Source organism: Ruditapes philippinarum, unplaced genomic scaffold (assembly GCF_026571515.1).
Source record: "Ruditapes philippinarum isolate M1 unplaced genomic scaffold, ASM2657151v2 ctg2596_1_1_1_1, whole genome shotgun sequence".
Classification (NCBI taxonomy): domain Eukaryota; kingdom Metazoa; phylum Mollusca; class Bivalvia; order Venerida; family Veneridae; genus Ruditapes; species Ruditapes philippinarum.
Genome location: NW_026863536.1, coordinates 74,185 through 129,835, shown reverse-complemented (window position 1 = coordinate 129,835; position 55,651 = coordinate 74,185). Strand labels below are relative to the sequence as shown.

Here is a 55,651-nt window from a genome sequence, read left to right as displayed (position 1 = left end):
CAGACATTAGTGCTATTCAAACGAAAGTTTTGATGTCATCTTAATAATCTAGTAAACATTTAAAGCCTTCCGGTGCTTATTGGGACATACTTGTATATTACTTTAGTGGAATCAAAAAAAAAAAAAAGAATGTTTCTGATGTACATATATACCTATATATTAGCTTTTATATTAGATCTATAAATACATGAATTTGCATCATATTGTGTTCTTTCCTTCTCAATATTGTATAAGTAATCCACTCTGAACAATCTGTGGGGCCCTTAAGGGGGTTTATGTGTTGGATGAAATTAAATGATTAAGCGAGACTTACCTTTGGAAAAGGGAAGGCGAAGGTTGATCATGATTTCATCCGACACAAAACCCCCTTAGGGCTCACACGCCCACCCACGACCACCCTGAATAAGATTTCTTATCAATATTGTATAGATTTATGTGATCTTTAAAATATGACTAACCTGGCCGCTGCAATTATAACTGTCTCTGTCTTGTCCTCTTCGATTTTTTGTAATATGCGCGACATCAGGCTGAAAGGAGGAAACATGTAATATAAACATTTATTCCAAGAAATTGTAAAAGCATCAACAGCAAATGCGTTTTGTTCTGGATATCTAGTTACATATTTTGGCAATTTTGCATTAAGTCTTGAAGCAAATAAATCAATTTCTAATCGTGGAAATTTCATTCTTAGTTTTTGAAAAATTGTTTCACTTAATGACCATTCTAAGTCGTCGTTTCCATTTCTGCTTAAACCGTCTGCCTGTTTATTCGACACGCCAGGCACGTGACACGCGGATAAATGTATTTTTCTTTTCAATACACCAAAACCAAATTCGTCGCGCAATACAATCTAAATTTTTTATTTTTCCACCCAAACGATTTATATATGTACAACTAGTTGTATTATCAGTGTGAAGACGGACATGCGTATTTGTGATATTTTTACAAAATGTCTTTAGTCCAATTTCGCACGCTTTCAGTTCTAAAACATTTATATGCATCTTTTGTTCGTCAACTGACCAGTATCCTTGGGTATTCAGATTATTGGTTTTATCATGAGCTCCATACATTTTTAATGAAGCGTCTGTGTAGATATTTATTGTTGGAGGTGTTATTGTTATTGTGTTAAAACTTTTCCGAAGGTTGTCAATCCACCATTGAATGGTATCAAATAACGTATTTGGAATAGACATAAATGAGTCAAAATTTCCAGAATGAATTTTGAGTTGTTTCTCTTTTATCTTTTCTAACGGTCTAATATACAAAGTGGCGTACCGGACCCCCGGTGATGCGGCTGTCATTTTTCCTATTAGTTTTGCATACTCGCGTATAGTTATCCTCTTTTTTCGTAAAAAATCGCAACAAATGTTAATGATGTCATCTTGTTTTTCTTCTGTTAATCGCACTGTCATAGTCTCAGAGCAGAGTATGAACCCTAAGAAAACCAACTTTTTTGCATGGTATAAGTACCGACTTTGATTCATTTATCGTAAGTCCCAAAACTGTCCATTAATTTTACTGTATCTATAACATTTTTTGAACAAGTTTTGAAAAGAATCTCCCATTAAACATGAATCATCTATAAAATATACGCTAACGTGGCCAAGTGCTCGTAGGTGTGCGAACACCGGTTTTTAAAACTTTTGTCCAGATTTTTGGACTTAGGGAATAACCCATAACCAGCGCGGTAAAATTGATACTTAATTCCGTCAAAGAAAAAACGGAAATATTTCCGATCGCTTTCCTTATACTAATAGAATAATATGCATCCGACAAATCGACCGAAGCCAAGTAACCGTCCTTCCTCATTAAACACAATGCTGATTGTAAAGTTTCCATTTTAAAATGTGATTTATCTACATAGTTAGTATTAAATTGCTTGAGATTTAAAATAATTCTAATGCGTCCATCTTTTTTCGGTCTAATAAAAAATGTTTGATATAAATTCATTTTCGATGTCATCCGTAGCTAATTCAATTATGCCGCAATTTAAGAAACGAGACAACTCCTGCCTAATTTTATCACACTCATTAACAGTAAAATTGATTGGTTTTGGAATTCTAGATTGTATTGGTATTGAGTTTAATGTAATTTCACATCCGCGTATTGTTTTTAAAATCCATTTGTCGGAGGTAATACTTTCCCATATATTTATATTTCCTTTAGTTTTTCCCGGCTTTGAAATTATTTTGTGTGTTTTGAAAACAAACTTTAAAAAGATTCACTTACTGAAATTACTTCTTCATGTTTTTCTGTATCCCTTTCCCCCTTTGTCTTCCTGTGTAATTTTGATTTGTTCGTGGAGGGTAGGCCATCGTTGTTGAATATTGATACTTGTTGAATGTTCGGTTCCGATTGTATGACCCCCTCCCCTTTTTCCTAAAAAAGGCTCCCGATTTGATGTAAGACTTGTTCTGTTTTCTTTCAGTTGCTTGATATTCTCGTTCAATTTATCTCCAAACAAATTTGTGGCCGAAGGTGTATTGTCGCAAAGTGGTTTGAAAATTGGAAGCAAATCTTTCTTAATTTTTTCCATGCGGTTTTCATTTGAACGCACAATGGTTTGGGCTAAACACTTAAATATGTCCCCAACTAGATCTTTCACCGTAGCTATCTGTGGTTGAGGTTGTTTTAATAATTCTAAGGCTTTCAATGTCGGTATCAGTGCCAAGCACATACCCTGTTGACATTTCTGGACAGCAAAATCATACGATTTTGTGTCCTTTTTTAATTGCTTCCATACTTGTTCGTCCACTCTTGGGATTTGTAAATTCTCCACATTTACTGGTCTTTTATGTTTGTCTTGTAATAGTTTTGTTTTCTCTGGTTTTGATTTTGATCTTAACGCTTTATTTGCTACATTGGCAAGATCCTCGTGGATAGCGTCCCCTGTTTCGTCTGCATTCTGGAAAAAATCTTGCAGCTCAGACCATTCTTCCCTGTCGGGAGCATCCCTACTTTCCTCCAGAAATTGGTCTAATTCATCATTATTGTCCGAATCACTGGAATCATTGCCTGATGAAGCTGAGGTCAATTTGCGTCTCTTTATTGTCGCTGGTGAATGGTCCCTATTTTGTTTGCGTTTAAGGTCATTAACCTCATTTGTTAATGTCTTCAATGTAGCGTTAATTGAGGTTAGGGAGTTATGCAAGAAGGTGTCTGACGTCACTGTCTCATTACCCATTTGTTCCAACCGTTCAAAGATATTGTTGGTTGTCTGTTGCGCATGCGTCCTCCCTGTACTTCCGCCCTGGCCTACGGCCAAGTCATGCTGGAAAACAATACATCTAGTCTAACTGACTGACAATGGATATATATCTATCATTAAGCAACAAGTGCAATAATATCGTACAAATTTAAATATCGTTATTGTAAGAAATTATATGATGTATATCCATCTATTACCAACTTAATTTGTACGTAAAACCATAGTTGTTCGATATTTAGGCTAATTTGACGTGTTATCCGTCTTTTTGCCGACCATATGAAAAATTTATCATAACGCGATGTATTTCCATCGCTAACAAAACCAATTGTTTGGCAATTTATTGACTTTGAATCTAATAACATACTGATTCGTTTTGTAGCATATTTGACGTGGTATCCGTCATGCCCCGTCCATTATGAACGGTCAATAACAACGCGATGTATATCCATCGCTGTTGTGTGTTTTGAACAGTTGAACGTGGTATCCATTCATAAACTGTTTCCATATTGCAGAATTTTAATTTTTGTGACGTGGTATCCATCACTTATAATTTTATGTATCAATGAATCTTCGATAAAACTTGCCTCTGCTTTTTATAATTGTTATAATTTGTAAAAATTAATATTACAACAAATAAAAAGAAATCTAAATAATAACGTTTAAACATACCTCGTTGTCATTCTCATCCATTTTTATTATTGTCCAATTTTTCACTATCCTCAATAAAAAAATTCTTTGATATATGTTTTGTTTTAGAATATTGTAACGTGTTAACCTTAGCTGCTGAAGCCTCGTAATGAATACCTTGGCTGCTGGTAGCTGCGTTCCTAATCTGTGGGGCCCTTAAGGGAGTTTATGTGTTGGATGAAATTCATGATAAAAGTTAGATGTTCACCGAATTGTAGCTATTCGGCTTTTCCCGTCATCCCATCAAAATAGTTGTTCTGAATATCTGAGGTCGTGTCGTATAAAAATCGCCAGCCCGCTAAACTCATTCGGTTAGAGCATCTCGACAATGTGGGTTCGATTCCCGGACTAGCCAACTAAAATTATTAATCCATCTTTCGGATGACACTTTAACTCGAGGTCCCATGGTATGAGTGCTTAAACACATGTCACGTTAAAGAACCAGATTTGGGCATCTTTCTGTATCTATATCTTGTACTATCCTCCAAAATATAAAATGACTAATACTCTTCTGGAGGACTCGCCCATATAGGCAACCGGTGGCGAGTATAAATAAACTCAAATACACATGCACTCGTATAAAAATCATTAAGCCAAGCCATAAAGGGAGACAATAAGCGATCATTCAAGAGTTATCCCTAAATGATATTACTTTCATTGCTATTAAGTTATTAACAGCAACATTTTGTTTAAAGAAACCCTCAAACAAAATGGTGATACTTATACAGTTTTTGTTGCTACTTTGTTTTATTAAATCTTGAATTTCTAAGGTGTGTTCTTTTCTGATTTTTATAAGTTTCACTGTTGCCTGTTTTGTACTTCATTAAAGATTATTTTAAAAGTCAGTGTGCTAAAAATTACAATTGAATTATTGAATTATGTAAGATGCTTTCCGAATTCGATTTTAAACCCAACATATTATCATTTATGAAATATACTACATTAAAATTAAATTACTTTCAAAGTAAATAAAATATTGGAATTAAACTTTGATACTGTAATTCAATATTTAGATTAAATAATAAATATTTACTTAACCTTTGACCAAGTTTTATAAGGATTATGGTAATCCGGTGTCGATTAAAACACTTTAATATAAATGTTTAAACAAAAATAGTATCCCTCATATACACATCTAAAATCTACGGGAGCCTATTGTGACCACCACGCCTTTGTTAGTTAATTTATAGATAGTGATATGCAAAGGAATTCATGGTCCAAAGTAAAACAGTTTATATGGTATCGATTGAGATATTTAAAAATAATGCTTTATACACAAGTTTAGATATACAAGAAGCACGACACCCAGCAAACGTTGATCATTTTATGACATAAAAACAAAAAAGTTTAAAGAGGTCAACTTAAATTTGGCATTTTTTGTTGAAAATAAAATAGTTCCATCGTCAATGGAAGTACCTGTCTCTTTTGTAATGTGGAAACGCCTTGTTTTCGATTTTTTTGGTGCCCTGGTTCTAGATGTTTTGCATCAATTAGTTTCATTTTTTTATTATAACGAAATCGTTGAGCTTTATATCTTTGCAACTCGGACGTCCACGACTGGGGCCGACTTGGATCTCTGGGTTGAATGACACACAACTCGACCGGCTGCATTAAATTCAAATGGCACACAAGAGTTGAAGGCGTAATGGCGCCACTAGGACTCCGTACAAATTTATATTCACTATATTTTTACTTCATATTAATCATATTAAGTATATTTTAGTACAGGTCAATTGTGTTTCACTATTTAGTGATTAGGTTTCGTATATACAATATAGGAATTCAAAATGGAACTATTTTAAGCTATTTGAAAAAAAAAGATATTACGCAAAAATATGTAACGGAAGAGGATAAATACAACATGAAACCGAGTTCTATAGAGAAACGTCATATGTTATGTTATGTTGTTTATGCTGTTTATGTTAGCTTATGTTGTTTATTCCGATTTTGATTGTGTACGTCTGCTGTAAAACAGTACATTTGAAGCAAAAATATAAAAGAAATATTTGTGTAGCATAGTTAAGCAATACGCGTGCAGCTCTGAGTAAAAAGGTATTTTCTGGTAATGATGTGACGTCACAAACAAACTAAGGCAGACCAAGCATGCCATCTCGAAGCGGTACAGCGGCACAGTCTCGTGCGTCAAAACAGCAGTCACGTGGTCAAACGAGGGGAACAGCCACTCAGGGCTCAGAAAGGTTACATTTACATGTTTAGCTTGATCACTAAAATTAATAATCTCAGAGTGAATATGAATAAAAAATATTCTCCAAGATTGTTTTTATTCTACAGCTTTATTTAGTAATAGTCTTAATTAAATGTAATTTTTAATCAGAACCATATTTGAGTTTATATATTTCAATTAATTATTGCCATGCTGAAGTAAAACAAAAATGGCTGAATATTGTATTTTCAATGTAAAGCTCCAAAATATAGGTTATGTGATCTGATTAAGTAACACTCTTACAACTAATATTATACAAAACTAAATAAAAAGCTTTAAACACCAAACACTAACCAATTAGTAGCAACCGAAGCCGCCTGTCCTCAACCTCTCAAAGACACAAACAAAACAACAACAAAAACGACCGGTAATTAACGAAGAAATAAAAACAACAACAACAAAACAACAGTAAACCTACAAAATGAAACAGTTTTTTTTTATTTACAGGAGTGAAGGATACACGGCAAATAGCCAAGGTACTGGTACTCGATCCAGACGTACAGCTACAGCCGGGCAACAGAAAAGTCTTTTTGATGCATCTAATCGGGTAATTTTAGTTTATGCTCTACTGAAATCGAAAGTGATTAGCCATGGCCGCACGTGTAGAGCCAGGTCAGTTTGCACGTCCATTCGGTCTGAGGGCAAGCTTTATACTCATGATACTTTTGACTGACTAACGTTAAAATCTGATTTGATAATGGACAATTCCAAAAATAGAAGCTGGACGAGTCCATTTAAGAAATTCAGCATGTAAAGGTCAATCGTTTGTCTGTACTTGATTGATCAGAAACATGTGTCTAGATCCTCCTCATTCCTAAGATGTGACTTCGAACTTTAAAAAATGTAAAATAGACGGTCAGAATGGCAGCGTTTAATTTATAAATGTGATAGCAATACTGTATACCTACGCGGCTACAAGCCTAACTAATTAAATGTAAAAGATATGTATAACTTAAGAGATGCTTACCATCGGATCATCCTCGGCTATTATTCATTACAACCTTATCCGAAGACTGACGGAAAGGGCCGAAAAGTTGTCTCCAATTAGAAAGAGATAAAAGAAGCTACTTCCGATCAATGAACTTTTATACAGTGTCAACAAATGCAAAATATAGACAAACATCTTAAAAACTGTGTCGATAAAAGCATAATTGATGCACGTATCTAAATTTAATGCTTTGTCGATGAAAGCGAAATAGTTGCACGTATCTTAAATAATTTGCCGGTGAAAGCGAAATAGTTCCACGTATCTTTGATATTTTGTCGATAAAAGCGAAATAGTTGCACGTATCTTTAATACCGATGAAAGCGAAATAGTTGCACGTTTCTTTAATACTGTGTCGATGAAAGCGAAATAGTTCCATGTATCTTTAATATTGTGTCGATGAAAGCGAAATAGATGCACGTATCTTTAATATAGTGTCGATAAAAACGGAATAGTTGCATTAACTTTAATATTGTGTCGATGAAAACGAAATAGTTGCACGTGTATTAAATGGTATATTGATAAAAAGCAAACTGGATTAATGCATCTGAAATATTGTATCGATGAAAGCAACATAGTGTACGTCTTACATACTTTGTCGATAAATGAAAAAAAGAAAGAGTAAAGGTATCTAAAATACCGTGTTAATAAAAGCAAATATTTGAATGATGTTTAAGCAAAACCTGATAATAGAAATAATGTTTACTTTATAATTGATAATTTGATATGGTACATGTAATTATTTATGGGGCACTACTTTCATGTATTACAGTCACGTGGTGGCGGTGAAGAAGATGGCGACGAAGGTGTTAAAGCAAACGACATTTGGAGTAAATTTGTTAGTGATGACCAGAATGTGGTTCGAGCACCCACAGCCGAGTCCGGTGTTAGTGGCATTAGTGGGGGCAGCCAGATGACAGGATCACAGGTCTCGGGTTCACAAGGTACGAACGCATCCTGACCCAGCGTAATACAGCTAAAACGTTTATATGATTTATAATTTAATATAATTCATATTTTCTAATACGGGTGACATCAGGTGAAAGTGTATGACATAAAAAGTTTTATTAGAAAAAAAGTTTAATTAGAAAAATACTATGCCAACTTTTCCAAACACATTAAAAATATCCAAAGGCAAAAAGTTCTTTAATTTAAAAAATGAAATGGTCAAAAGCAATTTCCTAAGTTCAGATCATTTTATTTCTTACATATAGAAATGCGTAGCGTTAATTAGGAGCTGAATTTAATCAGGATGGTTTATGTCTCAAATGCAAATGTACAGTAAAATTAAACATCTCAAATCAGAGTTTCTAAATTAAAGCTTACCATAAACATTTTATACTTGTCACCTGTTCTTTAATCAAATCGCATGAAATTCAATTTTGAAGTACATGTAGTTTGGCACAAATCAAATATTTATGGTATTCACCCGTTATGCCTACTTAACATTTACATAAGTGAACTATTCCACTATATGTCTATATGTGTAGGATCTCAACGACCTTCTCAAATTGATGAAGAAGATGAGGAGGAAGAGGAGGAATCTTCTGATGATGACCGAACTATTTACAGTGATTACTACTTACCGCCAGAATATATGAGAGAGGTAAAAAAGCAGGACTATTTTTTCACGCGCCAAGATATGAGAAAAGCTAGTCAGTTGTACTACCACTTAACAAAGAGATAAGTTAAAGCTGGGGACTATTTTCGGAGAGTATTATATAATACAAAATATTTTGAGAGGTACATTAGCAATATAATAAGTAGTGTAATATGGAATTACCTGAAAAGCTTGTCTGAATCGACGCTCAGTCGAGTGTTCTCGTTATCACAAAAGTCACGTGATTCAACAAGTCTGGGCTATTCTTCAGTAGTATTTAACGCAAAAATATAAAAGTTAATAGAACTGAACTATTTTCTTAGAAAACTAGTTTAGTGAAACGGGCAATTCAAATTAGAGTATTATTTTAGGTTTAAAATTAGGTCAGGCCGACTGTTTTCAGTAACTATCATCGCCAGAACATAAAAGAGAGGTAAGTCTACCGGACTTCTTTTCAGAATATCATTTTACCACAAGTATATCAAGTCTACTGTATATAAAAATATTCCTGTCAAGAATTTCACTGACAAAGTATATAAGCGTTCTTAATATTTCTCCTATCTAAGCAGATACATGTAGTTTTTGCATTTTAACTAAAGCTGGAATTAATTGAACAAAACTTAGCCTAGAAGAATCAGGTCAAATGTTTCCTTTTATCATATCTTTGTTTTCCAAACAGTTAATCTAAAAATTCACAAATAAATAGGCAAACAAATGTATATGCTTCATATACAAATACACAAAGACATGTATACCTAATAAACATATTTTTATTCAGGAAGGGACACCTGGACCACGAGCCGAAATCGTTGATAGCCACGAGGCATGTAGTTGTTTCCCAAATCGGAGTAACAAGTTTGTTGGTTCAATGCTTTATGATAAAATTACATGTCAGCATACAGGACTAACTGGACATACACAGCCAGGTGTTTTCAAGTTTAATCCATACTGGAATGAAAACATGGAAGAACCGAGACGGCTTAGAAAACGTGATATGAGAATAGCAAGATCAAAATATGTGTTCGGATATCCAAAACCCAGGTTTGAACTTGTGTCAGAAAGCGAAGATGAATATGATGAAGATGATGAAGAATGTTCTGAAGAAAGAGAAGGTACCGCTATTAGTGGACGAAAAGCCGATACTCCAAAAACTGCTAAAACAACAAAAACAACAAAAACAAGGGACGAAGATGACGACGACGATGATGATGAAGATGATGATGATTATGACAGTGATGAATATGATGACGAATATGATGAAGAGGAGGAAGACTATATTCCTTACAGATTACCCGAAATAGGATATCCGCAGACGCCGTCACTTCCACCAAGTAGTCAGAGCTTCCGGTCACGTCACAGCGATTTCACAGAAAGCGTTCCCGAGTCATTACCATCACTTCCGCCTACAAGACAACTAACTGCACAAACCAAAAGGACAGGTGTTACACAGGTAAAACAAAGATAATACACATCCTTTAAAGCAGCATGCATCCAGATTCATGCTTATTTTATATAAATTATGAAAAGTAAATTATTGTGTGCAAACGGCGCTTACACGTTAGTCACGCAGTAGAAATGTGGTGATGAATACTGCAAAATCGGTCATTAATCGCACATAACATGTAAGTTATTATTTCAATCTTGAATATTTTACTAGCACTAGCTGCATGCCTGAAGATGAGCCAAAGTATTTCAAGAAAATCAAAATTAGTAAACATGTACTAAAATTGAAAATTACTTTTCAATTAGTAATTTCCATGTTATGTGCGATTTATGACCAATTGTGCTTTTTTGTCTCCATATTTGCATGGCAAATAAACTTAAATGTATCTTATAATAAATATAGATTTAAATATGCTATTTATGTATATGACGATTCAAGTCTTTTAAAGTTGTTGTTTCCTTGAGCAAGAACCTACGCCCATCGCTTAGTACCGGTTGGTTCCAGGAATGGATTCGAGTTTCTGTCTGTAAACAGTTTCCTACACAATCGTTTTAAGAAAAAAATCTGTATAAACTACTATACAGGCTCTATACGTTTCTCGACAAGTAACGTTGACAAAGCATTAATAAAATATCTTCAAACCGAATTTTTTTTCCAATATTTTTTTACAAACTAGCGTACGCAAAGAACCCAATTCACGCTTCCATCGCAAAGACAAGAAACCAGACGTTCTACAAAAACCGCAAAGACTGGCAAGTCAGAGAAATCCGGGAAGAAGTCTGCAAAGAAGGCAAAATCCATTGATAGCGGATATGATGATGATTCCAGCAGACGAACGGTCGCTAGTCGACAATCACTTCCTGCAGGTCCAGTAATTGGGACATCTAGAACATTTCAAGGGAAGTTTTATGATCCAGGTATGTGTTACCGTAAACTAGTGCTAATTTTCGCCAAAAAAACAACCTCCCCTCAAAGAAAAACAACAAAAAACCCAAATAAACAGCGCAGTGAAGTTAAAATGACCCCATAGAAAATGATCCTTTGATTAGTGCTCATATTGAGTGAAAGTATAGTGTTTCCGTGAGTAATGATCACGGTACTCTCACTACTCACACATTGAACATTATTGCATTTTAACTTCACACACAGATACTACTTATAAATGTAATGTTCAAGATGTGAATAGCGTTCAGTGAATCATGTTCATAGTTGTAGCGAGTTATGTGTACGGATCGATTAGTGCTCAGTCAATGATTTTGCGCATGTTTTCGTTTTATGACGTAGTAGTAATAGTCTCAAGCAAACTCAGAAATAACGGGGGATCGAGCTTGCGACCCTTGATTTGTAACAGACTGTAACCACAACACACGGTCTGGTTAATAACTTTTGTGGATGTTTCTATATTATATTATCACATTTTTTTCCAACAAATGCATGGGTAATTCATTTACATTTTAATATTGACAATATTATAGTCTTGTACTTGACAATTTTTTCTTATTTCCTTTCTATTCAGTTACAAAACAAATAATGCTGTATGACATTGCGACCCAGCCGGGTCAAAGAATTCCAGTCGGAAATATGGAACCACTTAATAAGCCTGCAACAGCCGAAAACATTCCTGCTAAAGCAGCGGACAAAAAAGAAGCCGGTTCCAAACCGGGTACCAAGGGAAGCAAGCGTAGCACAGTAAGATAAATTTTCTCTTATTAAGAAATTATCTACAATTATATACTTGCATGTACATATGCGTATTTCAGATAATAAATACGAAACCTGAAAGAAAGAAATATATTCTGAATCATATGATGGGTAGTTTCACACAATTTTAGTCACAAATTTTTACAGTTTTCAAGTTAAATTAAGCAGTCATTTTGTTTTCAAACATATTGAATTTGCCAGAAAAAATTTCTCACTGAATATTGGCAGCAATCAGCCATTGTAAAACACTTTCTGAAACTACATACTCATTTTCTAAGTAGCGCAACTTCTAAATTGAACAAGAAGTATATCTAAGAGTAGGCCTACAGGAATATTTAAATTTCAAAATGTCACGTGAGTTTTTTGTGTTATTTTTAGACCAGTCAACAGAGTCATCACAGTGTACCAAAGGCTGCCGTGTTGGGGGCAGTGTTTATATCTAACTTACTCAGTAAAAATAAAGCAAACAAAGAGGCATTGGACGCGGGATATAGTGATGACGAGGAGGAAACTTAATACATGGGCAATCGGAACATGTCGGCTATTATCAGTAATCTTATTTTATCCGAAGATTGTCGGAAAGGGCCGAGAAGATGCGATTGAATAAATGGGTAGTCGTTCAAAATTAAGAAAACCCTTACCACGCTTTAATACGTTCACCTTTCAATCCAGACAAAACCATTTATCATTTTTAGAGAAATTTTCAAAATAAACTACTGAGTGAATAGCGGCCATTCGTTCCGTGTAATAATGTTTGTATGGGCGGGTTTTTTTTTAATGGGTGGAGAAAAATATTTTTTATAAAAGCGGCATAGTGTTAAATAGTGTTTATTTAAGATTTCTCAAAATTTTATAGACGGGTATGATATTTATTTTATTAAATAAAGATCACATTGTGTACGTTGTTTTGATCAGCAAGGGGAGTTATTGTTTGGTTTTATTAACCTGTCAATTACATACTGATTACACGGTCGATGCACACAGTATGTTAATCTTCGGTAGATGTTCGGTAAGTTCCGTGAGATGAACGCTATACGATAGAATTTAATTTAATTTGTATCTCTAAACTAAGTGTACTCAGCGTTTTAGCGCAATAGGGTAAATCACGAGTTTATGATCTAAGCGCCACACGTGTTTTAAGTTCGAGGCCGCGTTGGTCCATGTTTTTTTCTTATTAATACTTTCAACATTATTGAATCTATATATGATTATTTATGTTGTTCGTTTTGTTTCATTATGTTTTACTTAATTTTGTTATGTATATACTCTTTTTAAATAACATTTTTTTTTAAGAATTCATGTTTAAGATTAAAACGGATTAAAATCAATAAATGTCATTTCAATGCCGTAAAACACACTACAAATCTGTTCTATTAAAATATACTGCAAAAATAAAGAAAAAGTACTAAAACAATGGCAACAGTAAGGATCGAAGCACAGACCTCTCAATTATCAGGCATTCTCTTTACCGACTATGTTATTGTGAATTGACGAAAACCTTCACATTAAGCAGGCGTGACTTTCAATCGATGACTTATATACTCCACATTAATTCTCGTAAACTACACGGACCAAACCGAAGTGGGATCGAATATTTAAATGAGTCCTATAATGTATTCAAAATTGACAGGTCAATAAAATCAAACTATATAATGTTTTAAGAGACATCATGTTATTTTAAGACTGACTCACAATCTGCATAGGCGGCGTCAAGATTTTTTTAAATGGTATCATGTTGATTTACATGTATACTGATTCACAAGTTGTATAGGCGGAGTAATGAAGTTTACATGCAGGCTTCATTCATGGTAATTTTAAGTTAAGTATGATATAACAATTCAATGTAATGTACACAATTATATTGTTTTACAGGCGCGACATTAGCTGTGTATAATACATTGATTTTTATCTGTATATAGATAAAACAGACAATTTCAATCATAAACGTATTCGTTAATTAATTATCTCCCGTAGAAGTGAATTGAAAGAAAACATTAAATGTAAAAAATTACAAAGAGCAATAACTCAAAAAAAAAAAAAAAAAAAAAAATAGTTATGGTTCTAAAACAGTTTGATTTTCTTAAATGACATAAATGCAGCTTGAAAAAAATAGAAAGGGCAGTAACTCTTAATTATGCAAAAGAAAGTTATAGTTCTAATACACTGCGTTTTGATTTTATGTGATATATCAATCCACAAGGTTTCAAGTAATTACATGTTATGTCCAGTACAAAAAAAAGTATGAAAAATTGCAATAACTCCATAAAAACACAGTTTTTCTTCTCATTGATATGTAACCAATTCCATTCTTTGACGGACACCGGGCAGACAGAAAGACGGACGGACGAACAGCCAGACGGACAATGCCAAATCAATATCCTTCAGTTTTCAACGGGGATAATACTTGGCATGGTAGGATATCATAAATGATAAACGGTGCATAAAACGAAATAAAAAATGAAGTGCAACATATAAAGACCTGTAAAAGGTTGACTATGTTAATAAAATAAACTATTTCGAAAGTCGAAACGATAGCTCATAAATAATATTACAAATGTATATAGGTTTAAGCAGATCGTATTTCAAAAGTTTATTTAAATTTGCACTTATATGTTTTTGTACTTTATTTAAGTTGTAGTAAATACTTCCATATCTTAAATTTATACATTACACCTGCATGAAAGAAAATACATTGACTATGTATATAGATCGAGAAAAACAGAAACTTGCCGAATTTCTTAAATGGACTTGGCTTGCTTTCATTTTTGGGACTGTCCATTATCAATTTTGGAGATATCAAGAAATACATTAAGAATTAGCCAGTCATCAAGTAATTCAGTTCAGTATTGCGCCTGGTCAGAGCATTTTTTTAAGGATTGTAGACTTCAGTGGAGCTCCTTTAAAGTATGTCATTATACGGTGCTAGGGGGCATCAAAGATGTTGCACATTTTATCATAGAACCGGGCAATTTTCACCATTTCTGTTTTTATTACTCTCATGTGTAACAATTTTTTATATTTTCTCTCAAAACGTGCTTCATTTTCTTAAAATTTATCGAGATCATAAAAAAGGGGAAAAAACCTTAAGTAGATAGTATCTTCATAATTTATTTTGATATAATTCTATTTGTTCAACAATACAGTTATAAACAGCTAGTGCATTTGTACGTAACTTAATACTGTATAGCCGAGTAAATTATTGGCTTTCAGTAAAATTATAAATAGAACATTGGAGACTAAGCTATATACTAAGCACCAACTATCGATTGTATATTTATATGCTTGAAATTGTATATAAAAGAAAATATGAACAAAAAGTCTCTTAAAATCATGAATAAGACATAATTAAGCCCAAGTCAAGTCAAGTTATAAGAAAGCCCTATAAACGCCTCGCCGAGATATTGTCATCAGACTATGTTTGCAATATAAACACTCTGACATATTAAGCATGAATTACTACCTTTAAAATTATATATCATATAGGAAAAAAGCCCTGTTGATCTGTTTTATAGAGCGTGTAGCGTGTGTACACTGATTTCATTCACAGCTGTTAGACATATGCAAAACAGTAAAATTTGTTGTAAAATATTATAATATTCTATTTAGGAATACTTACAGAAATGGTGTATTTTCTTGAAAATGGAATTGATTATAGTGTCATAACTACAGTGGCTATATTTTTTATCACATTTTTCCTGGTTTATATTAACACCAGACGACAAAAAGGAGTGCCGCCAGGCCCAGCGTTATTCCCTATTGTCGGAAATATCCCGTCGTTGGCTTCCGATGACACTCTATGCAGATTGAGCGAACTTCGGAAACAGTATGGTGATGTTTTTGGACTATATACCGGAAGCAAACTTCTCGTGTTTCTAAATGGTTATGATGTCATTCATGACGCGCTGATAAAAAAGGGATCCAAATTTATGTTCAGAGCTCTACCAGCTTATGACCAAGAAGAAGATGTTCATACTAAAGGACTGATCTTTTCTAAGGGAGCAATATGGAGAAATGGTAGAAATTTTGTTGTAGCTACATTACAAGAAATATGTTATAATGACAAAGGTTTTGTAGAACATTTAGTAGATTACGAGGTCAACGACTTGACAGAAACAATTCTTAAATTTGAAGAGCCCTTTGATATAGAACTCTACTTGAACTCAAGCGTTCAAAATATTATATTTCAAATCGTTTATGGACATAGATTCGATTTGGATGACGAAGATTTGCACTGGTTTCAAAGAACTATAAGAACCAATTCAGAAAAGTTTTTGAAAACGGACGTGATTTTAAACTGTCTTCCGTTTTTAGAACATTTCCCTGTTGACATTTTAGGTTTTAAAAAGAGCAGAAGTTCCTTTGAGAAGCAGTTAGAATTTTTAACAAAAATGATAGAAAAGTTGAAAAACCGAAACGAAAAGGTTCACAGAAAAACTTTTGTAGAATGCTATTTAGATCGAATTGACGCGGATAGAAACAATGATGTTGAAAGTACTTTCGATGAAAGAGATTTGAAAATAGCAGCTTGCCATCTTGTAATAGCAGGAAGTGAAACAACTGCATCGACGATAAGATGGATACTTCTGTACCTCATCAGAAATCCACATATACAGGATAAATTGTACGCCGAAATAACACACGTGCTAGGAAAAGATCCCCCGACAATTGCGGACAAAAAACGACTAACGTATATGCAGGCGGTTATACTAGAAGGTCTCCGAAATTCTCATACGGTACCATTGGCAATGCCGCACACTGTTGAAGAAAACATTTTATTTCGTGGATACCTTATTCCCAAGAACTGTACAGTAATTCCAATGCTTAGCACCGCTCTTAAGGATCCAGAAATTTGGAAGGATCCTGAAGAATTTATACCGGAAAGATTTCTGAACGCAGAAGGAAATGACGTGATAGTTCCAAAAGAGTTCATCCCATTTTCACTTGGACCGAGGTCATGTTTAGGGGAGACGTTAGCAACAATTGAAATATTTCTTTTTTTGACAGGACTTGTTCAAAAATTGGAATTTTTACCGGAAAAGGATGGCGTTATCCCGGACCAAAAAGGAGAACTTGCAACCACATTTAATCCTAAACATTTCAAAATGAGAGTAGTGAAAAGATAGGTTTTCAATAGAAATCTTTCCGTAAATGTACATAAAATATATCTATGTAATGTGTTTTGTATAACGATAATTGGTATTCAGATGTTTTAGTGTTCCTCCAGTCAAATGTATTTGTCAAGAAAGTCGCAAAGTTTCAATATACGATAAAGGAAAAAATATGATAATTCGAACCTAGCGAGATTGTACCTTATATCAGAGTTTTCGTCATATCCGAGTTTGTCATAAGTGAAGACGCTGTATGTAGATGGTCACAAAGGAAATGTTCACAGTGATTGATGCATATGAGCAAAATTAAACAAGAGTTTGATTTAAATTATTAATTCCAAAACCATTAATTATCACAAAATTTGATTTTTATCGGGCGCATTTTGGTTGACCATGTTTGCGATTCTAAAGATAATACTTGTAAGAGATATCGATGGTCATTAAGTAGAAAATGTTAGTGTAATGGTTAAGTTGACTGCCTATCAGCATTGAATCATGGCGCGTGCACTACCGTCTAGTAGATATGCATTTGTCCGTATAGCAATAGGGAAAATTTTAGATTTGATTTTGTGCATTTTTTTTTGTTTTAACAAAATCACACTGTTTTTAAAGTTTCTAATAAAAATAGCTTTTCTGATGCACAACATGTCACAGAGCTTTCAGGTATTACAATAAACGTTTAACTGAAGTTATAGTGTCATGTTTGAATATCATATTCTTTTTGGCTTGCAGCCAATGAGCCAGTCTATAGTCGACCGTTCTAAAACTTAACCGTTGAGAGAGGTAACGACTGAAGCAGTGTCACTCACTTCATTTGCTCCGCCTCTGTTGAAGTTCGTCTCCACCTTAAATTGTCGCCATATTCAAAATGTTGGCATTTAATCTTCGTTGACGGGGGTTGGGGGAGGGATCCAGGACAATTATGATCAATATAACTTGACTAATTACAAGTTACGAAGCCTAAACCACGCCCACTATCAGAGAGGCGGTTCTCCATAAACCCTTAGCTCAACACAGACCCGTCTATAGTCTAATGACGGGAACCGAACAAGAGGTATCACTAAAATACGCAACGGATATTATATTGGCGCTACGGACGCAGCGGGAATATTTTTTGCAAAACAGGCAAAACGTGTGCGACATGTAATTCATTAAAATAATTAGCATTTAAGTTATAAAACAGAGTAACTGTGAAAAAAGAACGTTTATTTTAAAATGTATCACAAATATTTGCAATAGGTTATTTTGAAGGATTCTGTGACCCATTGTTCTCTTTGCCTAGATTTTTAATTACATTTTGTGGTCCCATACCTAGATTCTTTGTTTACTCAAGTAGTTTAATCTTTTATAAATAAGTAAACAAAGAATTGATTATATGTATCAATTTATACATAACTCTTATTTGATATTACAAACATATTTTCGCTATTTATAAAATAACAGACAGTTCGTCATCAAAATAATTTGAACATTATGCAATTCGCACCAATATTTAAATGGACATATTCTTGGCACATATTGTCTTGAATTTATTTTAAGTTAACCAATAATTTCAATTTCACTTGTTATCCAATTTATTTTGCTTCGACCAGACGTTTCAATCTTTGTCGCTACAACTAGGCATTTGATTTTTCAGACACATACCAAGAACATGGGAAAAAAATTAATTAGTGCTTCGGATATTCAACTGTAATAGAAAACGATTTTCAATTCTGATTTTGTACATTACCTATGACTGTTCACATCATTTGGCGGTGTCTTTGATATGCAGCATCAACATTTAACTTGTTTTTAACTTACTAAACGGCAATTTAGACACACTGGATGAATTCAGTTTAAACATATATTTCACTCAGCAAATTACAAACATGTATCATTTTACATTCACAGTATATAAATGGATTAAAAATACATAAAAAAAACAAGCATACTGAGTTTGTAAATTTCTTCTCATGTTGATGTTTTGTCAACATGACAAAGTATTTCATTAAAATTATGTAGTCAGTGTATGTTGTATATTTCAACATTGATTAAAAAAATCATGTATTAGTTTATTGATTCAAATGTTCAAACTGTCAAATCTGCACATCTGCCGATATAGAGATAGAACTGCGGCAAAAACCTTTTTCAAAAATCAAACATGAAGGCATGTGTCGAAATAATAAGATAAATAAATACATGTAATAAAAAACACACACAAAAGTATTTATGATGACAGTGGCTACAGCTTTCACTCGCTAGGTTGACATTGTTGCTGAAATGAGTGTTTTGAACTTTAGCTTTTACTTTCTTAGATTCCACTATTGTTAAACCATCTGCAAGTGTTGGTTTTGTTGATGTACTAATTAGTTTGATTTTAATGGGACTTCAATGAGGTTTTTTTTAATTGGCGGGACTTGAAATAATTTTCCAAGATTTGTGTACCATTTGATGTTATGCCTTGGCCAAGAACTTTTTGCGTATAACTATTGAAAATTTATTTGGAACATGCAAATTAAACATTGATACAGTATTGACAGTATTGACAGAAACACATTTTGTCTTGTTTGATGAACTTTAAAACTTACAAATATGAATAAATGAGTGGGGGAAACGACAAGAAAAGCCATTAAATCTTAAAATATATACATCACAAGTTTGTATCTTCAATAATTTCGTTAAATGAGAAACTAGGAAAGTATAGGCAACTGATACGTTTCTCAAAAATTGAGAATGTCATAAACATTGCTTTAATAAATAGACATATTAAAAAATTTAAAAAAAAAAGAAAAAGAAAAAAAAATTCGAGCGGATGTCACAATTTTTTATGACTAGGTCGCCATTTTCTCAAATTTGCAACCATTTTCCTCGCGTCGCAAAGCATGTGTGCAACCACTTCACGCCCTGTCCATTGTTTTGGATATTTTTCATGTGGGGAACGAAGCTTACAAGCTAGCTTATGGAACGTCGTTGGTTCTGTTTATTTTATAATGCACGGAGAGGCATGTGAGGCTTTCTCAGTCACCTCCATAAAAAAAGAAAAAAGAAAAATAAAGAATAGAAACTAAACACAACAACTACAACAAGCTAACTGTATTTGTACTATGAGAAAGAGCACTCGGTATAGCGTGTTAACTCAAGCGAATTAACTGTTTGCTATACAGAGTATGTATTTACAATAGTTCGTAAAGTACATAGGCGTATGTATTATAATGTTAACCTTGTAGTAAATTGGAAATAGACGTATAAAGAGAGCTAAAAAAATGGATTCAGCACTTTTCAAAGAAACGGATTACAGCATTTTAACGACAGCTTCAGTGTTCTTAGTGACATTTTTCCTAGTTTATATTAACACAAGACGTCAAAAAGGAGTGCCGCCTGGACCAGCTTTGTTCCCCATTGTCGGAAATCTCCCGTCGTTGGCTACGAGAGATATATTGGGCAGATTAAATGAACTTCGGAAACAGTATGGTGACGTTTTTGGACTATATACCGGAAGTAAACTTTTCGTGTTTCTAAATGGTTATGATGTAATTCATGACGCGTTGATAAAGAAAGGGTCCAAATTTATGTTCAGAGCTCTGCCAAGTTTCGATCAAGAAGAAGATCAACACACAAAAGGACTAATCTTTTCGAAAGGAAGAATATGGAAGGAAGGTAGAATGTTTGCAATATCTACTTTACAAGAGATTTGTTTTAAAGATAAAGGTTTTCTCGAACATTTAGTAGAGTTCGAGGTAAATGACTTAACAGAAACAATACTTAAGTCTGATCATCCATTTGATATAGAGCGCGTCTTGAACTCAAGCCTTCAGAATGTGATATTTCAAGTCGTGTACGGATATAGATTCGATCTAAATGATGATGGCTTGCATTGGTTTCAAAAGACAGTACGAGCCCAGTCGAAAAGATTCCTTGCAAGAGAAGTTATTCTAAATTGCCTTCCGTTTTTAGAACATGTTCCTGGAGACATTTTAGGTATCGAAAGAAGTAGGGTTGACTATGCAGCAGAAATGCACTTTTTATCAAAACGGATTGAAAAGTTTGAAAATCAAAAGAAAGGCACACAAAGAAAGACGTTTGTAGAATGTTACTTGGAAAAAATGGCTGCAAACAAAAGTAACGAAACCGACAGTACTTTCGATGAGAAAGATATGAAAATAGCAGCGCACCACTTAATTACAGCAGGAAGCGAAACCAGTGCATCTGTCATTAGATGGATACTATTGTACCTAATAAGAAATCCGCATATACAGGACAAGCTGTGTGCTGAAATGACAAATGTACTTGGAAACGAGGCACTATCAATTGGAGATAGAAAACGAATGCCGTACATGCAGGCAGTGATATTGGAAGGACTCCGAATTTCTCACGTGGTGCCACTATCATTACCTCATACTGTTGAACAAGACACCTTATTCCGGGGATATGTTATACCAGAAAATTGTACAATAATTCCTGTCCTCAGTACCGCTCTCAAAGACCCTGACGTCTGGGAAGATCCCGAAGAATTCAAACCTGAACGATTTTTGAACGCGACAGGAAATGACGTCATAATTCCAAAACAATTCGTGCCATTTTCACTCGGCCCAAGGTCATGTTTGGGAGAAACTTTGGCAACTATCGAAATATTTCTATTTTTGGCAGGACTTGTTCAAAAGTTGAAATTTTTACCTGAACATGATAATGAATATCCAGACCAGAAAGGAGAACTTGGACTTACATTTACTCCTTTAAATTTTAAAATGAGAGTTGAAAAACGTTAAGCTTTTACACGGACAGTCTTTGTACGAACTGCCAAATGAAGGTAAACATCTTCCAATATGACCAGCCAACATAATGAATTCCAGTATTGGACGCTGCAAAGTCCAATATAGTCTTATAAGATAGTTGAGTAATGTTCGGTTGAGTAATAAATACTCTAATAATAAAAAAAAGGTAAAGGTCTTGCTTATTATAGTGTCACCCCTACTGAAAGGGCCAGCCATTTCTGACTTATGAGACACCTTTTGGTTGCATACCATGTACCTCCCAACTCCTACCACTATACCAGGCGCCAGGCGGATAGAAATCGGTAACCATTCATTTTAACTACCTCGCGGCTCACGAAGCGGCCATTTCGGAGAAAGTCCCACGAGAAACATTCATCCTTCAATTAACGCTCCCCGTGGGGCTCGAACCTTCGACCTCCCGATCCGAAGGCGGACGTCTTAACCACTAGGCCAACGGTACCGGTTAATAATATGTAACCTCGCCCACAGCTGTGCAGGGACAGATGAACATTCTCTTAATTTCACCAATTCACCGTGTGTGAGGTAAAAATTTTAGATTTTGGTGCAAATGTTTGACTAATTCACAAACGGTTAAATATCTGTATTGATGCACTTGCTCCGCCTCCCCTTCAATTTAATCAATAAGCCAAGCCAGTAATCAATTAGATTTTACTAAGCAAGTTCTAACTATAACGTATTTCAGACCTGAATTTATATTATTTTATATAACATTTTATTTTCAAATTGCTTGCGATCATGATTGTCAACAATTTAGTTTTCAAATATTCATTTTTAAACAAAAGTCAAAAAGCCTTTAAACAATGAAATATTTTCATAGTTTAAGTAAAGTACTTCAAATTGAATAATCTGCAAAGGAAAAATGAAGAAATATACTCAGAATAAAATAGATTGTCCGAGTTTTGTGCGATTTTAGCCCTATCTCAGTAAAAGGCGTTTCAACGTTTTTCATTTTTGGGTTTGTTCAATTAAAATGATTATTTCTCGAAAAAGTGGACAAGGGAATGATCTAAAAATATGCACACAAGTTATTGGTCTAGACTACATAGTATGGCTTACAAATCTCGAGAAAAAAAACCACACACACAAAAAAAAACAACATTTTTTTTGTCCCGTAATGTCAGGCAACCCCAGTAAAAAGTTTTTAAACAATCAGAACTTATACTGGATTTTTTTTATTCATTGACAAGACGTTATAATTCTTATTGTTGTGAAAAGTTTTCGTTATTTTTGAATAAGTCCCAAAACTTGTTTCAAGTTACGCTTCTCAGTTTGTGAAATTACAAATTCTCGAGAAAATAAATTTATGTAATTATGTGTTGTTACAAAATGTATATATTTTATTTTCGTCAACACAGGTAACTCATTCGCTTGCTTGCTCGTAAACGCACGCACGCTCGCAAAACACGCACCTACCTACATACACTTCATAGATATTAAGTCATATATATTTACAAAGGTTAAGAAACTGTGTCAAGTTTTATTTTTTTCTATAGTAACCTGTATTTACGGAAGCATGGAGAGGACATAGTCGATTTATTTTAAAAATCTGTGGGAACAACTTATTTGTCGAAGTATTTTTTATTAATCTGTGGGAACAACATGTTTTGTGAGAAAAATCTTTTTTTATTCTGTGGGAACAACATATTTTGTGAGAAAAATCTTTTTTTATTCTGTGGGAGCAACATATTTTGTGAGAAAAATCTTTTTTTATTCTGTGGGAACAACATATTTTGTGAGAAAAATCTTTTTTTAATCTGTGGGAACAACTTATTTTGTGAGAATTAAGCTCTAAAGCTGTGAGTTGTTTAATCCTCTAGAACGTAGGAATTCTAATAATTTTCTAAACATTTCTTCTGCCATTATTGCAATTGTGTGCAAATGGCGACTTTTTAAAAAGGGACTTAACTTTGCAGTCACTCTTTGTGGCAATCGCTATTTTGATTGGTTGAATTATGTTGTGGGAACAACATAATTAATTTGTTCGCACAACTTATTATCTTGAGGGAACAAGATATTGAAAAAATATCGCAGAAAATAGTTTGTTCCCACAGAGTAAAAAAAAGATTTTTCTCACAAAATAAGTTGTTCCCACAGAATAAAAAAAGATTTTTCTCACAAAATATGTTGTTCCCACAGAATAAAAAAAGATTTTTCTCACAAAATATGTTGTTCCTACAGAATAAAAAAAGATTTTTCTCACAAAATATGTTGTTCCCACAGAATAATTTTTTTTTTTTCTCAAATTAAGTTGTTCCCACAGAATAAAAAAAGATTTTTCTCACAAAATATGTTGTTCCCACAGAATAAAAAAAGATTTTTCTCACAAAACATGTTGTTCCCACAGATTAATAAAAAATACTTCGACAAATAAGTTGTTCCCACAGATTATTAAAATAAATCGACTATGTCCTCTCCATGCTTCCGTATGTATTTGTTATGTAAATAGTATAATGTTTCTTGTACATGTACTTTTATCTTATTGATAATACATCTATATAGTTTCAAGTGTTTATTTCTTTCAATTCCTAGAATGTAATTAATACACAAACAGATAAGAAACATGAGAAATTTCGTGATGTTGTGGAATATACTTGTCAAGCCATGGATACTTGTTATATATATGTTATTTAAAACTTTATTGTTTTATTGTTCGTAGTTTGCTTTGGAGCGCTAGTTAGAATTATAATCTGCTACGCAAGCAAAACATTTTTTTTCAGGATAGTAACATTTTACAAGACAAGAATGCTTAAAATCGTAGAAAAGCTAAGTCCTGTTTGTTCGGTTTTAAAAGCGTAGCTTTGACGATAATGGTCTGCCATAGTATTATGATAAAGAAAAGTTACGCTCGGTTGAACAAGTATAATACAACCAAGTAGAGAGGCTATACTATCTTTAAACTTGTAATTACGGTGTTCCATCAGGTCCATCAATATTTCGACGGATACTCACAAGTGCGGTAAGACGAAATGAGGAAGGGTGAGATTCGTTTTCCGACATAAACATACGTTTTAAGTGACATCAGAAGACTGTTATTAGCCAGTAATCTTGCCATAGGATATATATATATATATATATATATATATATATATATATATATATATATATATATATATATATATATATATATATATATATATATATATATATATATATATATATATATATATTACATAGTACTGGCAAATATTTATCGTACACTTCAAATAAACTTATCTGAGATCATATCATTTATAATACACACACAAACAGTTATATCAGTTTATAACAATACTTACAGGGTCTCATATGCAGCTATTGTTCTCAATACTTCTTTTACAATGGTAGGATACTACGTCATCGCGCACCTGCTAAATGCTCCCACTTGGACCATTTTTTCGTCGACTCGAAGGTAAAATACAATTTTATTATAAGAAAACGTAAGAGAATTAAAAAATCATGTAGCGCACCAAAGAATGGCTATAGTACTTGAGATAATTGTAAAAAAAGTTTATAGATTTATTGCCTGGTTTAGGCCTGAAAACGGGATAAGTGTTTTTCTCTGAATGCTCCCACTCGGATTTCTCCCGAAACATATATGAAATAAGGTTGAAAACCTTCTTTAAAATTATGTTTAACGTATCGGAACATAAACCAAGTCATGTATACCCATTATTCTATATTAGTTTCCAATATTTCTATTCAAAAGTCAGTCTTTTGAAGTTTTTTTTATGAAAATGGAAAATGCTCCCACTCGGACTCGATTTCAGAGATGCTCCCACTCGGACCCAAATATATACATTTTGAAAGCACATTGCTGTGTTAGCTTTTATGGATTATTCTCACAATTTAAACACCATTTTGTCAATAACTACTGTGTTTGGCAACATTAACTTTTCATTCTTTTTACAGAGATCACTTCTTTGATTCTGTAGAATGACGTCGTTGGACAGGAACAAGGTGCCATGGCAAAGTTTCAACTGACAGGATCACTATACAAAAAGGTGCACTTGGCTTGTGTTGCATCCGAAGGGATAATTCAAAATCATTGCCAACAACAAGCTAGGATTATACGACTTTAAATGGGCAGTTTGGATCTCAAGAATAAAGTTTTGTTTAGATGTTAAAAAAGTGTGGTGTTTTACAAAGAAGTCATTATACATTGTTGAGTACCATACCGGATTAAGATTCTGTTGGACTCGTGCACATATTAGAGGCCAGCATTTATTCAATAATTGCTGACTTTAATATCTTGTTAATAATTTAAAACCCAATGGTTTGCGTGTTTGTTAAACTTGTGACTTAGGTTTTAAAATAGCATAATTGTACGTAAATGAACATAAAGAAGTCAATATCTATCGGTTGATTTGAAAAGTTTATTAAAGAACAACATGTAAATCATTTTTGTCATGAACTGGTTAAAAAGTCAAGGTACTGCCATACTACGGCGTCACAATTATTAACAACTTTGACAACTTTAAGTATGAAAGTTATCACGTGTACGTATTTTTACCTAAATAATAAAAAAAAATAGGAAAACAAAGATCATAGTTATTTCTTTATCACAGTCTTTACCATATTTTGGTAATTAAAGATCATGTAAGTTATATTTCAGGCTGTTACCAATTGAAATTGTCTATAAATTAAATGCATTAATATTTATGGTACTAAAACAATTTTCAAACATAAAGGAATATGTAAAATACGTACTGCAAATGCTTGTCCACATTATATGTAATCATTAAAATATACATGTATGCATAATGCATTCGTTTCTTTTTGAAGAATTCAACTTATACTTAATAGAAAATATATTTCTAATTACCTCCCTTTATGAAATGTAAATTCGGTATTATCTTTACAAATAATGCTTTTCGGAACATACTTTATTGATAAATCTTCATTTGAGCATTATATTAATGAATAAAATCATAGAAAAATGAGTTCAGGATATATGAATAACGTTAAAATAATAACAATAATACAAGAAGGAATCACAGACAGCAAAATCCCCCGCCATAAGGAGGAAGTACATTTCAAAGGGGAAGTAACCCTTACATACGTGTAGAAATTCCAAGTAATGATACTCGTGAAAATTAATGAAAAGTTATAGCCTAGACATAATAAATCATGACAAAAATAACACTCCCATGAAAAAAAAACAAAGAAAAACAACAAAGAAGCATTAAGTGAACCCTTCTGGTCCTTATGCTCTGCTATTCACTTCTATTAAACATGTTCAATATAAAGTTTTAAGTTTATATCTCAAATACCTTTAGAGGTATGGTCCTTGCAAACTAATGATAGTGAATACAAAGAGCAATAACTCCAAAACTGGAGAGTTGTAATTCTTGTTTGCGGTATTTTACTTTATTGAAATCTATCATCCAGTGAAATTTCAGATGAATTGATCCTTTATGACACATTGTCCAAAAATTAACGCAAAAAAAACTGAACAAAAGACAATTACTTCAAAGAGCTATTATTCTTGTGTTTTCTAGAGCATTCCTCCTCAATGAGATATATCCACAGTTGATATCAAAAATACTTGCTCCAGCTTTGCCGTGCCAAGATGTCCTGCCATGTGCTTCCTTACGTCCCAATGTGGTTTATACCTTTTCCCATACTGGTCACGAATACAAATACTTTCTGCAAAACAAAACGTTATTATATTTTTAAAATGTATAAACAATTTGTTTCTTATTTAAGCGACTCTTTTAAACGAGGAATTTTTTCAACACAACTTTTTTCCCTTATACTAATCCTCTAAGAAGACATATTTACGAGACTGTTTAGTAATTTAAATATTAGTATCGTATTTTAAAAATGCTGTTTCATTGAATTCTTACTGATTATATGAATATATGAACGTGAATATAAAGATATTTTGAAAAAAATAATAATATCTTAAGACAGCTTTGTGCTTTCAAAATTTGTATATATTTAGGTCCGAGTGGGAGCATCTCTGAAGTTGAGTCCGAGTGGGAGCATTTTCCATTTTTATAAAAAGAATTAAGAAAAACTGACTTTTGAATAAAATCATTTGAAACTAATATAGAATAATGGGTATACATGACTCGGTTTATGTTCCGGTACGTTAAAAATAATTTTAAAGAAGGTTTTCAACCTTATTTCATATATGTTTCGGAGAAGTCCGAGTGGGAGCATTCAGAGAAAAACACTTATCCCGTTTTCAGGCCTAAACCAGGCAATAAATCTATAAACTTTTTTTACAATTATCTCAAGTACTATAGCCATTCTTTGGTGCGCTACATGATTTTTTAATACTCTTACGTTTTCTGATAATAAAATTGTATTTTACCTTTGAGTCGGCGAAAAAATGGTCCAAGTGGGAGCATTCAGCAGGTGCGCGATGACGTAGTATCCTACCATTGTTTTATCTGAACTTAATTTACTTTTGCACGGGTAAAAAAAATCTTAACTCTTTCCGCCTTTACCGCCATTATTCATAATATATACACATTATAAAATATAATTCCATTTTCTGTATTAATCTTTTACATAATTACAGATCTGAATGTATTTTTTGTATTTATTTATTTATATATATTTTAATTCAAATGAATCATGTTAGTCAGTTGTGTACAATATTGTGTACTTTAATCAAACAGTGATTTCTATACATGCATCATAATTTTGTATGTATATAATAACAGGATTATCATAGTATATTTTGTAGCGTTAGTTTTCATTACGATCCAAATTTCTTGTAGAGCTGACCCGCGACTACACGCTATTCTACATACGATAAAAAATAATGACCCTAACGGAATTCCGTAGTTGATATTTATGATATATAGAGCGTGAAATGTTTGTGTATTGAAAACACCTTGTGATTTTTACATCAGTTAAAGCGGATTTTTCAAGACTTGTGAATAATTGAAGGCATTGCAGTTTCTATTCAAGAACTGTACACATGTGCTTTATAAAAATTATTTAAGTTATTCTTGAAGTTAGTGAGATAGAGAAATAGGGGTGAAAAAATTGAAATTTGACAAAAATGGATGAAACGGATTACAGCACCATTACAACAATACTGATTTTCTTAATAACATTTTTGTTAGCTTATTCTAACACAAGACGACAAAAAAGGGTGCCGCCTGGACCTGCCTTGTTTCCTATTATCGGAAATCTCCCATCGTTGGCTACGGAAGATACGTTGGGCAGATTAAATGAACTACGAAAAAAGTATGGTGACGTTTTTGGACTATACACCGGAAGTAAACTTCTCGTGTTTCTAAATGGTTATGATGTAATTCATGACGCGCTGATAAAGAAAGGATCCAAATTTATGTTCAGAGCTCTGCCAAGTTTCGACCAAGAAGAAGATATACATACAAAAGGGTTAATATTTACGAAAGGGACAAAATGGAAGGAAGGTAGAAGTTTTACATTAGCAGTATTACAAGAAATCTGTTATAATGATAAAGGTTTTGTAGAACATTTAGTAGATTACGAGGTGAATGACTTGACAGAAACAATTCTTAAATTTGATGAGCCATTTGATATAGAACGCTACTTGAACTCAAGCGTTCAAAATGTGATATTTCAAGTCGTGTACGGACATCGTTTTGATCTAAATGATGAAGGCCTGCATTGGTTTCAGAAATTTGTCCGCACCAGTTCAGAAGAATTTTTGAAAAGGGAGGTAATTCTAAATTGTCTCCCATTCTTACAAAATCTACCGGGAGATCTTTTAAGAATTCAAAAAACTAGGGATTCATTCGCAACAGCTAAGGAATTTTTGACAAAGTTTATCGAAGATTTGAAGAAACAGAGTAGAAACACGCAAAGAACAACTTATGTTGAATGCTACTTAGATAGAATTGCTGCTAACGAAAGTAGAGGAATAGAAAGTACTTTCGATGAAGAAGATTTAAAGATAGCGGCATATCATCTCGGTGTGGCAGGGTTTGAAACCACCGCTGTCACAATTAGATGGATACTCCTACACCTAATAAGGAATCCTCACATACAGGATAAATTGAACGCGGAGGTAGAAGCTGTGCTTGGAAAGGAGCCTCCGTCAATTGAAGATAGGAAACGAATGCCGTACATGCAAGCGGTAATGTTGGAAGGACTCCGAATTTCTCACGTGGTACCGCTATCAATGCCGCACACTGTTGAACAAGATACCTTATTCCGGGGATACCTTATTCCAGAGAATTGCACAGTTTTGCCAGTTCTCAGCACCGCTTTAAAGGATCCGGATGTTTGGAAGGACCCTGAAGAATTTATACCGGAAAGATTTCTGAACGCGGAAGGAAATGACGTCATAGTTCCAAAAGAGTTCATCCCATTTTCATTAGGACCGAGGTCATGTTTAGGGGAGACGTTAGCAACAATTGAAATATTTCTGTTTTTGACAGGACTTGTTCAAAAGTTGAGATTTTTACCGGAAAAGGAAGGCGTTGTCCCGGACCAAAAAGGAAAACTGGCGACAACTCTAAATCCGAGTAGTTTCAAAATGAAGGTTGAGAAACGCTAAGCTGACAATCCGTGTAGAACATTTTTTCAGAAACTTGTAGATCACCATAGTAAATCATAATCTTTTTAGTTCACTGTTTTGTTATTTCTTTATTTTAGATAAATAAGCATCTCACTTGAGTTGCCATTATCGATTATCTCTATGTGCCTACAAAGTGCAAGAAGACCAACTGACTAGTCCTATATTTAAAATATCAACAATTAACTTATGGTATCTCCTGAAACCTTATTAACTTATGGTATCTCCTGAAACCTCATTAAACGAACCTAAGAAGTTCATGTGGATTTTATTCTAATTGTATACTTGCAGGGAAAATGTCTTCATAAAGGTATGCTCACTCAATACTGAAAACGTGCGTTACCACAAACTATCGTCTGCTTTAATAATTTTATTTATAATTCAACATGTAAGCCGCTTTATTTTTTTAAGTTTATATACATGTAACAGCTGAGAAGAGATAAACATAATAACCCAAATAAACAAACAACAGCCTTCCTCGTATATATAGAGCGATATATTGATAGTCACGGGCACAACTGATGTGAAAATTTAAAATTTACAGTTGAGGCATATAGCCTACATGTTGTAATTTAAATTTTTGTAATATATAACTTGAAGATATATAACTCTTATTTGATGACCTTACTCTCAATTATTTCTGGGTCATCTTGGACCAAGATTATCTTGGTTAAAGGACGAGTGCGTGCCAAAAAAATCTGTTCGTAAGTCCATATTCAGCCAGACTTTTAAGAACTAAGGTTTGGCTTAATATGCCCTATATATGTCGAAATTCTCGTGAGTAGAGGCAGTAAGGTACAGTAAGGTACGTGAAAGCTCTTTTTATTTAAACGTGGCCGCTAGATAGCTCCGTATCATGAACTCGTAAATGTTTCCTTCTGTATACAAAGTTTTACAAACTTTACGAATTTCGTAAAAAAAACACCATTTTCTGGAACCCATCGTCACCTACTAATTTTTCGAAACCGTTGCCATGGAGCTCGCACAAGAATCAAGGCCGTTAGATGACCGCGTAGTAATATCACCATTGTAACAGTCAATTTTTTTAAATATATATCGTCAATTCAGTTGAATTTGATAACGAAAAATGAGCAGAAAGTCACTTTAAAACATGGCTTCTAGATGCCCGCTTGTCATTGGTATTACTTGATGCGACTCTTTTAGTCCTTCTGTCTATACTGCGAATGTGTATTTACTTTGCGAATTCTTCTAAAAAGCACCATTTTTCCAGTCTAGGTAGACCGTGATCTAACCTTATATTTTATTTTCCTTGCAAATTAGACAGTGCTATAGACTACGGCAATACTCTATCTACTAGACACATGAATGGTCACCTGATACCCGCGTATCATAGGCCTATAAGCCTGATCGGCAATCTAGCTAGATTCTATATAGATCTATAGATATCGAACCGAAACCTGTACATATAACGTTTTTAATTTTTGCCCTGTTTCGTGTTTAATCTATTTTGTTCAAGAATGCACAATTGAAATAGAAATGTTTATGCGTTTTGACTGTCAAATCACATAAGACATCATTGCTGAACAACAAATGAGACGCTACGGCTGTGTTTTACTCGACATTTTTTTCATTGAAATATGAATTTCAAATTGATTTTGCAGTGCATTAAATGATTGTCATCGTAATTTCTACCTGTTACTTCATTTTATTCCTGAATTAGTGCATTCAATTGCATATTATCAAAAATATAAGCTGCTTTTATTCATAATTTCAAAATTTATGACTGAAAATGCACAGAAAATTACCAAGAAAATTCACATATCAATGAACAGCGTGGTAGGAATGTTTTAAAATATTGAGGAACTGTACAGTTATTTATTGTCAAAAAACAGAGCTCAAATCCGATGTGTGGTTATTTTATAAATAGTGTTTTTAATACAATTAAAAAACACAAGTTTGGTGCCCGCGAAATTTTGAATGCTATTTCCTGATTGGTCGACTGGATAGTCGGCACTGATTGGTCGACCTACCCCCTGGATACCATATATAAAGAGCTTTGTTGTCAGGTTGGCACGTTCATATTCATACATCTGCAGCAAAGCTAACATTGAAAATATGCGCTCTGACAGAGAAAGAAAATCTTCATACTATTCGTAAGTGTTTTAGTATTTTAAACACTTGAATTAACGTATGAATATCATATTTTCAACCTACGCTGTCCTGTTACTGTTATTTCAGTTTCATTTAAATGTTTTTTTAATATTTCAATCGCGATTTCAGTCTGCTGTTACATTACAGTGGGCGGGGTAAGGTTTAGATTCTACTTCAAGAAACTGAACCAGAAAAAATATTGTGCAATATTTCCATTGTTTCATAAATTTTCCAAAACCTTTATGTTATTATATTAGTGCCGTTTTATATCAATACAGTACGTAAACAAAATAATAAGTTTAAAAAATGCCGCCCAAAGAAACTTCAATCTACACTACACTTAGACCTAGACCTACGTACCGCAATGCAGTGTTCACAATAAGTTTTATCAGATAAAGAACGAAAGATATGTATTTCTAAGATTAGATCGGATTGGAAATGAAAAGCAAAATCGGTTTGATTTGATTCTGTCGCAAAATTGTCAAAAAAAAATGTCTTACTCTTGGCAACCGACTTAATTGTTCTATTTATAGATTGTGGTTTTTCCGTTGATGGTTAGACATATCGATCAGATAATGATGAAACATCTTTAAATCAAACAAATATATTTTTATTTAGAATTTGAATGATCAAAATATAAGGAATATACGATTTTCTTGCATGTTTACCGATATATTAATTCATTTGCGGGGGAACTATTTTCATTAAGTCCGCCATTGTATTTGAAAGCTATGTTTTGATTGGTTAGATTTCATGCGCAAACTCCGCTCCTTAGATACAGTAATGGCCGCACAAATATTTGATTTTTGCATGTACAAATGTAGGTTCTATTTTACTATGAAGAACATTTTTTTATATACAAAATTCGAGAGTTATTATTACAAGTATCAGATACTTATATGTGCTTTATTGAAAAGTTGTAAATTTCCTTTGATTTTGTTTTTTTTTGTGAGTACTGTAGAGATCTAGATCTATCCATTGTAATTCTTGACACTTTTGGGCATAAATCTTTAGACGGTTAAAGCAGCATGCCCTCAGATTTATGCAAATTTTCATATTATAAAAAACAAAAATGTTTTTATTTTTTAAAGTAAAATATTGTGAAGTAAACAAAAAAAGTAATGCACAGTAGAAATATGCTGATTAATTCTACAAAATCAGTCCTTAATCGCAAATAGCATTTAAATTATTACATTATCTTTTTACTTTTCTTAAAATCTTAGTTCATTGTTCTCAAGATTAATTTTTTTGAAATGTTTTGGCTCATCTGTCAGGCATGTAGCATTAAGACGGTTTTATTTTAGACCTTGAAAGAAATAATGTGGTCATAAAAAAAGGAATACTCTACATCTAGTTTAGTGGGTAAAGTTAAACAAATTACAATATTAGCGCACACTTGCTTCCCTCTCAACCCTGCTTTTTTACATGTTTATATTCAAAACTTCAACAAATTTGAACTAAATTCAGAATAACACTAAGAATGGAAAGCATAGTTATTAAAATGCACCAACACTCATTTAGTTCTGTGGTCCACTAAAGTAGATTTTATCACCTAAGATTTTACTGCAGTAGATTCTAGTGAAAAATAAATTTAGAGTTCTTTATATTTAGCTAAATACTGTTTTTTTCAGTACCTAAAATTGAGATCTGTTGGTTTGAATGCTCAAGAAAATTGCTCTGTATTTGAGTTACATCAATTTTTCTTAATTTGAAATTAGGACTAAAGTTCAAATACAGATCAGACCTTCTACTTTGTAGATCCAGTATTAACAAATGAACATTTATATTGGATAGATATTTTGACATTGTTGTAACATTATTTTTTTCATTTGATTTTTTTTTTCATTTCATTTCTTTTATTTAATATATTTTCAGACAAAGAAGACGTTCTAGATCTAGGTCTTACTCTAGGTCTAGGCGTCCCAGGTCAAGGTCCAGGTCTAGATGTACCAGGGACAAGTGCCATTCCAATAGGTCTAGAGGTCCTAGTCCCAGGTCGAGATCTAGATGTACCAGGGACAAGTGCCATTCCAATAGGTCTAGATGTCCTAGTCCCAGGTCGAGATCTAGATGTACCAGGGACAAGTGCCATTCCAATAGGTCTAGGACCCCTAGTCCTCATCGGCCTAGGAATATTAGACCTAGTAGTAGTGGTACTAGTTCTTCGGTCATCAAGATAGACCGGACATCAACACCTGCAAGAGAGAAGGTGCCTGTATTACTAGATCAGCTCAACGAACCAGAATTCCCTGAGCTGTTTGGTACACAGTAAGTACTTTATATAATGTCTTTGAATAAAAAATAATTACATTAATGTACCTTTAACATTTGATTTCACTCAGGACTTTATTCTATTAATGTTCTATTAATAACATAACTTTTTTTTTTCTTTTAGTTGGTTTTTCAATTGAATATTGTTTTAAGAAATTTTATGTATGACAATAGGTCCTTTCCTCCATGTTTTTTCTACAAAAATAACCCATATGAATATGAAATAAAGAAAGCAATGCATACATGATTATGAATTGCCAGATCAAAATGTTTTAAACTGATTTTTTTCTAAAGTTTACAGAAAAGGGCCTGTTGTCACACTCATTATTGTTTTATTGCTATTGTGAAACTTAGATTTATACTAAACATTTCTATTATTGTTTTACCAGCCTCACAAATGAGATGATCTGGCAGATGGAGGAATGGCGTCTAGAGGCTGAAGAGCATTTTGACTTCAGTCTCCTGCTGTCTAAAAATAGCAAGGACAGCAGTAAGAAAGGTGCTCATCTCAATTATATTATCATGCCTTTTATGTTTTATTTCAGAACTTCACCAGTGTCAGATGGATAAATTATCATTATATTTTCTCACATGTTGCAATATATTCTGAACACAAGATTTATTCAGATGTTATTTTTCTGATTCATATAATTTTCATTTGAAAATATGCATTCTATATATTTTTATATTTTACTAAATATTTCCATCTTTTTTTCAGGTATTAAACTGTTAAGACTTACTAACTCCACAAACAACAAATTTATAATTTTCATGCCATATGTGAAGTATGCTGGCCTTTACAAGATTGAAGTGAATTTAAGTGTAGTAATTATTATTTTATAAAAATATCTTTAAATTAAACATGAGTTACTACATATTTCAGTGAGCCGCAAGCGTGGTAGGGACGATGATACAGATTGGTACCCTGCTGCAAAACGGCCCGCCATCCAAGTCAACCCAAGTCATCCCAACTTTCGGAGGTATTTTTACTAGTTTGTTATTTTAGTGTAGTAATGCTGTAGGGGGTGTAGGGTAGTTAGTTGTTTTTATCCAATGATGTTGTCAATAACCCTCAAGTTTGTAATTTCACCAGTTTTCTGAAATTTTATCCGTATATCCAGTTATATTTTGGAGCAAATACTAAGTTAAATCATCGGGATCAGTTTTTTTTATCACATATAAGTAGCAACGATTTAACCTGAAAACATCAACTTCTGCAAACCCCCTTATGATCTGTTTTATAAGTACTTTGAGAGGCATGTTCATTCAAAGTGGCAATTTTTGTTTTTAACATGATTGATTGATTTGGTTTGCAAAGTACATAGATCCTTTCAAGCTTTATTGTTGAGGAAAACATGTCTCAGTGCCCACCCAGGTGCACCCCATGTGGATAGCTGCCACACATAAAATAAAACATAGCCCCTGGCAGGATTCAAACGCACTGTAGTGTAGTAAGGGGAAAAGTGGTTTTATGTAGACAGCCTGCTTCAAGTAGAAACAGAAATTTTAGCTTGCAGTGGATTTGTTGATAATTTCATTCTCATTTAAACTTTGATCACTTTTTCTATAAAGAAATCTTCAGTGTCTATTCATCATTTATAATTTTATTCTCAGTTATTCTTAATATTAAAGCACTGGCAATATATAAGATACATACATGTACCTGATTGAAGATACATGGTAATATCATTTTACTGAAACTTGATTTTATCAATTAGTTCAAATGTAATTTTACTAGAAAACAGAAATTTAAACCAGGAACATTTTTTATAATGATACATGTAATTCTGATTATTCTCTCTTGTTTTGTTTATGCTAAAAAAATAATGCATTCTTATCTTTGCACAAATTGCTGTATTCTTTGTTGCTTTTTCACTGACTTTTTAAGATATTATTTAAGGCACCTTGCTATTTTTTTAAGTAAGATCTAAGAGCCATTACTCTTCTTTCATTTTTCTTAGAGTTAAATCCCTTTCTAAATTTAGATTTGAATTATGACTAAATGTTTTAAATATTCAGCACAGGTTAATGGGGGTTTATAACACAGTAAAAGTTGTTGCTTTTTGTGTGTTTGTATCAACTTTTTTGTTTTGAACATCATTTGAAGACATTGTTTAAATTAATTTAAATATGAATTTTCAATTTTTTTAAACATTTTGGGTTTATTGAATTCATTGGTTTAAATAGTAGATATTAGCTACAGGGGGGGTTTTGGGGGTTTTTAGTTTATTATATTTTGAACTTAAAAAAAAATATGATGTGATGGTATAACTTTTAGAATTTTTATATTAAATTTGTGGTAAAGGGTTTACGGGCGCTTGGGGAGGGTTTGGAGGCCCTTTTAAAAATTTAATATTTATGAGGTTTAAGAAATGTGTACGGTCACTAAAATTTAATAGTGTTATTATATCTTTATGGGAAAAAGGTTGTCGGACGCTAGTAAGGGGAGGTTGGAGGCCATTTTTTAGTTAGTGTTATATATTTATGAGGTACTTAAGTATGATGTGACTGGTCACTAACCATTTAGATAGTGTTATTATATTCTATTAGTGGTAAAGGGTGGTACGGACAGCTATAAGGGGAGGTTGGAGGCCGTTTTAGTTAGTGTTATATATTTATGAGGTACTTAAGTATGATGTGACTGGTCACTAACCATTTAGATAGTGTTATTATATTCTATTAGTGGTAAAGGGTGGTACAGACAGCTGAAAGCGGAGGTTGGAGGCTGTTTTAGTTAGTGTTATATAATTATTCTAAAGGTAACTAAAGTATGATGGTAAAAGCAATTAGAGAGATCAGATACCATTAAGAGAGTGTTATTATATTCTGTTAGTGATAAAGGGTGGAATGGACGGCTTTAAGGGGAGGTTGGAGGCCGTTAAGATGGTTAAATTATTTATAATTGGAAGTGAATAGTGGTATGAATGACTTATGAGATGTCTGGGGCCATTTTACTTTCAAAGGAGTATCCATACAGATCTAGCTTATAATACAGATCTCAGTTCCATGATAAAAACCATTGATAGGTATATTTCTGCTTTTTTGTTTAGAAGGAATAAATTGACACAGACAGTGCATGTGTGATTATGTTTAGATGGGTTAAGACTTTGTTTGAGGCAACAACTGTTGCAGTATCTCAGTGATTTAACCAATGCTGCACATTTAACGAGCCATCACTTATATGCGGCACTATTCCTCTCCTTTTTGAGCATATATTATCCCCCATCCCCTTTCTTTTAATACCCACCAGAATATTTCTTTGCTTCTCAATACTAGAAGTAGGAGAGGGTCTCTTAGAATATTCTTTGAATATATAGAAGTCTCATGCGGTCTGACTAGAAGAGATGCTGGATAGTGTCAGTAGAGTTTCAGTAGTTTTGAAGTAAGAAAAACAATGATCAGCAAACTTCTAGCAGGAAAATGAAATATCAAAGCAGTCTTTCAAATAGAGAACTGCATCAGAAGTCTTAGAAGTAGAAAGTTGGTTATAGGCCCGCATGGAAGATCGGGAAACTGAATGTGTTAGCCTCGTTAAATAAAGTCGTTACTTACTTACTCACTCACTCACTTACTTTGAAACAGTGGAAATATCAGTTTTATATCACTGATATATTTCTATAAACCACCGAAAAGCATGTAATTAACAGTAGTATATTATATGAAAAACAGACATATAAGAATTGCTGTTATTGAGGTAGAAAAAAGATAAACAGTTTTGTTATTGAAATAAAAAAAGAGTCAGTTCAACCAGGGGATTCTCCCGGAATAGGTTTTGAACACAGAGAAGTAGTTTGTCCATAATGTGTTAACCAAGTTCAGCATCAAGGTATTATTATGTTATAGGTAGTTGCTGAAAAAGGTTAAAACTGTTTTTAATATGCAGGAAGAAAGTATTAACACTGCAAAATATGAGGCAGAGTTATGGTTCTTGTGCACTGCACTTCTCCACTATTAGATCTATCTGTCTTCAGTAGAAACTAGTTTTCTTACAGTTGGAGTTACATTGTTGACAAAAATTAAGTATGAAAAAGACAAAGGCTGTTAATACTTACAAGTTATAATGTGCACAGTTACGGTTCTTGTGCACTGCTCTTCTACTCGATGAAATCTATCTATCTTCTAAGTTTCTTTTTGATACCTCTCTTGGTTTCTGGGTTGTGTCCAAGACAAAGTTCAAAGTGTAAAAATTATAAAGGGCAATAACTCTAAAATTAAGCAAGGCAGAGTGAAGGTTCTTGTGCAGTTCACTTTTACTAATGAGATCTATCTACCTACAAAGTTTCTTGATATCGCTTTAGGTTTCAGAGTTAGTCCCGGTCACAGTTCAAAGTGTAAAATGAAAAAAAAGGGCAATAAGTCCAAAATTAGGTGAGGCAGAGTTATGGTTCTTGTGCACTGCACTTGTTTACCTACTAAGTTTCTTGTTGATACCTTATGTAGTTTCAGACTTGTGTCCCGGACAAGAAAATGCAGACGGATGGAAAGGCAGCGACTTTATAGAGCATAAAAAAGGACCAGCAATTATACTTGAAGTAAGAAAAAATGGATCAGCAATATTGAAGTAGAAAAAAAAAAGATCAGCAGTATTTGAAGGAGAAAAAAATGATCATCTGTATTTGATGTGGAAAAACCAATTGACATATTTGAAGTAGAAAATGGATCAACAATCTACAGTATTTGAAGAAGATAAAAAGAGATCAGCAGTATTCAAAGCAGAAAAAAAACATACTTGAAGTGGAAAAACGGATCAGCAGTATTTTTGGTGTAGAAAAATGGATCTGCATATATGAAGTAGAAAAATGGATCAGCAGTATTTGATGTAGAAAAATGGATCAGCATATTGAAGTAGAAAAAATGGATCTACAATCTACAGTATTTGAAGAAGATAAAAAGAGATCAGCAGTATTCAAAGCAGAAAAAGCATACTTGAAGTGGAAAAACGGATCAGCAGTATTTGGTGTAGAAAAATGGATCAGCATATTGAAGTAGAAAAAATGGATCAGCAGTATTTGATGTAGAAAAATGGATCAGCATATTGAAGTAGAAAAAATGGATCAGCAGTATTTGATGTAGAAGAATGGACCTGCGTATTGAAGTACATGAAGTAGAAAAATGGATCAGCAGTATTTGATCAATGATGTAGAAAAATGAATCAGCATATTGAAGTAGAAAAAATTGATCTGCAGTATTTAATGTAGAAGAATGGATCAGCATATTGAAGTAAAACAAAATGGATCAGCAGTATTTGATCAATGATGTAGAAAACTGGATCAGCATATTGAAAAAAAATGGATCAGCAGTATTTGAAGTAGAAAAAGAGATCAGCATACTTGAAGTACAAAAACAGATCAGCAGTATTTGGTGTGGAAAAATGGATCAGCATATTTGAAGTAGAAAAATGGATCAGCAGTTTTTGATTCAGAAAATGGATCAGCAGTTTAGAAGTAGAAAAAAATGGATCAGCAGAATTTTAAGTAGAAAAAAGGATCAGCATATTTGAAGTAGAAAAAATTGATCAGCTGTAATTGAAGTAAAAAAATGGATCACCAGAATTTGAAGAAGGAAAAATGGATCAGCAGTATTTGATGTAGCAAAATAGATCATCTTGTTTGAAGTTGAAAATGGGTCAGCCATATTTGAAGTAAAAAAAAAGAGAACAGACAGCATATTTGAAGTAGAAAAAAAGAATTAGCAGTATTTGAAGTATATAAGAAAATTAGCAGTATTTTAAGAAGAAAAGACTCAATCAGCATGTTTGATGTAGAAGAAAAAGGATCAGCATTTTTGTTGTAGAAAAGTGATCAGATTTATGAAGTAGAAAAAAAATGGATCAGCAGTATTTGATGTTGAGAAAAATAGATCAGCATATTTCAATTTGAAGTAGAAAAAATAGATCAGCAATTTTAGAAGTGGAAAAAAATGGATCAGCAGAATTTGAAGACTTAAAAAATTGATCATCATATTTTAAGTAAAAAAATGGATCAGCAGTATTTGAGGTGGAAAAAAAATGGATCATCATATTTGAAGTAGAAAAAATGGATGAGCAGTATTTCAGGTAGAAAAAAAATGGATCAGCAGTATTTGAAGTACATGTAGACAGAAAAGAATCAGCAATATAAGTAGAGAAAAAAAAGATTAGCATATTTGATGTAGAAAAATGGATTAGTAGTATTTGAAGTAGAAAAATTGGATCAACTCTATTTGAAGTAGAAAAAAATCAACAGTATAAAATTTACTGGTAATTAGAAAAGTGAAAAGGGCATAATTATCAAAAATAATTGAAAATCCATGACAGGTTATGTCCTCTTGTCTGGAAGTGGGGATGATGGTCTTGCAAGGTTAAAAAGTTGCAGAGCAAATGATTATACCCCAGGGTATAGGAAATTAGTGGGGTAGTATGAACTGCAACGACCCTAGTTATTTGTTGTTAATTTGATATTAAAGTTTGTAATTAAGATATAATTGTAATTATCTTAATACTTTTCATTTCAGAAAATATAAGTAACTTTCCTTGTAATAATTAGGTTTAAACCATGTATATACTACCATGTACTTCAACTCTCTATTATCTATTGCTTAATCAGTAGATAACCTGTCCAAGTTATTAATAGATTAGGAATACTGCCCATTGGTCAATTCCAAGTGGGTCTTACATAAATAGCTGCATCACATGTGCAGTCTCTCTCTCTCTCTCTCTCACTCCACTGACCTTTGGATTTAACTAGAAAATAGTGTTTAGTAATTTAGTATGGAATAGTTAAATATTAAAGTTGTTTAAACACCATGATGGTGATTTAACAACTTGTGAAATGTGTCAAGATTTACAGTTCTTATTATTCTAAGTGCAAGTTTGTGTAGTTTGTGTAACTTGATGGAATTCATATCTACATAGTGTTTAAATTGTTTATGATAAAGTGTTAGTATCTTTGTGCCAGATGTGCTAAGTTACTGCTTCACCATGAAGGTGATGTAGGTACTTAGAAAAGTTTGTGTATAAGTGAATGAGGTTGTAAAGTACCTTGATCACCATGTTGGTGAATTAACCACTTAGGAAATTTACACCATGTTGGTGAATTAACCACTTAGGAAATTTACACCATGTTGGTGATTTAACAACTTAGAGTTTTTCTGAACATAAAAAGTTTAAGTTCCTTAATCACCATGTTGGTGATTTAACTACTTAGAAAATTATCTTTAGGTACATGAAAAGTTTAAGTTCCTTAATCACCATGTTGGTGATTTAACTACTTAGAAAATTGTCTATTAAATTACATAGGTATAATGATTGTGAAGTTCCTTGATCACCATGTTGGTGAAATATTTCAGTTTGTGAAATAGTGAATGAAAAGTGATTCAAATTTGAAACAGTGTTAGTTAAGTGAATCATTAGTGATGTGCTATAAGGTGAATTTTCAGTAATGTGTTTTAACGTGAATTTTAGTGAAGTTTTAGTAAATGAACTTATGTGAAGTGTTAGTAAGTGAACTTAAGTGAAGTGTTAGTAAGGGAACTTTAGTGAAGTGTTAGTAATTGAAGTTAAGTGAAGTGTTAGTAAGTGAACTTTAGTGAAGTGTTAGTAATTGAAGTTAAGTGAAGTGTTTAGTGAGTGTATTATAAGTGATGTGTTGATATTAATGACAATGATTCATGACTCTTATTCTGAAAAAGTGAATTTTCAATGATGACTTAGCGAGTTATTGTAGATGTTAGAAAAAGAAGAACTTTTGTGCATGCATTGATGTAAATAACTTTATAAATGTAGAACATAGTAAATAAAATTTAGATTAGATGAACACCTCTTTTTGTTATATTTGTTATATTTGTTATATAAATAAGTATCTAAATCTGGTACTAGACGAGTCCCAAAAACTGAGCATCTTGTTGAGGTAAATTAATCTACTTATGATATCACACGCCCAATTTGCCCGCAGGATCGCTTCAATGGTGGCAGCGGTGGGATAATTTAAATTCAACGGTGTGATATCGCGTATGTTTATGTTCTTTATTCATTTGGATTGTGTTTGATGGAAAAAGTGCTATGTGAATTATATTGAGTTTAATGTAGTTGTGATTTAATAACTTTAATTTGAATTTAAATCTAGTACCAGTGATACTAAGTCAAAATGTCAGATATTGATTCTGAAGTGACATTTAGTCATAAAATGCAAAAAGAGGGTGAAAGTAAAATGCTGGAGTTAAGCATAGAGGCTGATATTCATAATACAAATGAGGAAAACTGGGAAACTGATATTGGCACTCAAAATGACGAAACTGTGAGTGAATTAAGTGAAGAAAATCTAGAACAGGAGCCTGCAGAAAATAAATTTGAACAAAAATTTGAGAAAATTATGTTTGAAATGACCAAAGAGTTTAAAATGAATATGCATCAAATAAAAACTAGTGTTCAACAATCCCTTGAAGAATTTGATGAAAAATTGAAAAGTTTTCAAACACAAGTTGATAACATGAATTCGAGAAAAAGTCACGATAAGCAGGATTATGTGCAAAATGACAGATATGTTTCTTCCATTGAAGATAGTGTTAATTTAACAAGGTTGACAAATCATGTTGAAAAGAGAAATGGTGCTTCAGGAGGCTATTCTTCAGGGATGAAAATTAAGCCTCAAATATATAACGGTTCGGATGATTTAGATGAATATCTTACTCAGTTCAATATAGTGGCAGAATTAAATAATTGGGATTATGAAACTAAATCGTTATACTTAGCAAGCAGTCTTAATGGGAATGCTAGGGCAATTTTATGTGAATTAGATTCTCAGAAAAGGAAAAGCTTTGAAGCTATAGTGCATGCATTACAAAACAGATATGGTTCAGTACATCGCGCTGAAATTTATAGATCCAAGTTACAGACTCGTACTTTACAGAAGCATGAGACATTGCCAGAATTGGCACAGTCAGTCCGTAAGTTAACGCGACAGGCATATCCTAGTGCGGCAACAGATGTGTTGGAACTTTTAGCAATGGAACATTTTATAGATGCACTGCCAGATACCGACATAAGGCTAAGACTAAGAGAAGTCGGTCCTAAATCAATAAGTGAAGCAGAGAAAATAGCTGTTCGCTTGGATGCACACAAAATTGCTGACAGAAATAGGGGAAAATATTCAGTGAGAAGTGTTTTTCCAGAAGAAAACAAAACTGACCGGAAATTGAATGAACTATCATATCAGATGGAGAAATTGGCAAAGGAAGTTCAAGGTTATCAATCTATGAATCTTAACAGAGGATTAAGATATCGTAACACTTATCAAAATCCTCATTGGCAGAGCACAAGAGGATCAAATAACTATGCTAGAAATAACACTCGAAATCACACAGTGTCAAGACCCCCAGCTAAGAAAGGTGAAAATGAGGTAGTCAATTCGGGAAACGCTCAGAGCTCGGGTTTAAGGACCGAAACTCAGCAGGTATCCCAAGGTCCACTCCAGAAAAATTAATCTACAACATAAGTACCAATGATCATGGACTTTTTGTTATGATCAATGTTCATGGGAGGCCAGTCTCGTTTTTAATTGATACAGGTTCTTATGTAAGCATATTGAATAAAAGTGTTTTTGATAAATTGAATTTAAATTTACCATTAGAAAAAAATGAATTTAAATATGCTTACTGCAACAGGAGATATTGTACCTTTTTATGATAAAATTACTGCAGAAATCTCACTGGAAAACAGATGTTTAATCATGATATTTTACTGGCAGACATTTAAAATGATGGTATTTTAGGAATTGACTTCCTTGAATTATATAATTGTGAAATTCATTTACACAAAAGAGAATTGAAAATTGGTAACAATATTATAAAATGCTCTATAAGTGAAGGAGAAACTGATAAACAATGTTATAGAGTGCTGGTTACCGAAAATGTTATTATACCACCAGCAACAGAAATGGTTATTCCTGGAAAATCTTCTGTGAATTTAGGAAACAGTGATTGTGTCATTGAACCAAATGTAACTTAAACTGAAAAGAGTGGTCTTTTGGTGGGAAAAAGTTTAGTTAATTGTGCAACAAATGTCTTGCCAATTAGAGTGATAAATTTGAATAATAAAGCATGCAAAGTTGATAAAAATACGGTCAAAGGTTATGTTGAAGAAGTGAATGTCCCACAAGAAAATGACTGTAAAAGTGTAATACAGTCAAATTAAATGACCACCAAGCTATTCCAGAGCATTTAAACGTTTTATATGAAAATTGTTCACAAAATTTAACATGTGATTAATGATATAATTAAGGATGCGTGTATATTGCTAAAGTATGGAAATGAATGTGAAAATTCTTTTACAAAATTGAAGGAAAAGTTAACAAACGCTCCATTATTAGCATATCCAAGGTCAAATGAAACATTTATAATTGATTGTGATGCAAGTCAGGATGCTACAGGATCTGTCATGTAAGAAATTCAAAATTGAGAAGAGAAAGTGGTTGCTTATTACAGTAAATGTTTTTCTAAGCCTGAACGGAGGTATTGTGTAACAAGAAGGGAGTTTTTAGCTGTTGTAAGTGTGGTGAAGTACTTTCACCATTATCTATTTGGTAATCACTTCCTAGTGAGAAGTGATCATGGTGCTTTAAGGTGTATACTTTAAGAGCCCAGAAGGACAAATAGCCAGGTGGCTTGAATTTTTGTCCATATATGATTTTAAAATTAAGTATAGAGCAGGGCGAGTTCATTCAAATGCAGATGCATTATCGAAGAGACCCTGTATATCGGAAGATTGTGCATATTGTGATAGAGCTGAGGTGAAATATGTTAATGTCATCCAGACTAACACAGTCAGTACTGGTGGCATGTTTAACGATGCAAAATATTGTTTAAGCAAGGATGTTTAAGTCAAAAGAAATGTAGGTCAAGAAAGTTCTAAGAACACAAATAGGGACCGGAAGTGTCCTAATTTTATTTGTAAGAACTTATCGAGAAAGATGTTTGTTACAGGAGAAGGAAGTGGTATTGTGAGTGAAAGTGATATAAAACAGACGGCCGCTGTTATCACAAGTAATTCCCTTACTTTAGGTACTGAGTTACATAACAAATTTACTAAAGACAATAACAATGGTGCAGAAAGGTGCCAGAAATTATTGAGTGAAAATGTTAGAAATGCTGATTGTTGGAATTTTGAAGAAATAACAAAAGTTTTGACAAAAGAAAGGGAATGGTTTGATATTCTTAACGATGTGAGTGAAACAGGCTTAGAAAGGGGCCACACTTACGAGAAGTCAAATGTTTTCATGAATGAAGATCAAGAGAGTGAGGATTTAAGTAAAGCATTGATAATTGAGGCACAAAATAAAGATGATGTTATATGTATGTTAAGGAAATGGAAAGTTGAGAATCATAAACCGCATTGGTCAGAAGTGTCGCCAATGTCGAGTGAAATAAAGTATTTTTGGAATTGTTTAGATTCTTTACAGATGGAAGTGAACAGTTGTTACTTATAGTGTTTAGTGTTACCAAGAATATTGGTACGTAAAGTTTTGTATGAGTTACATAATACCCCTGTAGGTGGACATTTCGGTATAAAGAAAACTTTATTTAAAAAAAAAGATTTATGTGGTATTCAATGAGGAAGGATGTGACAGATTGGTGTAATAAATGCATTGAATGAGCATCAAGAAAAGGCCTTCAGAACGGGCTAGGACTAAATTAATGAGAATAGCAATCAATGTAGGTGGAACTCCATTTGAAGTCTTAAAAAGATCTTTACAAGCCTACTGGCATGTTTTATCAGTGAACCACAACCTATAAATGGCCAATATTTTCTGGACAGAGATCCATCAACGTTTAAATATGTTTTGAATTACCTTAGGACAGATTCATTTGATATACGCACTCTCCCAAACGATACAAGAATTTTGTACGAACTGTTTTATGAAGCAAAGTATTATCAATTACCGGATTTCATGAAAGCAATTGCTACTAAAATAGAGCAAGTGAATGTTTTTGTTTAAAGAATGTATCATGACCAAAGTCAAACTGACAATATTTGTCATACTGTAACACTCATTTGGGGACCAAACCTTATTTGGAGGGGGGCAATGCAACGACCCTAGTTATTTGTTGTTAATTTGATATTAAAGTTTGTAATTAAGATATAATTGTAATTATCTTAATACTTTTCATTTCAGAAAATATAAGTAACTTTTCTTGTAATAATTAGGTTTAAACCATGTATATACTACCATGTACTTCAACTCTCTATTATCTATTGCTTAATCAGTAGATAACCTGTCCAAGTTATTAATAGATTAGGAATACTGCCCATTGGTCAATTCCAAGTGGGTCTTACATAAATAGCTGCATCACATGTGCAGTCTCTCTCTCTCTCTCTCTCACTCCACTGACCTTTGGATTTAACTAGAAAATAGTGTTTAGTAATTTAGTATGGAATAGTTAAATATTAAAGTTGTTTAAACACCATGATGGTGATTTAACAACTTGTGAAATGTGTCAAGATTTACAGTTCTTATTATTCTAAGTGCAAGTTTGTGTAGTTTGTGTAACTTGATGGAATTCATATCTACATAGTGTTTAAATTGTTTATGATAAAGTGTTAGTATCTTTGTGCCAGATGTGCTAAGTTACTGCTTCACCATGAAGGTGATGTAGGTACTTAGAAAAGTTTGTGTATAAGTGAATGAGGTTGTAAAGTACCTTGATCACCATGTTGGTGAATTAACCACTTAGGAAATTTACACCATGTTGGTGAATTAACCACTTAGGAAATTTACACCATGTTGGTGATTTAACAACTTAGAGTTTTTCTGAACATAAAAAGTTTAAGTTCCTTAATCACCATGTTGGTGATTTAACTACTTAGAAAATTATCTTTAGGTACATGAAAAGTTTAAGTTCCTTAATCACCATGTTGGTGATTTAACTACTTAGAAAATTGTCTATTAAATTACATAGGTATAATGATTGTGAAGTTCCTTGATCACCATGTTGGTGAAATATTTCAGTTTGTGAAATAGTGAATGAAAAGTGATTCAAATTTGAAACAGTGTTAGTTAAGTGAATCATTAGTGATGTGCTATAAGGTGAATTTTCAGTAATGTGTTTTAACGTGAATTTTAGTGAAGTTTTAGTAAATGAACTTATGTGAAGTGTTAGTAAGTGAACTTAAGTGAAGTGTTAGTAAGGGAACTTTAGTGAAGTGTTAGTAATTGAAGTTAAGTGAAGTGTTAGTAAGTGAACTTTAGTGAAGTGTTAGTAATTGAAGTTAAGTGAAGTGTTTAGTGCGTGTATTATAAGTGATGTGTTGATATAAATGACAATGATTCATGACTCTTATTCTGAAAAAGTGAATTTTCAATGATGACGTAGCGAGTTATTGTAGATGTTAGAAAAAGAAGAACTTTTGTGCATGCATTGATGTAAATAACTTTATAAATGTAGAACATAGTAAATAAAATTTAGATTAGATGAACACCTCTTTTTGTTATATTTGTTATATAAATAAGTATCTAAATCTGGTACTAGACGAATCCCAAAAACTGAGCATCTTGTTGAGGTAAATTAATGTACTTATGATATCACACGCCCAATTTGCCCGCAGGATCGCTTCAGAACAATTTAAACAAAAGTGTGACGCCAATTCTTTGGTAAGTCAGGATAGAACGACTGTTATATAAATATAATAGTCGAGCAAAAATTGATCAGCTTTCTTTAAGTTGAAAAATTGGATCAGCACTCTTTAAATTTATTTTAAATTGTGCTGATCTTTTATTTCTGTTATGTATAGTCTTTTTAGAGATAGAAAATATGAGCATTAATTTTCAAAGAAGAACATTGGATCAATAATGTTGCCTATCCATTTGAATGATAATAAATTTGATTCCATAAATTTTTGTTAGTGAACAAAATTAATGAAACTTATACAAAATTACCATCTTTGATTGTTTTTGAGAATTTTTTTGTCTCTGAAAAACAAACGATAGTGTTAACTTAGTTATTTCTGGAAAGGAAATTCAACCAAAATAGGAAGTTTATTAAGATTTATCAACCATTAGATATGTGGAGATTGTGGCCGAAGACAGGACTTTCAAGACAACCAGTTGAGCACCTTCTGTTGACTGGTGTATTATTTTCAGTCAAAGATTGTGAAGTCTTCTGGTGAAGAATTGCAACATGGCATTGTGGGTATAACACAGACAGTAATAACAAGAGCCCGGTTTGAGCCGGGTGATGCTCCCCGAATAGGTTTTGGACACAGGAAAGTACACCTCTTGTAGTTTCAGAGTTATGTCCCTGGAAAAAGTTCAAAGTGCAATAATTCCAAAATTAGGCAAGGCAGAGTTACTGTTCTTTGCACTGCACTTCTAATCAATGTGATCTATCAACCTACAAAGTTTCTTGATGATATCTATTATGATTTCCGAGTTATGTCCCAGACAACTTCAAAATGTAACAAGAGGGCCATGATGGCCCTGAGGTCGCTCACCTGTATATAGGCCCCCAACCACCACCCCCCAAACCCCCCCCCCCCCAACGTTGCAGGGCCAATTTAACCCAAGGGCTTTTATTTGCACAAACTTGGTAGACACCCATAAGAAGATGTTTCATGCTAAAAATCTAAGCTCTAGCTCATTGGGCTTTTTAAAAGATGATTTTTTTAAAGTTTTTACTATACACATATAGTTAAAAACAATGACACCCCTGGGGCCGGGCCAGTTTTAACCCCAGGGCTTTTATTTGAACAAACTTTGTAGACACTTACTAGAAGATGTTTCATGCCTAATATCTAAACTCTAGATATTTGGGTTTTTTCAAAGAAGATTTTAAGTTTTTGCTATACACATATAAAGAAAATCAATGACCCCCGGGACGGGGCCAATTTTGACCCCAGGTCTTTTATTTGAACAAACTTTGTAGACACTCACTAAAAGATGTTTCATGCTTAATATCTTAACTCTAGCTATTTGGGTTTTTTCAAAGAAGATTTTTTAAGTTTTTGCTATACACATATAAGGAAAATCAATGACCCCCCGGGCAGTGCCAATTTTGACCCCAGGGTTTTTATTTGAACAAACTTTGTAGACACCTATTAGAACATGTTTGATGCTAAATATCTTAGCCATAGCTCTTTGAGTTCTTAAAAAGAAGATTTTTCAAGTTTTTACTATATGCATATAGGGAAAATCAATGACCCCCGGGGCGGGGCCAATTTTGACCCCAGGGCTTTTATTTGAACAAACTTGGTAGACACTTATTAGAACATGTTTCATGCTAAATATCTTAGCTCTAACTCTTTTGGTTCTTTAAAAGAAGATTTTTTAAGTTTTTACTAATTTTATGCATATAGGGAAAATCAATGACCCCCTGGGGCAGGGCCAATTTTGACCCCAGGGCTTTTATTTGAACAGCTTTGTAGACACTCACTAAAAGATGTTTCATGCTTAATATCTTAACTCTAGCTATTTGGGTTTTTTCAAAGAAGATTTTTTAAGTTTTTGCTATACACATATTAGGAAAATCAATGACCCCCGGGCGGTGCCAATTTTGACCCCAGGGCTTTTATTTGAACAAACTTGGTAGACACCTATTAGAACATGTTTGATGCTAAATATCTTAGCCATAACTCTTTGAGTTCTTTAAAAGAAGATTTTTTAAGTTTTTACTATATGCATATAGGGAAAATCAATGACCCCCGGGGCGGGGCCAATTTTGACCCCAGGGCTTTTATTTGAACAAGCTTGGTAGACACTTATTAGAACATGTTTCATGCTAAATATCTTAGCTCTAACTCTTTTGGTTCTTTAAAAGAAGATTTTTTAAGTTTTTACTATATGCATATAGGGAAAATCAATGACCCCCCGGGGTGGGGCCAATTTTGACCCCAGGGCTTTTATTTGAACAAACTTGGTAGACACTCACTAGAAGATGTTTCATGCCAAATATCTAAGCTCTAGCTATTATGGTTTTTTAAAAGAAGATATTTAAAGTTTTTTCTTTTGGTTGCCATGGCAACCAGAGTTCTGCATGGAATTAAATTCTTTGAAGAATTTTTAAAGGTGACCACCAAAGGAACATTTCTGTGAAGTTTGGATGAAATTGGCTTAGTGGTTTATGAGGAGATGTCATTTAAAGTAAAAGTTTACGGACGGACGGACGCCGGACGAAAAGCGCTCACAAAAGCTCACCCTGTCAATTTGTGACAGGTGAGCTAAAAATAAACAAAGGGCAATAACTCCAGAATTAGGCAAGGCAGAGTTATGATTCTTGTGCACTGCACATCTACCCATTGAGATATATCTACCTACAAAGTTTCATGTTGTTATCTCTTATAGTTTTACAGCTATGTCCTGGACAAGATTTTTCTAAAAGGGGAGATAATAATGGCCCTTATATCGCTCACCTGACAATGAATATCCTCCATGACAAGGAACAAGTAATATTGAAAACGATAAATGAAAGCAGATATAAAAACTAAATATTCAACTGATTAGGATATCATAAAGTTCATATTTGGATCTGAAATACTTTACTGGTTGCTTTTGCTCAGGGAAAACAACAGTTCCTTAAGATGTCAGTTTGCTATACAAAATTAATGGTATTTCACTTGTTGCTATGGAATGTTAATGTTTGCTGGTTGCTATTAAAAGTCATTGGCTACTATGAAGTCACTGGTTGCTATGGAAACTAAGCTTAAGCTCTTGTTTATTTAGGGAATATTTTTTTTTTATTTATATTATATACATAATTATAGAGTAAATTTATGTTCATCCGGGGTGGTGCAATTTTGACACAACCCATACGAAAAAAACTCCTGTTTTACAACTGTAAGACGACTGAAAAACACCTGTTTTTTTAAAAATACAGGTCTTAGGGACCTGTGTTTGCTGAATCTGACATTTTGACTAAGAAATACAGGTGTATTTTAACAATTTTGCAGGTGTATTTTTGAGACAAGACCTGTGTTTTAGATGTACACATGTAATTCTGATACTTAGAAAATATTGAGCTGATATTTTGTGCTGAAAATAATCTAAGTCAAAAACTACAACTGTATTTTCAAAGATGTACAATACACACTTAGAAAATCTTTTAGAGAAATTGTTCTTTTTTAAATACTTTAATATCTTTGATGCAATTGTACAGACTGCATGCACATTATTTACACTTAGGATTTAATTTTAACATTATGTAAGCAACTTTTATTTGAATCTAAATATGATTATTTAGTTTTAAAATATGTGAGATAGTTCACATAGGCCTGTACTTGTTGTTCTTTTATTATAAAAAGAACAACAACAAAAAAACTACAACAACAACAACAAACTGGTACATGTTCTTATTCAAGACTCCAAATTTGCAGACATTATGAGTAGTTCTTCACTCTGTAAAGTTAATTGTGTATGAAATAAACTCATACATTAAGCTCTCTAAATCTAGTTTGTAATATAAATGACCTGTTGATAATTTCTCATAAGTAGGATAAATAAATAAACACTGCCTCTACTACTCTACAATGATTTTACACAACTGACCGAATTTACACCATGCACTGACCAATCTGATAATGGTAACCACCTGTTTTCCCACCATAAATTCTGCTATAGTCCAGACCCTTCCATATTTGATCATTTTGGGGGGAAAACAACTATATAGATTTTAAATGAAATATGTTTAGAAGGACATTGCAAAGTTTAAAAACCTTTAAAAACTTATTATGAATTTGAAATTCTACATTGCACATTTTTTCTCCTCATATGTCTATATGATTGTGAAAGTAAAATGGGTGCTTTGATTTGTGGAATATCCCTGTTTATCATTATGCATGATGAATCAGTCCAGTTCTACAGTTGTAAAATTTGAAATCTGAGGCATTTGTGGTATTAGTGCTCATGTATCACAAAGGATCTTATTGATAATTAAGAAATTGAGGAGATGTAAGCAATTTTCTAAGTAATATTTTGTTTAAAATGTTCAAGTGTAAAGTTTAACTTTTCAAAGAAAAAAATCAAGGCTTAACAGTCTTGTTAATGAAAATGACAATATTCTGGATTATGGGATATGCTGGTTGTAAATGAAATTTGAACATTGGACAAGAAGATGAAAACCAGAATCATAAAAAAATCAGGTAATAACTTTGGATACATTTATGTAAAAAACAAGTATTATTTCAGGTCTTAACTAGCAATTATTTTTATCAACTTTATTCTGAAAAAAATAATATTTTACATTCTATTTACCAAGTTGGAAAATAATTTTTAAATGTAAATTTTGTCACCAATAGCATTTAATACAATATTGACTGTTAGCTGCTTTATATTTTTGAATACAGTCTTGAAGAGATGATATTAAATACATTTATACTTAACTTCTAATTAATAGGTCATAATTTATTTTCATATCTTTTATAATGAACTATGAATTTTGTTCTTACAGGTCACAGTACACACCCCAGAGACGTTCCTACATGAAACAAAGCAAAGGACTAAACAGACCAGGTAAAACGAAATTATAGTTGAAATAATTAGAATAGTTTTGACAGAAATTCATGATTAAACAAAATAAGGCTCTTTGAAAATTGCACCTTTGTAATAAATATTACACTGTTAAGTTACCTTTACCACTAATAGAAACAGCTCAGTTATTATTTTTTGTTAAGCAATGCATTAAGTAGGAAAATTAATACATGTATTCATTAATTGTCAACAATATATATAGGTTGAAGTTTATTGGTACGTATTTAAAAAAATGAATTGGTCAGGCACTGAATATGTGCATTGATGACATTAGTATAAAATGCAAGCATTGAAAGTAAGATTATCATTTAGTATTCATTTAATGTAAAACTATTGATGTTTTATTCGATTCAGGTGAATCTGCTTTAAACAGGATCTTGAATCACAATGACAGGGACCAGTTAAGAAGAGAAAAACTTGCAAAGGCTTCATTCCAAGTACCTATATATGTAGACATTAATTTGGCAAATACTGGCAATAAATTTTTACAAGAAAAAAAACTTTTTTAGCATTTGTGAATTTTTCTTCAAATGAAAGGATGCCTGCAGTGTTATTCATGACTTGGATTTTTATTCAGTAGTATCAATAGTGTAAGACTGTAATAGAATGTAATAAAATATAGTATTCCATTTAAGACAAAGTGAAAATTGGTTATATTTATCCCCATTTTTAGTGATAGTGATTCTAATTCAGTGAAATTTCCGCTCACCTTAGCACAGAGTGCCATGGTGAACTATTGTGATTGTATAATGTCTGTTATTTGTACCTAAATCTTGTAAAAAGATATTTTCTCCTCAACCATTTCTTATTTTTAAAGATTGCACAAAATTTCTGACCAAAGTGTATTTTTCCCAATGAAAAAGATATTTGCACCAAACATGCCAAATATGTTTGCATTTATGTGTGGTTTTCATCCATTAAACAATAAGGGCACCTGTATTTTTGACCTGTAAAATTTTACACCTGTATTTTTGAGCTGGAAAAATTATACACCTGTATTTTTAGACCTGTAAAATTTTACACCTGTATTTTAAACAGCTGTAAAACAGGACAACTGTATTTTCGACCCGTAGAAAAATACGGTTAATTTACATATTTCGTTCAAAGTACAGGTGTAAAACAGGTGTATTTTTGAAAAAACAGGTGTAATTTGCTATATGTTTATCAAAACTGAAGAAAAATACAGCTGTAATTTTTAACAGAAAAACAGGTGTATTTTAGGCAAAAATACAGGAGTAAAATTTCGTACAGGGTCAGGGCTATATTTGAACAATTTTTGTTGAGTTCCACAAGATAATGTTTCATACCAAATATCTAAGCTAAAGCGTCAATAGTATATTCTAACACAATTCACATTTTTCCCTATTGAACATAGTGTGTAATTATGCAATAAAATCACTGTTGACATTCTATATTTAGACAAATGACGTAATCATTATACATTTGACATAATAAACCACTACAAATGTGATGCACTGAAAATAAGTAGGGAAACAAATCAGGCGCAGTTTAGGTTAATATCAGGTATGGCAGCATTTATTTCTTGATGTCGTGTTAGAATCGAAATATATCCAAACCAGTGATTTTAGCGCTTGGTAAAATCACTGTTCTTCGTATGCACATCATTATATCACTCTGGCTACGCCCTCGTGATATACTACCTCGTATCTGAACTCCAAACAGTGATTTTGTTCAGCGATAGAAAACTCAATGGTAGTAAACCACTAGAAGAATGATGTTTCATGTCAATTTTTTCTGTACGAAATCTGCTGTGGTCATAGTATTATTTTTACAATAGCTTTATCTCTTAGATTTGGTTTGCTAAATTGCTAATCATGGTCATGCAACTACATAGTTAGGTGAAGAAGCAGGCACTTGTTTTGGTTGAGTCTATTATGTTTTGTTTAGGGGGTTGAGTTGTCATACACAAATTTACAATTATTATTTATATGCATTTATTTTTTTCCAATGATTGTTATTATCTTAAATGCTTCTGGGATTGTTGTTTTATCAATTCATTTGTAAATAAGATTATGGCTTTTATTTGAATAAACTTGGTAGACACCCACTAGAAGATGTTCAATGCTAAATATCTAAGCTCTAGCTCTTTGGCATTTTTAGAAGTTCATTTTTGGTTCTTTTCCTATTAAGTCATATAATGTAAATTAACTAACCCCCTGGGGTGGGGCCAATTTTGACCCCATGGCTTTTATTTGAACAAACTTGGTAGACAACAATTAGAAGATGTTTCATTTTAAATATTTACTCAACAATGACAAGAAGACAGCTATTTTATTTTTAACTACTTTATTACCAAATGCTTCCCATTGTGAGATCATGATTTAATGAAATGTAGATGCATCAGAAGTTTCTCAATAACAAAACATTTAAAATAACAAGAGCTGTCTGTATTAAAGACAAAGGCACTCGACTATTCTCCTTGCTTGACAGTAAGAAATGCGGGCATAACTCTGTAAAAGGTAAATCCGGTAATGGGACCTGTACCTTATATGTAAGATAATCACAGAGAACAAGTGTGTGAAGTTCC

At 32.9% G+C, this 55,651-nt stretch overlaps 6 protein-coding genes across 6 annotated transcripts; 5 read left to right on the top strand and 1 right to left on the bottom strand.

Annotated features, from left to right (window-relative positions):
* Positions 1-2,235: 2,235 nt before the first annotated feature.
* LOC132722359 (uncharacterized) lies at positions 2,236-4,073 on the bottom strand. The gene is made up of 2 exons (XM_060706856.1): positions 3,878-4,073; positions 2,236-3,271 (listed from the first exon to the last, which is right to left on the bottom strand). Exons 1-2 carry the CDS (start codon positions 3,896-3,898, stop codon positions 2,243-2,245), a joined length of 1,050 nt encoding a protein of 349 aa, XP_060562839.1. The 5' UTR covers positions 3,899-4,073; the 3' UTR covers positions 2,236-2,242.
* A 1,763-nt stretch (positions 4,074-5,836) lies between these two features.
* LOC132722366 (uncharacterized) lies at positions 5,837-12,467 on the top strand. Its single transcript, XM_060706862.1, has 8 exons — positions 5,837-6,093; positions 6,567-6,666; positions 7,877-8,048; positions 8,595-8,710; positions 9,483-10,154; positions 10,825-11,065; positions 11,665-11,837; positions 12,228-12,467. The coding sequence occupies exons 1-8, from the start codon at positions 5,999-6,001 to the stop codon at positions 12,363-12,365; spliced, it is 1,707 nt and encodes a 568-aa protein (XP_060562845.1). The 5' UTR covers positions 5,837-5,998; the 3' UTR covers positions 12,366-12,467.
* A 2,907-nt stretch (positions 12,468-15,374) lies between these two features.
* On the top strand, positions 15,375-17,674 carry LOC132722367 (cytochrome P450 2B19-like). The gene has a single exon (XM_060706863.1). It carries the CDS (start codon positions 15,470-15,472, stop codon positions 16,970-16,972), a length of 1,503 nt encoding a protein of 500 aa, XP_060562846.1. The 5' UTR covers positions 15,375-15,469; the 3' UTR covers positions 16,973-17,674.
* Positions 17,675-19,837: 2,163 nt separating this feature from the next.
* Positions 19,838-23,223, top strand: LOC132722365 (cytochrome P450 2C23-like). The gene has a single exon (XM_060706861.1). It carries the CDS (start codon positions 20,200-20,202, stop codon positions 21,700-21,702), a length of 1,503 nt encoding a protein of 500 aa, XP_060562844.1. The 5' UTR covers positions 19,838-20,199; the 3' UTR covers positions 21,703-23,223.
* A 5,290-nt stretch (positions 23,224-28,513) lies between these two features.
* LOC132722364 (cytochrome P450 2C23-like) lies at positions 28,514-30,282 on the top strand. The gene has a single exon (XM_060706860.1). It carries the CDS (start codon positions 28,727-28,729, stop codon positions 30,212-30,214), a length of 1,488 nt encoding a protein of 495 aa, XP_060562843.1. The 5' UTR covers positions 28,514-28,726; the 3' UTR covers positions 30,215-30,282.
* Positions 30,283-32,295: 2,013 nt separating this feature from the next.
* LOC132722362 (uncharacterized) lies at positions 32,296-35,790 on the top strand. The gene is made up of 3 exons (XM_060706858.1): positions 32,296-32,346; positions 34,220-34,612; positions 35,499-35,790. Exons 1-3 carry the CDS (start codon positions 32,309-32,311, stop codon positions 35,515-35,517), a joined length of 450 nt encoding a protein of 149 aa, XP_060562841.1. The 5' UTR covers positions 32,296-32,308; the 3' UTR covers positions 35,518-35,790.
* Positions 35,791-55,651: the final 19,861 nt, after the last annotated feature.

Excerpts from the sequence above, each read along its gene's own strand:
- LOC132722367 (XM_060706863.1), top strand. The coding sequence starts at position 15,470 with ATGGTGTATTTTCTTGAAAATGGAATTGATTATAGTGTCATAACTACA.
- LOC132722359 (XM_060706856.1), bottom strand. The coding sequence starts at position 3,898 with ATGGATGAGAATGACAACGAG. Across the intron at positions 3,272-3,877 it reads TGGATGAGAATGACAACGAG|CATGACTTGGCCGTAGGCCA; the intron begins GTATGTTTAAAC and ends ATTGTTTTCCAG.
- LOC132722362 (XM_060706858.1), top strand. The coding sequence starts at position 32,309 with ATGCGCTCTGACAGAGAAAGAAAATCTTCATACTATTC. Across the intron at positions 32,347-34,219 it reads AGAAAATCTTCATACTATTC|ACAAAGAAGACGTTCTAGAT; the intron begins GTAAGTGTTTTA and ends ATATATTTTCAG.
- LOC132722364 (XM_060706860.1), top strand. The coding sequence starts at position 28,727 with ATGGATGAAACGGATTACAGCACCATTACAACAATACTGATTTTCTTA.
- LOC132722365 (XM_060706861.1), top strand. The coding sequence starts at position 20,200 with ATGGATTCAGCACTTTTCAAAGAAACGGATTACAGCATTTTAACGACA.
- LOC132722366 (XM_060706862.1), top strand. The coding sequence starts at position 5,999 with ATGCCATCTCGAAGCGGTACAGCGGCACAGTCTCGTGCGTCAAAACAG. Across the intron at positions 6,667-7,876 it reads TTTTTGATGCATCTAATCGG|TCACGTGGTGGCGGTGAAGA; the intron begins GTAATTTTAGTT and ends CATGTATTACAG. Across the intron at positions 11,838-12,227 it reads AGGGAAGCAAGCGTAGCACA|ACCAGTCAACAGAGTCATCA; the intron begins GTAAGATAAATT and ends TGTTATTTTTAG.